The 71140-nt window shown below is 35.0% G+C and overlaps 7 protein-coding genes across 10 annotated transcripts in view; 5 read left to right on the top strand and 2 right to left on the bottom strand.

The window, feature by feature from the left end:
* The window catches only part of LOC116002620, a 22522-nt gene extending 3808 nt beyond the window's left edge, over positions 1-18714 (top strand). For all 3 annotated transcript variants that reach the window (XM_031242786.1, XM_031242785.1, XM_031242787.1), the window contains 9 exons: positions 3420-3864; positions 4011-4123; positions 14310-15063; positions 15152-15580; positions 15691-15876; positions 15967-16194; positions 16720-17047; positions 17148-17331; positions 17934-18714. In XM_031242786.1, coding sequence (XP_031098646.1) covers positions 3420-3864; positions 4011-4123; positions 14310-15063; positions 15152-15580; positions 15691-15876; positions 15967-16194; positions 16720-17047; positions 17148-17331; positions 17934-18405 — 3139 coding nt within the window. In that variant the 3' untranslated portion in view covers positions 18406-18714. The remainder of the gene's footprint in view (positions 1-3419; positions 3865-4010; positions 4124-14309; positions 15064-15151; positions 15581-15690; positions 15877-15966; positions 16195-16719; positions 17048-17147; positions 17332-17933) is intronic.
* Positions 18715-28291: 9577 nt separating this feature from the next.
* Positions 28292-32658, top strand: LOC116001846 (beta-amylase). The gene is made up of 7 exons (XM_031241795.1): positions 28292-28429; positions 28630-29028; positions 30043-30207; positions 30297-30563; positions 30649-30858; positions 31787-32026; positions 32164-32658. The coding sequence occupies exons 1-7, from the start codon at positions 28367-28369 to the stop codon at positions 32317-32319; spliced, it is 1500 nt and encodes a 499-aa protein (XP_031097655.1). The 5' UTR covers positions 28292-28366; the 3' UTR covers positions 32320-32658.
* A 679-nt stretch (positions 32659-33337) lies between these two features.
* LOC116001532 lies at positions 33338-37225 on the top strand. Its single transcript, XM_031241412.1, has 7 exons — positions 33338-33703; positions 33825-33893; positions 35082-35201; positions 35281-35355; positions 35713-35847; positions 36281-36422; positions 36762-37225. Exons 1-7 carry the CDS (start codon positions 33470-33472, stop codon positions 36926-36928), a joined length of 942 nt encoding a protein of 313 aa, XP_031097272.1. The 5' UTR covers positions 33338-33469; the 3' UTR covers positions 36929-37225.
* A 314-nt stretch (positions 37226-37539) lies between these two features.
* LOC116002432 (carboxymethylenebutenolidase homolog) lies at positions 37540-39754 on the top strand. 2 transcript variants are annotated; one of them, XM_031242571.1, is made up of 3 exons: positions 37540-37732; positions 38400-38677; positions 39140-39754. In XM_031242571.1, the coding sequence occupies exons 1-3, from the start codon at positions 37628-37630 to the stop codon at positions 39663-39665; spliced, it is 909 nt and encodes a 302-aa protein (XP_031098431.1). In that variant the 5' UTR covers positions 37540-37627; the 3' UTR covers positions 39666-39754. The 2 variants fall into 2 exon arrangements, with proteins under 2 accessions (XP_031098431.1, XP_031098432.1); XM_031242572.1 differs by having other exon boundaries at positions 37583-37732; positions 38326-38677.
* A 64-nt stretch (positions 39755-39818) lies between these two features.
* LOC116002433 (MICOS complex subunit Mic10-like) lies at positions 39819-42768 on the bottom strand. Its single transcript, XM_031242573.1, has 3 exons — positions 42493-42768; positions 41717-41850; positions 39819-40073 (listed from the first exon to the last, which is right to left on the bottom strand). Exons 1-3 carry the CDS (start codon positions 42638-42640, stop codon positions 40053-40055), a joined length of 303 nt encoding a protein of 100 aa, XP_031098433.1. The 5' UTR covers positions 42641-42768; the 3' UTR covers positions 39819-40052.
* A 2241-nt stretch (positions 42769-45009) lies between these two features.
* LOC116002410 (patellin-3-like) lies at positions 45010-48140 on the top strand. The gene is made up of 4 exons (XM_031242546.1): positions 45010-46224; positions 46967-47091; positions 47199-47349; positions 47548-48140. The coding sequence occupies exons 1-4, from the start codon at positions 45253-45255 to the stop codon at positions 47800-47802; spliced, it is 1503 nt and encodes a 500-aa protein (XP_031098406.1). The 5' UTR covers positions 45010-45252; the 3' UTR covers positions 47803-48140.
* Positions 48141-55941: 7801 nt separating this feature from the next.
* Positions 55942-58774, bottom strand: LOC116001996 (patellin-3-like). Its single transcript, XM_031241999.1, has 4 exons — positions 57447-58774; positions 56858-56982; positions 56640-56781; positions 55942-56558 (listed from the first exon to the last, which is right to left on the bottom strand). Exons 1-4 carry the CDS (start codon positions 58665-58667, stop codon positions 56307-56309), a joined length of 1740 nt encoding a protein of 579 aa, XP_031097859.1. The 5' UTR covers positions 58668-58774; the 3' UTR covers positions 55942-56306.
* Between the last annotated feature and the right edge of the window lie 12366 nt (positions 58775-71140).

Genomic DNA, 71140 nt, shown 5'->3' with positions numbered 1-71140 from the left:
ACCATCTTAAAAAGCATTTGCTACATCCCTTGATGATATTAGATTCCCAAAACAATACAAGAGGCATTACGAAATTCAGAATGGAAGAAAGCAATACAAGATGAGATTCATGCACTTGAGAAGAATGGAACATGACTGATTTGCCAGTTGGGAAAAGGCCCATTGGGTTAAAGTGGATTTTCACCATAAAGTATAAAGCGAATGGATCAATTGAGAGATTTAAGGCTCGGTTGGTGGCTAGAGAATTTACACAATCCTATGGGATAGATTATCAAGAAACTTTTGCTCTTGTTGCAAAGTTTAACACTATCAAATTTTTTCTCTCATTGGCTGTCAACCATGATTGGTACTTGTAATTGGGAAACTTTTGCTCTTGTTGCAAAGCTTAACACTATCAACATTTTTCTCCCATTGGCTGTCAACCAAGATTGATACTTGTAACAGATGGACATAAACATAAAAATGGTTTTCTAAATGGTGACCTTGAGGAGTAAGTCTACATGCAAATCTCACTGATTTTGAAGGAGGTTTGGCATAGAATCAAGTTTCCAAACTCAAGAAGTCCTTGCATGTCTTTAAACAGACACCCCTGGGCCTAGTTTGACAGATTCACAAAGGTGATTTTGAAGCTTGGCTATATACAAGGTCAAGCTGATCATACTCTGTTAAGAAAACTCATATAAAGAAAATTGTTGTATTGATAGTCTATGTCGATGATATTATTGGCATTATTGTTTCTCAAAGGAAATACATTTTAAATCTTCTTAAGGAGAATGACATGCTTGGATGTAAGCTAGTTGATACTCCTATGGATTGTCAAAAGAAACTTGTCACTAAGAAAGAAAGTACACTTGGAACGACTTGTTGGACGCTTGATTTATCTTCATACACTCGACCGGATATTGGTTTTGCCGTAACTGGTGTGAGTCAATTCATGCACAACCTTAACGAGAGACACATGGAGGTAGTCTACATAACTCTTAGATACTTGAAGATGATAACATGGAAAGGCTTATTTTTCAGGTATTATTCTTTTGTTTGGGGTAATCTTGCTACATGGAGGAGTAAGAAGCAATCAGTGGCTAGAAGTAGTGTAGAAGCCGAGTACAGAGTACTAGCACAAGGAATTTGTGAAGGGATTTGGATAAAAAGGGTTCAACCGTTCAAGTGAGTTCATCTCCTATTCTAATGATGTGTGACAATTATGCAGCTATTAGCATAGCAAAGTATACTGTTCATCATGGTAGGGCTAAGCACACTGAAATTGATTGACACTTCGCCACCTTTTGGTGAGACTATTAAATTGAACCACATTCCTACCAAGCAACAAATTGCTTACATCCTCACCAAATCTCTACCAAGACATAACTTTGAAGACTTAATTTGCAAGCTGGGATTACATGATATATATTCTTCAACTTGAGGGGAAGTGTTGAATAGTAGGGAGTCAAAGTTAGGAAATTTATTTTAGGAATAAAGGAGAGATTGGTGGTAATTTTCAGTTTCTCCTATGACTTTGCTTCTTTATTTTCAATTTCCTGATTTTGAGGAAAGAATTAAGCTTGACGGTAATAATGTGTTTACCGGTATGTGTTTGAGTATTATTTGAATGTTGTCAAGTATTTGAATACAATAATGAGCGTAGTGCCCAGTGTACAAATGAGTTGAGTGTTGTTTTTGTCTAGTAAGAAGTGTCGTAAGAAGTGTCGTCCCTCACTATGTGGTCGTGAGTCTTTTTATCCCTTTCAGCTTAGTAACGGAGCATTAATGAGGAGTTGAACGTTGGACATCAATGCTGAGGAGTTGAACGTTGGGCATCAATGCCTGAGGAGCTGAATGTTGAGGATCATCAATGCTGAGGAGCTGAACGTTGGTCATCAATGCTGAGGAGTTGGACCGTTGCGCATTGATGCTGAGGAGTGAGGTGTCTTGGGTAGTAGGTCATGCCAATGGTTCCGGGTCGGGTACCCAATTACCCTGTCACCAGCCCCCACTCCCTAGTTGGCGAGAATGGTTGAGGTAGCTAGGGAGTAGTAGCTTGGCACTTGTGCTGAAAATTTGGTATGTTGCCGTTTGAGCATTGATGCTGAGGAGTCGTTGGAGTGAAGTGCTGAACGGTTGACCATCCCTTCATTGCCTTCGAGTCAATGCTGAGCTGCTGATGGTTTGGATGTGAAGTGCTGAACGGTTGACCATCCCTTCATTGCCTTCGAGTCAATGCTGAGCTACTGATGGTTTGGATCAGTGATGCCCAATTATCCTGTCAAAGCTAATTAGTTCTTTTATTTATTATAGTAGTTTGTATATATGCTACTGTAATCACCTTTTGTTTTAAGTACGAATTTGAGAACTTCTTCACAAACCCTAGGTCTTTGGCTCTGATACCATGTAAACGTAGGATTGGAAAAGATATTTTGTTTTCACAAAGTAAAAGAAGGTCTTATTATATACTTGAGAGGATCCCTAAATAAGGTAAAGAAATAAACACGAATTCCTATAATTATGGACATAAATCCTACGTTACTATATTAGTAACAACATATATATGTATGTATGTATGTATGTATGTATGTATTTGAGTGAAACAAACCTACCTAATCTTCAATTTTTCACATCAGTCCATCACTCGGCCACATCATGCTTCACTGCTTTAATTGCACAATTGCATTTCATAGCAAGCCAACAATCCTTCCCCCATAGCTTTGTCATTGTTCGCCACTTGTTGCACGATTGTCACCGACTAGCCGATCACCGCCACAACTGTTGCATGATCAAAAAAGTTGTCTCTCCCTTCTTCGAGTTCTCGATCTCACTAGCTTGCAACAGTCGTTTCTCGCTACTTAGCATCTCAGTCTCTCACTCTTGCCCACCCTAATAGGTAGAGTCCTAAACCCTAAATTGAAGAGTGAAGAAGACCAAAAGTTTACAAGGAAGAATTGAAAAAAAATGTATTTGTGTTTGATTTGTTTATGATTTTCTTTTTTGGGTTTTTTTCTAAGTAGTGTAAACAAGGTAGGGTTTTTTTTTTCTTCTTCTTCTTCTTCTTCTTAAGTTGGTCGCCCATAATCAACACTGGTTTTACCATTGCATCAGATATTAGGCATTTTCATACAGTAATTTTCAGTTTTCTACCTGCACTAATGGCCTGTAGTAACTAGTAATTATGCGTATTTTGTTATTTTGATACTCATGTCTTTAGTTGAGTAGTTTCATAGAGGAAGGGAAGTTGATGTAAGCCCAAATTGATGACTAAAGGAACAATTTTGGTTGAATAGAAGGCATGCTGATATTAGTTTAATTTTGACCATTTATGAAAGTAATCCAGGATATCCAAAATTGGGGGAATATTAGGGCAAACTATATAGTGAGTGAATTTTAGTTTTACTTTTTAAATTGCTTCTTATTTTTTATGCAAATAGGTTAAGCATCCTTGAAAAAGTTCAGAAACGCTTAGCTAAATTGGATGAACTTCGACAAGCAGCTAAAATTGCAGTAGAAATGCGTTTTGAGAAACAACGCGATGAGCTGGGTAGTAAAGTTGAGTCACGTGTGCACCAAGCAGAGGTCAATCGGATGCTTCTTCTTAAAGCTCGTTGGCAGCGAAGGGTTGCAAAGAAAGAAAGGACTGCTCAGTTGCTAAGGAAAAGAATAATTAGAGAGAGAAAGTATAAAGAAAGTATCCAGGCTGCTATTTATAGGAAGCGTGCTGCAGCTGAGAAGAAACGATTGGGGTTTTTGGAAGCAGAGAGATCTAGGGCACGCGCAAGGGTATTACAAGCTCGGCAAGTGGCACACCGTGTTTACAGTCGTCGGGAAATTGAGAGGACCAAGCTGAAAGATCAACTAGCAGTTCGGCTTCGTAAGGTATGTTTACTAAAAAGCAGCTGAACAAAATAACAAGATTTTCCCCTTGCTATTGTTGTTCTATTGTTAGTGCATTTGTAATACTGACAGTATTATTTAAAAAGCAGCCAATGAAATAAAGTTCCTGATATGTTTGTTATTACCAGGCTCAATTGCTGAGAGCAGAGTATTTGAAGCACAGGAGAAACATGCATAGTCCAGATCAAGCCTGTTCAAGAATAACTGATCACAGAAAACTTCTGTTCAATAAACTAGCAAGGTAAATAAGCCATTCTTGGAATTTCTGTGATATTTTCATTTCTGTTTGGAGATTTCTTTCTTTAGTAGTACCTAATTGAAGATTTTAGGAACTATTCTTTTTGGCAAGTAATCTTCTTGAGTTGAACTGTGCCATTTTCTGTTTAATAGAGAGAATGGTTTGACAGTCACATGCATGTGTCCTTAGATTTTGGTTAGTTGGTTCACATGAACTTTTTCTGTTGTTTAAGGAGGTTAGTGCTTTAGATCTAATAACATGAAGAGAGTGCTCATATTTAAGTTCATGATTGAATATAAGAGGCTAGCAAGCTATGTAAGCCACCCTCTGGAACTGAAACAATGCCATTTTCCATAAACTACTGGTAGAGAGAGATTTGACACTCATATATTTTGTTAAAATCAAAATTTGTTGTTCATTTACAATTTTTTGCTGCTTAGAAGCTTAGAGCCTTGGGTTTTACAACATGAAGAGAATGTTCATAGTTAATTGCATACATATAATATAATTTAGGATGCATGAATGGTGTTGCTTGATCTTCAGTCGGACATACCAAGAATTTATTGCAAGATATTATGCCCATCTTTGAGATTAATTGGATATTCTTAAAAAAATCAATGATTTTTTTATTTAAATTTTCCCACTTTTAGTCCTGATCTAAAATCTGGTGACCAACAGCCAGAATGTGTCTTTTTCAAGGGTTAATATGTCTTTTCTTAACCTCCTCTCTCTTCCAGCTTCATTTTTTCTAATTCCTTTATATTTATATTTATATGTTTTAAAATAGCCTTGAGCTTCTTCTTTAAGAATAAAAGAAAAATTAGGACACAGCATGGACAAGAAGTGACCACCATGAAGTATTTTACTCATCCAAATTCCCAGATGACCCATAACACAAAGCTACTTGCGTCTCTAATTAATACACAAAATCCTAAGCAATCTCAGGCTACAATTATCAAAGACTCTTTGTAATTAACTCAATTAAAACCAAATCTGAGATGAAAATAAATAATTGTGTTCCATAAAACCAAATCTATAAAAAAAATTCTTTTAATCCTCTTGACAGCCATGGCATATATTTTTTGGTTGGGGTGTGCTGTGTGGGCTCAACTGCAGCTGTCAGTTTTCGGCCATACTAGGTTTCCTGATTTTATTTTTATTTTTTTCTTGAAGTAAAAGATGGAAGGGTTTTAACTGGAAAAAAGAAAAGAAAAAAGAAAAGGAAAAGCTGAATGGGGTTAAGAAAGGGATGTATTTACTACTGAAAAAGACGCAATCCTACTGTTGGTCAAAAGAAGAACTATAAGTGGCAAGAATTTTGAAGATGTGCACCAAAAGTGGAATAACATTTTTGGAATCAAAAGTAGAATTTTCTTTTGTTTACTATCTTCCAACTCTAGTATAAGATGGTCTTGTTTTGTTGTGAGTGTATGTCTTTTGCTTTAGAGGAATGTGTGCTCTTTAAAGTGCCTTTGCGTGCGCGCGCGCGCGCACACATATATATAGGCTAGATTAATTCCATTTTTGGTGCTAGATTTATAGGTGAAAATCCACTTTTAGTCTTTTTTTTTTTTTTTTTTTCCAAAACATCCCCATTTGGTCTTAGTATTATTGTGGCATCCATTTTTGGTCCTCCATTAACAAAAATGTTCAAATTTTGTAAAATACAAGGGCTATGAATTTTTTTCAAAAAAATAAAAATAAAAATATAGTGGGGCAACCCACATTGTATAAAAAGGATTGAAATGTCATGTATTTAATGATATTTCAACGATTTTTTTGATGAAGGAAAAAAAATGGTCATGCCACAATAATACTAGGACCAAAGGTGGATGTTTTGAAAAACAAGGACTAAAAGCGGACTGTCACCTATAAATCTAGGACCAAAAATGGAATTATCTCTATAGGTTAATATTCAAGTGTATCTACCTGTTCCCATGAGATTCTTCGTAAATGCACACAAGCTACTATGCAAATGCACACAGGGTAGCTTGTGTGCATTCATGTTGGGTGAATTGCACACAATCTAGTCTATGTGCATTCATGTAGTAGATGCCTTAGGTGAGAATGTGAGAATTGCATGAGTGCACACAATCTACTACATGAATGCACACAGCTACTCCAGGGTCTCCACCGTCATCCTAGGAGTAGATTGTGTGTATTCATGTAAATATGTAATAGATAGATAGATTGCGTGCACTCATGCAGACATGTAGTAGTTCGCAGGTTCTCACCTAAGGCATGGATCTCATATGAACGCAAGCCTGTGTGTGTGTGTGTGTTTGTTGAAACAAAAACTATGATAATATTATTAATGGAAAGAAATTAAATTGCTAATACAAGGACGATTTACTCCCAAAGAAGCGGACCAAACTGAGAGCCTATAGCCTTAGCCAGTGCATGGGCTACATGGTTCGCTGATCTCAAAATGTGATGAACAATAATAAAAACCCATAGATTGAACTAGAGCAATACAATCTTTCACCGCAAAACCAGCATAAGACAAATCCAATACCTTTAAGTTGATACTTTGATACAGATTTAGGTAGTCTGTCTCCAAGACAACGTTGTTTAAGCATCAGTCTTTAATCCAGGATAGAGCCTCCCCACACGCAAGAGCCTTGGCTTGATACTGATCCTGGATAGAATAGAGTAATCCATTCTTTGTAGCAATGAGTTCTCCTTTCTCTGAAAACAAGACCGCACTGTACCCTACTTTACCCTAGTCGGGAAAAATAGCAGCATCCACCTTACAGCTCAGATAACCTGGGGGTGGGGGAGAGGGGGTGGGGGGAGTGGCTACAGTTTATGTGTTAGCTTGCAATCCTGTTGCTGGGAATTGGGGAATCACATCTGCAAGCTTCCACCCGATTCTCTAGTTGGACAGTAGCTGACACTGCAATTTTCTCCGATTCCAGATTTTTACCATCCTACAACAGAGCGTTTCAAGCCTGCCAAAGCTCCCAGAATGAAGACAATCTTAAATCTTTATCACTTTGTCACCTTGATTACCTGTTAGGATCTCTACTAACCCCTGTGCAAACGTAGTCTCAGAGTTTATAAGATTCCCATGACAAAAAAGTTGCCAGACTTGCATTGCTTTTCTGCAGTGTAGAAAAACATAGTTTACTGATTCTTCACTCTCATCACAGTTTATTCCACTCAAAGCTAGACTGATTCTGTTGTTGTGTGATTTGTGTCCCTAGTTCAACAAGGCTTCTATAATCATTACTTACCGAGTACTGGCCTCCCAAATCTCCCTTCCAATACCAGCTATCCTTGTAAAGGGGACTAATAGGGGTTTTGAGAATGAGATTAACATCTCGGGGCTAAAAAATGTCTCTTAAAGGGTCCTCATCCCATGTGTGATCATCCATGTTTACCAGCGAAGAGACAGTAGAGTTGGTAAGCCCTGGCAGTGCTTCAGTTTCAATGTAGGGGTTGTTGCTATCCGGGAGCCAAGGTTGAGCCCAAATATTTGTCTGCATTCCATCCGTTATTCTTCCTGCTGCTCCTGCACTGAGGATGTTTTAGCTAGCATGGATTATGGATATTGGGTTGCTGCCTATAGTTGCCTCGAGAAATGAGCATCTTGGAAAATAAAGATCTTTAAAAATACGGGTAACCAATGATGTGGGATTGTGATACATGCTGGGGCCATGCTTATTTAGGAAGTCTTATTTTATTACAATTACATTACATAGTTTGGATATTGTTGAAATTGAGGGATTGAAAGACCTGGCGGGTGGAGAATAACATCCACCCGCCAGTTAGCGGAAGCAAAGTATGTAAGAAAACCAGAGAATAATATAATATATGAATGCATTATAATGAAAGAGTACAATATGGTTCTTCTCTATGCCTCTATATATACTAAACTAGCTACCAAATCTACCATAATAGGAATAGGTAACCCTAATAGGAATAGGAAACTAAGTCCAGCCGGAATAGGTAACCCTAATAGGAATAGGAAACTAAGTCCAGCCCACTAGGAGTTTCCTAATATTCAACAGAAACTAAGTCCAGCCCACTAGGAGTTTCCTAATATTCAACACTCCCCCTCAAGCTGGAACATTTGAAAGTTCCAAGCTTGGATCAAAACAAACACTCTACCTCACTCAAAATTACAAATGAAAATTAAAAGCAACTAGAGGATAACAGTGCTGGATGGCTTCGGAGGGACAATGCTATACACAACCCTTGGAAATGCATCAAGGGCGAAGCTTGTCACGAACGTCCTTGGGAATAATGGCACCAAGGGTAAACACGAACACCACCACAGCAACATAAGCACTCTAGGATGGATGGCTTCACTATGCCTGACCCTTCCTTGGGAATGAAGACGAATGCACCAAGAATGGAGCTGAACACAATCCTTGAGAATAAAGGTGAACACACCAAGGACGGAGCTGAACATGATCTTGGGAATGAACACACCGAGGATGGAGTTGAACACGAACCTCGGGAATGGAGATGAACACACCAAGGATAGAGTAGGACATGCTAACAAAGCCTTCATTGAACTTCATTGAGAGCGGTAGAGGCGAAAAAGGGAGCAAAGAATAGCAAAGGAGTTTACTGTGAACTGCTTAACAAAAAAACAAAACTCCAAACACACTTCTGCTGAACCAAACACTTTAAACCAAACTCCAAACACACTGGAAGCAACTGTGAACCCAAAACCTTATGAACCAAAATCCAAATACACTCCAAACAGACTCCAATCACACTGGAATGAACAGGCGACGGTGGCCGGAAACTGGCGGCGGTGACCGCGGCCGGTGGCGGCGACGGGGAATTCCGACAACACGGGCAGGTGCGTCTCCTCGAGACGATTCCAGTAGTGGTCGCGGCGTCCTGATCGGAGACCGGGTGACGGAGATATGGCCGGAAAACTCTCGAACTTCCCGACGGCGGCAGCGGCGCGTGAGGGCGCGTGCTGCGGCGGATGGCGATCGGGTTTGCGGCGGAAGACTCGTGACGATGTTCCCGAGGGCTCTGTGGTGTTAGATCGGAGGAAGAACCACGAGATCGACGGTGAACGTGAAATAGTCGCGGTGGCGCGGCGATAATTCCCGGCGAGGTGCGGCTGCTACGGCAATGGGGATTGGGTCCTAGGGTTTAGGCTCTAATACCATGTTGAAATTGAGGGATTGAAAGACTTGGCGGGTGGAGAATAACATCCACCCGCCAGTTAGCGGAAGCAAAGTATGTAAGAAAATCAGAGAATAATATAATATATGAATGCATTATAATGAAAGAGTACAATATGGTTCTTCTCTATGCCTCTATATATATTAAACTAGCTACCAAATCTACCATAATAGGAATAGGTAACCCTAATAGGAATAGGAAACTAAGTCCAGCCCACTAGGAGTTTCCTAATATTCAACAGATATTAAGAAACTACTAAATAGTTATTAAAAAACTATTGAATAGTTATTTAACTTATTACTCTTAGTCTTCGAATTACTTTAGGAAGTTTAATTATTCGAAAACTACCAAATAATTAATCATTTTTAGTTTAGTAATCTTTGTGGAGTGCTACTTAGAATAATAGAAAGGAGAAATTCAAACCCAAAAAGGGTCTGAGGGAGTTTTGGGTCTCAAGAAAACCTAGTGTTTTCTTCTTTTCCTTTTCCAACTATTATTCTTTGTTCTTTTTTTCTTTTATGTTTTTTTGCCCGTGACGTGAGCATATAAAAGATTGGTCAAGAACCGCCAACCCTGTTTGCCCAAGGGGGCTAAGTTGAACTTGTGCAATCACTTAAAGCCAAGGCCCCCAAACTGCTTAGGGACACTTAGTCAGTCCCAAGCCAACCACCGTATCCCATTCCCGTACTGCCCATCACTACCCCACCAATATTTATTTATTCATGAGTCTTTCTAGCCTAGGTTCTCACAGAAGGTTTTTGTTAGAAAATATTCAGCTGTTGAATATTTTATTCCTAGGGAAGAGGAAAAGGTTTCCTTTTCCTTGGGCAGCTCAAAGTCTTTTGTTTAACAGTCCAAAGTCTGTACCTTTCATGCCTATATATATATTGTGTTGTAATCTGAAGAATATAATAAGATGAAGTAATATTTTTCTGTACATATAATCAGTTTCAACATGGTATCAGAGCCATGAGAAGCTTTTCTTGAAGTTCCAGCTTCCTCTTCTTCACTGCAGAAATTTCTTCACGGCAGAAAAGCTGTTTTCTTCACTGCCAAGAAGAAAATTTTCTTTCTTCTTTCCCCTTGCTCCACTGTCATCACCACCTACCCAGAAAGGTTCACCGGCGTACGGCGACCAAGACTGGAAGTTCCGGTGGAATTCCGGCCTGCGTGTGAATCTCACGCGCCACCGTCACCAATGCCACGAGTTTCCACTCGCCGGCACGTGAGCCCATCTCCGGCAACATTTTCCGGCCAGATTTTCCAGATCAGTCCACCTTTTGTATGTGGCCCTACGGTATTTTTCTCATAATTTTCCAATGATTATGGCAGACCATGAAATTTTGAATAGTATACTGAAAGTTGCCAGGACCACCATTTCTTCTACTGCTCTTGCATTAAAATCAGACTCAGTTTGGGTCTTGGATTCTGGAGCCACTGATCATATCACTGGTAATCCTTCTTTTTTCTCTCAAATTGACCTCTCGGACTCACTTCCTGCCGTTACTTTTGGTGATGGATCAAAAGGAAAGGCTAAAGGAATTGGAAAAGTTAAACTTCATTCTTTATCCTTATCCAATGTCCTTTACATTCCTGGCTGTCCATTCAATTTGATTTCAATTAATCAACTTACTCATTCCCTCAATTGCATTGTTACTTTTTCTTCTAATTCTGTGGTTATTCAAGACCATCATACAAAGAAAACAATTGGTGCAGGATATGAATCAAGAGGTTTTTACCATTTTTCATGTTCCACCTATACCAAAGCAGCTTGCACTGCTACTGTTTCAACTCTTCTTGAGCATTGTCGGTTAGGACATCCCAGTCTTAATAAATTAAGACAACTTGTTCCTGGTTTGTCAAATTTAAAGGCCATAGAGTGTGAATCGTGCCAACTTGGGAAACACTCAAGAGCCTCATATCCTAGTAGAGTGAATAGGAGGGCCAATACCCCATTTTATTTAGTTCACTCTGATGTTTGGGGACCATGTCGAGTTTCATCCACTTTGGGTTTCTCATATTTTGTTGTCTTTATTGATGATTTCTCTCGTTGCACATGGGTCTTTTTAATGAAGAATCGTTTTGAATTATTTGATGTGTTTCAAAAATTCTACAATGAAATTGTGAATCAATTTGGGGTATCTCTCAAAATCTTACGTAGTGATAATGCGAGAGAGTATTTTTCTGACCCTTTCACTTCTTTCTTTTCTACACATGGAATACTTCATGAATCTTCATGTGCTAGAACTCCTCAACAAAATGGAGTTGCTGAACGGAAAATTCGTCATCTTGTTGAAACATCTCGTACATTGCTTATTCATAATAAGGTTCCTAAGAATTTTTGGGGGCATGCTATACTTCACTCTTGCTATCTCATAAATCGGATGCCTTCTTCTGTTTTGCAAGGACAAATTCCTCTCCATATCTTGCGCCCACAAGAACCTCTCCATAAGATCCCACTGCGAATCTTTGGGTGTACTTGCTTTGTTCATGATACTTCTCCAGGGCGTGATAAACTCGATGCTAAGGCAATAAAGTGTGTTTTTCTTGGAAATTCTCGCCTCCAGAAAGGTTTTAGGTGTTACTGTCCTAAAACACACCGTTTTTATACTTCCTTCGATGTTACCTTTTTTGAAACAACACCTTTTTTCTCTTCCACCTCCATTGAATCTGATTTCTTAGGAGAGCCCATTCTCCCTGTTCCTACTTTCTCAGAACCTGTATCTCCCACTGTTCCTGAAAGGACCATACCTATTCCTGAAATAACTATACCTCCTCCTACTCCAAACATCCAAGAGGAAGGACATATTCCACCATTGTTGTACACCTACCAACGACGCAATCATCAAGATTCACAAGAAAGCAGACACCCAGTTGAGTCTTGTCCTACATCATCATTACCTAATGATACTGTCGAAAACACCACAAAAGACTCTCCCATTGCCAGTCGAGTAGGTAAAAGATCCACTCAAAATCCTTACCCTATCTATAATTTCCTTTCACAAAAGAATCTGTCTCCATCATATTGTGCCTTCATTACTAGTTTGTCAACTGTTTTTGTTCCAAACAATGTCAAGGAGGCAATAGCTCATCCAGGATGGAGACAAGCAATGATTGATGAAATGGAAGCACTTGATTCTTCCGGGACTTGGGAGTTAGTACCTTTACCTCCTGGAAAAACTGTGGTTGGTTGTAGATGGGTATACAATGTGAAGGTTGGTCCAGATGGACAAGTTGATAGACTTAAAGCTCGACTTGTTGCTAAAGGATACACACAGGTATTTGGCATTGACTACACTGACACCTTCTCACCGGTAGCCAAGATCACCTCTATCCGTCTCTTCCTCTCAATGGCAGCCAATCGCCACTGGCCATTGTATCAGTTGGATATCAAGAATGCTTTCTTACATGGTGATTTGAAGGAGGAAGTATATATGGAACAGCCTCCTGGCTTTGTGGCTAAGACTGGAGCGAATCTTGTTTGTCGTCTCAAACGGTCACTCTATGGGTTGAAGCAATCTCCACGAGCATGGTTTGGGAGATTTAATAATGTGGTTCAACAGTTTGGCATGATTCAAAGCAAAGCTGACCATTCTGTTTTCTATAAACATTCTTTTGGAAAAAGCATATACCTTGTGGTCTATGTTGATGACATTGTTATCACAGGGGATGACACAGAAGGAATAAATCTGTTGAAGAAACATTTGTTTCAACACTTTGAGACAAAGGATCTTGGAAAATTGAAGTATTTTCTTGGTATTGAAGTTGCTCAATCCAAAAAGGGTATTTATGTGTCCCAACGGAAATATGCTTTGGATATTCTTAAAGAAACACACATGACAGATTGCAAGCCAATTGACACACCCATGGATCCAAATGTCAAACTTCTTCCAGGACAGGGGGAGCCTCTAGCTGATCCAAGTAGATATCGAAGATTAGTTGGCAAATTACTATACTTAACTGTCACTCGTCCAGATATTTCCTTTGCTGTAAGTGTTGTTAGCCAATTTCTACAGAAACCATGTCAAAGTCACTGGGATGCAGTCATCAGAATTTTACGATATGTCAAAAGATCTCCAGGTACTGGATTGCTTTATAAAAATCATGGACATACAGAAATTGTGGGCTATACAGATGCAGATTGGGCTGGATGCCCTTGGGATAGGAGATCAACATCAGGATATTGTATTATGTTTGGAGGAAATCTTGTTGCCTGGAAAAGCAAGAAACAAGATGTGGTTGCACGCTCAAGTGCAGAAGCAGAATACCGGCAATGGCACTTGGAGTATGTGAACTGATTTGGGTTAAGCATCTTCTCACAGAGCTAAACTTCTATAAACTTGGTCCTATGAAATTAATTTGTGACAATCAAGCTGCTCTGCATATTGCATCTAATCCTGTTTACCATGAAAGGACCAAACATATTGAAGTTGATTGCCACTTTATACGAGAAAAGGTTGCATCTGGAGATATCATTACCACATTTGTTGGGTCGAATGATCAACTTGCGGATGTTCTCACCAAATCTCTTCGTGGACCTAGGATCGAATACATTTGTAGCAAGCTTGGAGCATTTGATTTATATGCTCCAGCTTGAGGGGGAGTGTTAGAAAATATTCAGCTGTTGAATATTTTATTCCTAGGGAAGAGGAAAAGGTTTCCTTTTCCTTGGGCAGCTCAAAGTCTTTTGTTTAACAGTCCAAAGTCTGTACCTTTCATGCCTATATATATTGTGTTGTAATCTGAAGAATATAATAAGATGAAGTAATATTTTTCTGTACATATAATCAGTTTCAACAGTTTTCAGCAGTAAAAAAACACTCATGGAATAAGTTGGCATAGGTTGAGCAACACTCTTCAACAGGACCTCTTTGCCTGCCCATAACAACTTGAAAACTCTAGCTTGGTTGTATGCAGACTGGTCTGAATTAATAGTATCCAGAATAGACTTATATTTACTTCTTGTTTTCATACTCCTTTCCTCTAATTTCTCTTATATATATGCTATGGAGTTAACATGTTGTATGTTTATCAGGTGTTGGATGCAATTTGTCAAACAAAGAGGAACAACATTTGCATTAGCTAAGGCATATGCAGACTTAAAAATCAATGGAAAGTTGGTCAAAAGGATGACATTTGAGCAGGTTGCCTCAAAGATTAAGTCTGTTTCAATCATTCAAACGACAAAATCTTTGCTTCATAGACTTGAGAATCGCATCATTATCAGCCAGAAGGTTCTTGGTGCCAGCCGAGTGTTTAGTTTAGGAAACATTGATCATCTGCTGCTCAAATGTGTTGCCTTTCCAAGTAAAGGGGTCAATGTAGATAAAACAACACAGAAATGCAGGTGGGGAAAAGAGAAGATTGAAACAGTCAAGCTACCAAGGTATCCAGTGAGGGTAGTTCTCTGTGCTTACATGATTTTTGGTCATCCAGATATGGTTGTCATGGGAAATGGGCAGGATGAGAATGCTCTTGCTGAGTCTGCAGGAATCTTTGTGAAAGAGTTTGATTTATTGATTAAAGTTATTTTGGAATGGTCCATTCAGTCCCAATTCGGGGAGACTGTCCATCCTTCTTCAGACTGTCTAACTTTTAGATCTCAGCTGGAAGCTTTTGATAAAGCATGGTGTTCTTTTCTATATAGCTTTGTGATGTGGAAGGTCAAGGATGCCAAAATTTTAGAAAAATATTTGGTGAGAGCTGCTTTTGAGCTGGAGCATTCAATGTCACAAGCTTGCAAGCAGTCTGGTGATCATATGCCTGAAATGCAGGCTTTGCAAAAGCAGGTGTGCTGTACAAAATCTTTTTTTTTTTAACCATATTGAATAATTTATATGGTGGTTAATATTTTTGTGGATTACCTTTTCTTGTTAGGTTGCTGAAAACCAAAAAGTTCTGCGGGAAAAATTGCATCAACTTGCTGGTGAGGGTGGAATCAAGCGTTCAGGACACGCACTTCATGAGACACGGTCAAGATTTGCTGACAAAACTGAATCTAGTAGTTTATTATCCTCTTCATATCATCATACTCCTAGTTCAGGTGGTTTGTTAGACAGCTCTGCATCCAGTGATGCCAAGAAGTGTGATGTTGTAGAAGATTTTCTGAGCGCCCAGCATGATGGTGCCTCTTTATTGAAGCTCCATAGTTCTTCAAGCAATCAAAATGGTTCCTTGACTCCTAAGAGAACTCAAAATTTTTCCAAGACTGCAACAATGCCAACAGAGAATGAAATACTTGTGAATGAAATTTTTCATGAACGTCCTGGCTTCGACATTCTTAATCACAACCAGATACACATTAAGGTAACAACTGACATTTCTATAGGTCAACTGGCATTTCTATTCTATAGGTCTTGTATCAGTTTTCTTTTATGTATTCATCAAACCGAATTTCATGCTTCCGTGATATGCAGACAAAAGTGAGACACACAATGGACAAGGCTTTCTGGGATGGAGTCATTGACTCAATGAAACAGAATGAGCCTGATTATAGCTGGGTTCTTAAGCTCATCAAAGAAGTTCAAGATGAACTGTGCAAGATGTCTCCTAGTTGTAGACAAGATATTGTTGAAAAAATTGATATTGATATTCTCTCACAGGTACTGACCTTTTAAATCCTATATTTTATAGGTCCGCAACTCTGTTTCTTGGGGATTGACCTGATCTTGTTCTCTTTGTCCCTTCATCAGATGCTAAATGCTGGAATATTAGACATTGATTATCTAGGAAGGATCTTGGAATATTCGTTATTGACGCTGCAGAATTTCTGTGCTCCTGATGATAAGGATGAACTGAAATGTGCTCATCAGAAATTATTACAGAAACTAGCTGATATTCCACAAGCTGCAGATAAATCTAACACTGAATTTGCTCTTGTCGTAGTCGAGGCCCTGCGCTTTGTTTTACAACAAATTCAGGTGGGCATTTGAAGCCTTAATTATTCTCTCTGCTACTTTGAATTCTCATTTTTATAGTTGACGTAATAGGGGTGTTAAAGTAGTGTAGCTTATAGTTTTTTTAGGAATTCATGGCACTTGGTAAATTACAAAGCTATTGTTTTTTCATGGAAAGAAATTTGTCAAACTCCAATCTTGTATGAGCATGTCAACGTAGTGAAATAATTGGAGTTATCTCTTTTCTTCCAAAAAGTTTTCTTAAGTTTCAAATTCTTGGTCTTTCATTAACTATACCATTCATGTCAAGACTTGAAGGAATGAGAAGAAGGGTAGTAAAGTACTCTTATAACAGCAACCTGTACATTGAGATGTGTGCTTGATAGTCATGGATAACACTTGCTTTTATTTGTAAGAAACATAAAAAACACTTTGGTATGCAAATTTTATCGCATACAGGTTCCTATTTGATTTTGCAGTATGGCTCACCATATTCATCTTTTTGACAAGGTATAAAATCTTAATGAGAATGTCTGCAAATTTTCACAGAGACTCAAGCAAAGTAAAAATAAAACCCGCATCAGAGGGTTGGAACCTTATATCAAGGGGCCTGCTGGTGTGGAATACCTCAGAAATGCTTTTTTCAACCGTAATGGACCTCCTTCTAAGGCATATGCCTCTCTGCCTATGGTAAAGGAGTTGCTTTCTGCTTTGATTTCAGAGTTCGAGAATGATTGGAATGATCATTTGAATTCTCTATCGGCATTGGGGTTAAGCAATGAGAGGTACTCTCAGGATGAGGCTCCCTCCACCCTTCGTGCTGGATGTGGCATTTTTAGGGAACCAAAAAAAAATGTTATAACCTCAACTACCGCAGGTTAGTTTTTGATAATACTAAAATTAGCCAATTCCCTAAATTTTCATTTTTTTTCTTAATTCATTTAATATAAATTGTCCAATGTCCATTATTGATTTAGGAGTTGAACACCCGGAATGTAAGGGAGATAAAGTTGATCTCTTGGTGAGGCTTGGGTTATTGAAGCTTGTAACTGAGATTGTGGGTTTAACAGTGGAAAAACTGCCTGAGACTTTGAAGTTAAATTTCTACAGATTGCGAGCTGCTCAATCTGAGGTCCATAAAATCATTGTCATCTGTATCAGGTGGGTTCATATTCTGGCTCCTCTATACCCTGACTTATACACAACGTACATATCATTGGGACTCATAGACACTGTTTGTGCTTTGACTCTTTCCGCAAAGATGGTGCTCTATGGAATTAAATGTACATATCACTATATTACTGGTTGTGCCTTGACCTTTGTTGGTATTAAGTGATTATCGGCTACTTCTTGCTGACCTATTGACTTTAGGTGGTACTAGTAGACTAGCTATGAGGGAAAGCCATAAACTGTTTTCTGTGCCAGCCTACGGCAAGTAACACGACTGTACCAAGCCTGTATTGGTGGTTGGCATCATAGCTTAAGTTCTAGTATTATTCAACCTTTGGTATTAGTCACTCGAGAATCGGTATTAACCTTTCCTTGTGCAATTGGTATACCTGCCTTCTATAATTTTGTCATTGCATGCTGTGTTGCTTTCTCCACGCCTGTTTTCGGATAACTAACAATGTTAACGATACTAAGGAAGTATTTACAAGAAGAATTATAAAAGATTCACAGTTATAGGTTAGAAAAGGAGAAAACAGGTACTTGTACTGCTTTTGTTTTTAATTACGTGGTGGCTTCTTCTGATGTCTTTACAGTATATTGGTCCTGCGGCAAACCCTTCTTACCGAGCACCTCGTATCCAGTGCTCAGGACATGGAAACTCTGATAGGCAAATGTGTTACGCGGCTGTATGAGCTGGTGGATAATACTGAGGATGCAGGCATATCAGAAATCGTAGAATCAATGAGCTCTTTTCTGGAATCTGATGAGACAGAGAAGTCCCAAGCAAGGAAGGAGGTAGTGAAAAATATGCTGACGAAAAGCTTGCGATCTGAAGACACAGTCTTCAAACGGATTTCACATGCTATCCGCTTGGCAACCAGAGGAGTTTTACTAGGCGGAACTGGTCCCAAGGGTAAGAAACTAGCAGAAAATGCCCTTAAACGAGTTGGTGCCTCTGTTCTTACAGAAAAGTTGGTGGAAACCGGGGAGAAATTGTTAGTCGTTGCAATTGCTTCTGCCAGTATTCATAGAGCATGGTATGCAGAAGTCCTTAGAAACTTCTGATTCTTCTTCTGGGTGATCAGTAACTAATAAAGAAGTCAATCAATGCATTTCTATCTTTGATTTGTAGACTGTTTAAACTCATAGATTGTTTAGTGTCCAGTGTGAGGATTCTAATAGTTGGATTTTTCATGTTTAAATGTATTGTATGCTAGTCTGAATCTGAGTTTATTATACTGTTTCATATATGGTTGAATATAGGTAGGGAAATGAATGAATATAGGTACCTGTTCAATTGTTCATCAATGATGAACTGGAACATGCCTAAATTACACTCATTTCCTTCCCATTTTATGTTTGGTTTTGGTTCAATTACTAATGGTTGCTCTTACCTGCTTATAATTTAATGTTTAGTGAATAAACATTTATATATTTAGAAAGAATAAATTTTTATTTTCATTTGTTTGACATGATTAGTTTTCAATTATTGGTATATATATTTTTGAATGATGAGAATAACTTGCAATAACAACTTGAGAGTGTACACGAAATAAATTTTGTTTATGTGTAATGGCATGCTTAGTTGGATGGAAAATCATTCCATGGAAAAGCTTTTCCAAAAAGTTGAGAAAAATGAAAGATTATATTGTTTGGTTGGATGGAAAATGATTTTCATGGAGTTTGACTTTCCAAAGAGGAAAACAAATTCTGAAGTAGAGTTAGGTATTTTGTTTTCTAAAAAAAGTGGGAAGAAAGTATTAAGTTTTAGACTATTTTACACTCAACCAAATTTATTAATTACATATGTATATATAGCCAAACCATTATTACTAAGGGCATATTGATCTTTACATTCATAATTCTTTACCATTTCAAACCCAACCAAACAATGAAATTCATATTTCCAGTAATTTCTTTTTCTCCAATCAAATAGCGGAATATATTTTCCTGATAATTTGTTTTCCATAGAATTTGAATTCTAATTTTTTTCAAATATTTTCCAGCGAACTAAACATACTGTAATAAGGTAAATTGAATTAAAAATACATTCTTTAAGGTAAATTGAATTAAAAATACATTCTGTAACAGACTCGATAAAAAAATGTTTAGTACGAAGCAATTATGCTTTAATTGCTCAACCACTTCTTTTGAGGCAATAATGCTCCAATCAATTGATGACTTCTTTTGCCGCAATTGTTGATATATTTGTGAATGCTATTGGATGTCGTTTTTATTTGAAATCTCACGTGATTTGTGAAAAAATATATTTAGCATAAATTTGTAAGTTATCTATCCAAATTTCAAATGTTATGACCCTTGTTTAGCTATGCTGAATAGAGCCTTAAAGTTTCGTTTAAGATTTAAGTGTGCCATGCTTCAACATAACCTTTAAAGTTCGACTCAACATTATGTTTAAGTGTGATGTGTGAATATGCTAAACAGTAAACATAACCTTTAAAATTTCATTCAAGATTTCGTTTAAGTGTGATTATGTTGAACAAAACCTTTAAAGTTTTGTTCAAAGTTCTGTTCAAGGGCTAAAAAAGAGAAATGCAATAAATTAATGGGAAAAACTTATCAAAGTAGTGTTTTAAAAATCAACTGATTGGGCCAATATGTTATGTCAATAAATTACGGAGTATTTTACTAAAGACCAATTTAAAATTGGTCAAATCAATTGGAAAATAGTATAGATGGCATATAGGAGTAAACCCACTGGTAAAAAAAAAATCACAAACCAATAAGTTGCTCTAAGTGCATGTCGGCAACAAAATTCACCAAATCTTATTATAGATTAATGCCTGGTGTGAATTTAAAGCAAATTACGAGTTGAAGTTGTGATGAGATTTTTTTTATTATAGACTCACCACTGAGGCTCAAACCCACTCCCTTCCACATGGAAATGTACACTGGGTGCCACTTGACCACAAGGCCTTTGGCAAGTTGTGATGAGATTTAATAATTGGAATAAAGGTGAATCTCATCAAGAAATCTGATGGATGGCTCATCCATCCAACTCCTTCAATCCTTTCTTCTTTTGTGTCTGCTTTTTAGTGTTGATTGGAAGATATGATGACTACAAGATAAACTACTCGTGCCAAACTAGAAATGAACTGATGGTGATAACTCCTATGATCACTTTCTTACAACTTTTACTATTTAATTTTGTTTGTTGATGTGATCGATTGATATTAACACTAACGGTTACATTTTTTTTTTTCTTTTGCACTCAATTATTTCCGTAAGAGTAGATTATTTATCTTCTTAGTTTAAGTCAAGAGTTTATCCAACGCACACTATAGGATAGTGATTACGAATTTTCTCTATCACTTAAAAAAAATCAAGTAAGAATTGTTAAGATACATAGTAATTTTTTGGTTCTAGTGTCATTAGTGTGATGTAATGATAAGTGCTTATTTGTCTATATTTTTTCTCATTCACTAAGTAATTTTGTTTATAGATTCCAAGTTTAATGAGAATTAGAGCTTATTTTTGTTATTTTGCAAGAAGTATGAGTTGGAAAGCATTGGAAGCAAATATGAGCATTTTATGCATTTTGATGGGCATTGGAGTCAAATGGAGGCCAAATATGAAGCTATGTAGATGGATGCAACACTCCTAAGAAAGCCTAAGATTGGTATTTTCAATGATCTTGGTCATTTAGGCAAACCAAAACAAAAGAAGACCATAAGATCAAGGCATTGCAATTTTCGCTCATTTTGATCACTGTTTGGTTATTGGACCATATCTCAACCTAAGAATGCCCAAATGAGGTGATTCTTGCGCCATTGGAAAACCAACTTGAAGGGCTACAACTTTGTTGAAGACCACAAAGGTCAATGAAATGGTTTTGGTGGTGAAAAATAGCCTATAAGTCAAAACAGTTGCACAGAATTCTACTTACAACAAGAAATGCAATTTCTAGAGAGGAAGTAAATGGCCACCCCCACGGGCCGTGGGGCTCTGCTATGTTTATATTCAAGCTCGTTTTGAGCATTTTGAACGCGTTTTTGACCCATGGTTAAACCCTAGACACTCCCATTCATTTCCTTTCATATCTTTAGGTTAGATTAGACTTAGATTTATGTTCTTTAACACTTTTGAAGCTTGTAATCTTGGATTTGAAGCTTGGATTTCAATATTCTACCACTCATTTCAATAGAGAAGCTTTCTTTCCCTTATCTCTTTTCTTTTGCAAGATTTTATTTGTATTACTTGTGCTTTTGTGTTCTTTATGCTATTTAATCATGAGTAGTTAGTTTATGAGCTTGAGTTAGGGTTGTATTATCTATTTTGATGCTTAAGTTGTGATTATTGTGACAAAAAAAGGAAGAACCCCAACCTAGGGTTCATGTGTTTATGAGGGCATTGTGTTTGAGTCTTGTTAATGTTTGGTGTATACATTCATTGATATGTATTTAGAGGATTCCTTACTTCAATGAGAGTTGGGTGATGAATTTGTGACTCCCCTTGCATAAACCCGATTTCTTCCTATGAAAATAGGAGAAATTGGGAACTTTAAAATACTTATGTGCTTTAAGAGTTAGGATTGATACACCATGAAAGTAAGGCAATCCTTACTCTAATCCTTGTTTATTTGCTTACAATTGTGGCTTATTCCTACGTGCATTCCCGGTTGATTCCTTGGTTATTTGTTCTCCCTAACCCCGTAGGTTGTTGAAGCATCTAGATGGTAATGCCCCTAACTTGAGTTCTATTTCTTTATTTTATATTTATCTATTGTTCATATGTGTTTGTTCCACCTTGTTGTTTTTTGCTTAGCTTGTTTATCTCCTTACGCTAGTGCCTAGCTTTACGATTGCATATTGCGTGTCATAACTCTCAATCCTCAGTAGAACGACATTTCACACTCGTGCACTCACCATCACTCATTTTTGCTACACATCATGTATCATAACACATGCATTTTCAAATATGTTGGCCACTCATAAATGAGGACAAATTATGTTAATACAAAATGGAATGATTAATACAATTATATTATTGACGATAATAGAAAGATTACTCAATATAATGTATCATAATTTATTTCAAATAAATTGGTCTTTTTATTTTATAAAGAGTAAATACCAGTGGAGGTCCTCCGACTTTGATGGCACCGCCACTTTTAGTCTTCAACTTTTAAATTAATCACTTTTAGTCCTCGACTTTGATGACTCTGCCACTTTTAGTCCTTAACTTTTAAATCAACCACTTTTAGTCTTCTTACTTTTTGTTTCTAGCCACATATGGTCCTTCCTTTACAATTGGACATCTAATGTCATTTTCTCACGGACAATTCAGCCATTTGGTCCAAAATTTAGTGTTAAGAAAGGAGAGTGGAGAATATGGTTTCTTCAATTATTCTGATGAGGAAACATAATACTTAATACATTAATTATGAAATGACTGAATTGCTCTTGAGAAAAAATGACATTAGATGTCCAATTGTAAAGGAAGGACCATAGGTGGCTAGAAACAAAAAGTAAGAGGACTAAAAGTGGGTGATTTAAAAGTTGAGGACTAAAAGTGGCGGTGCCATCAAAGTCGGAGGACTAAAAGTGGTTGATTTAAAAGTTGAGGACTAAAAGTGACGGTGCCATCAAAGTCGGGGGACCTTCACTGGTATTTACTCTTTTATAAAACTCGATAGTGTGCTATACATTTTTAATGAGATCTTAACAATTTGAGTAACCCAAATATTTTTTGAACAAAATTAAAGCATTTTTTTTCATAAAATATAATTAACACTATGTGTACTCTAATATGACATTAAAAGTATGTAAAGTATTGGGATCTTGATCAAGTAATTAGAATCTTGGGATTAAAAGCCTTGTCATGCGTTTTTTATTTAAGTACTACTGATTTTATTACAATGCAGATTTGAGTCCACAACCTCCTATATAAAAGTATGGTGCCACTAGACCATAAGGTCTTGGTCCATTGTCATGAGTTTAATCCTCATAGAAGTTCCATTTAGTATGACACATTATAATTAATTAATTGTTCAATTTAATAATTTATCAACGACAACTCATCTATCAAGTAGGGCAAAAACTTGTGTGAGACCGTCTCACCATGAGACATGTCGGGTCGGGTCGGGTCAATATGCAAATGTGACACTTATATGCACAAATGTCATACTTATATGCTCAAATGTAATACTAATCATGAATAAAATTTTTATTACTTATTAGGGTAAATTTAATACTTTTAAGGGAAAGTACAATACTTTTACATTTCGATTTAAAAGTATTACATTTTTCCTCAAAAGTATTATATTTGCCCTTATAAGTAAGAGGTACTTGTCAACATTACTTATTATGAAAAATGTATTACTTTTTATCTTATAAGTAACAAAAATTGTATTTTTGATTAGTGTTATATTTGAGCATAAAAGTGTGAGATTTGCACATATAAGTATGACATTTGCATGGTGCTTTGACCCGACCCGACCCGTCTCACGAATAAGGATCCGTGAGACGGTCTCACACAAGTGTGACCCATCAAGTAGTTACTTTTAATTTCAGACGTATTAAATATTGAAAATAAATAATTTTTATATTGCTTTATTTTCATCTTATAAATATAAGAAAAGTAATATTTGCAAATCACCCTCATCATTTTCTAGCAAATTATATAGTAGACCATAATCTACATTGTAAGATGGATTACTGATAAATGTTCATTTTTAGTATACTAAACTAAAAATGAACTTGCAATACACTAAAAAATCAACTTTCAGTATACTAAAAGAGTCTAAACTAAAAGCAAATGCATAGAAAGCACATGTCAAAGAAACAAGACTTGGAGACAATCCAAATCAAGTTAGTCAAATTGCATATTTAATAAGGCCAACTCCAACGGACACCAAATCAGCAAAAAAAACAAAAACTGCATCCCACCATGGCACCATCCCACCAAATTTTGCTTCTCCAATATAATGTGCAGCACCATATCGCCAAAACACCAAAATATTTGGTGTTAATGAACAATGCCGCACCATATATGGTGCGACACTGTTCATCCGCTGCAAATATAGGGAGGGGAGGAATGTACCATTTTGCCCTTGCTTCTTTTTTATAATTCCAAATGTATCCTTTATTTGTTTATATAAAATTTTAGTAATTTGTAAAATATTTATATTTAAAGTTTGTATTATTAAATATAAATTATACCATTTTAAAGATCTCATTGAGACGATCGAAACAAGACTAATATTGAATATATATTAATTAAAAGAGAAAATTGTCATTTTGGTCCACTGACTATAGGGGTCCTATTAATTTTCATCCATGACTTTCAAAAGTGTTAATTGCATACCACGACTTTTCAATTTGTATCAATTTTGGTCACTTCGGCCAAATTTCGCCAGAAAATCATAAGCTCTAAAATAATGAGGGTATTTTAGACATTTCACATCTATTTTCTTCTTCTCCGGTGAACCCTTCTTCTCCGGCGAATCCTTCTTCTTCGGCAAAGCCAATTGGATACGGCAGCGGCGGAGAAGCGAGAGAACCACCGTCCTCACCTCCAGAATCGCCATTCTGGCGACTGTTAACACTAAAAAATTGAGTCGACGACCTGCTCTGCCCCGGGCGGAATAGAGTCCTGTCGTAACTTGCTCGCTTTTGTGGATCGGTGAGAATAGCATATGCGGCGTACACTCTGATGAAGTTTTCGTTCGACGATTCCCAACGAAAGCTAGACGCGACGTCCGGATGCAAAACCCTAGCCAATCTCCTGTACACAGCCTTGATTTCCTAACCAGTGGCGCCCGTCTGAATCTGCAAACTTCGTAGAGCGAGGCGTACGTGCGTGGCGGCGACGGCGAGTAAATGGATAGAATATGATTGGCCTCGCAGCTCATGCCGTAGTGATAACATCATCACCGGAAACACCATTTTGGTTCGCCGGAGAAGAAGAAAATAGATATGAAATGTCTAAAATACCCTCATTATTTTAAGGTTTATGATTTTCCGGCGAAATTTGGCCGAAGTGACCAAAATTGATACAAATTGAAAAGTCGTGGTATGTAATTAACACTATTAAAAGTCGTAGATGACAATTAATAAGACCCATATAGTCAGTTGACCAAAATGACAATTTACTCTAATTAAAATTTCAAATACATCAACTAAATTTTTAAAAATATTGTGGAATAAACTAAATTTTTAAAAATATTGTTAAATTCGCTTTTTTAAAATTATTAATGTTCTAAAAAATTAATGTTAATAAAAATTATTATTTACATCACAAGTTATATTGTATATTAAACTAATTTAAGTTTGAAGTAAATTATATTAAACTAATTAAATTTGAATTAATAATTGAGAAATCAAATTATTTTAGTGTAGAAATTTGGTGTTTTGGTGTAAATGGATTGGAGATGAATAAAATTTAGTGTAAAAATATGTTGAGAATACTCATGTTAATGTGATATTTAGTGAAGAAATTTGGTGTTTTGGTGTATGGTAAGTTGGATTTGCTCTAACAACAAAGTTACAAATTTAATTATCAATGTAAACGATTTATTTACAAAATTTAATTAATACATATCCTTAAATAATAATTACGAAAATAATTAGTGATCTAGCGGCCCATGAGTACACAGTAGAAGGATTGTCGTTTTCCTGTTATATCAATCATTCCATTATTGGACGGTATTGGGAGGGCGGATCGTCACGTCACTTTTTTAGACTCCGCGGCATGCATACACGTGGCCTTACGTTGGCGATTTGACAGCTTGGCCTCATATTTACTTTAACTTTTTTTTTTTTTTTTTTTGAAAAATATTTACTTTAACTTAACAAAACACAAACGTGCTAAATGCCAACCATGGTCCACGGAGTTAGTGCTAATTTTGCTTGATACTAATTTCGTGTGTAAAATATATATATTTTTATTATTACAAATATATTTATTATTAATTATGTATTTGATTGTTGAAAAAAGCGATATTTGGATGTAATAAAACACAAGGAAAAGTGAGAATTAACAATGATAACACTTCATGCATGAATTTAATATATTTTTCTATCAATTTGTTTTATTATAACCTTATATAAACAACATATGTCTCAAATAAAACTTGTAAAATACTTAAATATAAGAAGTTGAATGAATCACTTAGGCTGCAAGGAGTGATTCAACAATATAATGGAGGAAAAAGTGAGGAAGTTGTCTTAGAATAATTTAAAAAAAAATTGTATTCCACCCCTAAAAACTCAAGAAAGAATAATAATAATGGTGATATTAATTAAAACCATCTTAGACATGGAAGTTATGGGAAATTATTAAGAAGTTTAAAACTTCAATTACCATTCACTACTCCCATAAATAATATAATAATTCCGGTATTGACCAAAACCTAGCACTTGGCGGTTGAGAGATTGTTGGCTGGTTGGCCAAAGTCTAGCACTCAGTGGTTAGGAGATTATTGGCTGGTAAAAGACTTAAAAGGTCAAGTTTGGAACTCAACGTCTTGAAAATGTGATGGCGGTTTATAAAAAATTAAAGTTGCGTCTTCGCTATTAATTATAGTTTTTGGTGTAGTGGTAAACGCTTAATCCTAACACTATCAATATATTCTCCAAACATCACGTAAACTTTTAGAGAACATCATATATTAATTTCAAAAAAAAATTGATCAACCTTAAAAGAATTTAATTTATCTTCTGAAGTATGAATTAGAACAAAGAAGATTAATTATTCTTCTCAATAAACAACAAGATCAAGATAACCAACATTCTTGATCTACAAATAATAAAATTCCTACCAATTTAAAATAATATGTTTACACCACAACATCATAATATTATTTAAGTTTTTGATACGGAGTAGTATTATCTTAAACATTTAAGTACTCCATTAATATATAAATCTCTAGCTTGATGATAATGAACAAAATCGATCCTCATCCATGTTCTTTTAACGAGGTTTTCTCCGCACCTTGTGACCCTAGCCGGCAAAGAACCACAAGGAGGTAAACCAGCCTAGCAGGTTCCCCATAACTGACCGGCTCAAACTCAAAGGTTTGAGGATCAAACCTCCAACCTCTCGGCGGTAGGTAGAGCACTCTTACCACCTGAGCTGTCCTTACATACGATCCTCATCCATGTTGCATGGGCAGTTGGCAGCCCCAAATCTTTCGCCAAATAATGCAACAACAACCTTCAGGCTTTTTCATTAGTTCAATGGGTAGGCAGTTGTAATGGGTTGGATCCAACTTCCAACACCAATAGTTCAATATTCTAATTATCAATTGTCACCTAGTAAAGTGGGGCGGATATAATTAACCTTATAAGATTCGTTATCTAGTTTCACTTTGTTAATTATAAAGAATTTGAAAAGTTCGTGTTAGAGGTTAATGGAATTTGATCGGAGATGGTGAATTTAAAGAGGGGAAAGATTGTTGTTCATGTTGTGGATGGTGTATTAATGGATGTCAAGTTTGAGTGGTCTGTTCGCTCATATTTTAGTGAAAAAAGATTTATTTTTGTGTATGTTTAATTTCTGACAAATCTTGAGGTTTTCATCAATTTAGCTTCATTCTCATATAATTGCCAAAGACATTGTAGTCTAATGGCACCCGGTTTACACTCCCACATGGAAGAGAGTGGGTTCGAGTCTCTGTGGAGTCAATTGTTGACTTTTTGTGTATATATCAATTTATTCATCCCTACACTTGTCTTGCAACTGAAAATATTTTATTGTTAGGTAAAAAAGTTTTTTTTTTTTTATTGAATTGTGTATTAACTATTAACTAATAATGTACTATACATAATTACCGGTGAGATGAAAGACACATCAAAATTTGGATGTTTATTACTAATATTATAACTCATGTGCAATACTATTATAATAGTATATATTTTAACAACTCACCATACCAAACCATTGTGTATATAAAGGGATCATCAATGCAACACGAGGTTGTATAGCCACTTCTCAATCTTCTCCATTATTCTCAGCGCACTCTCTCTCTGGTCTCTTGCTTTAGCCTCTTGCAAAATAACCAACAATGGCTCCAATCCCCGGTGTAATGCCAATCGGTAACTACGTCTCTCTGTATGTAATGCTCCCGGTAAGCCAACATTATCATATTCAATTCTATACTTAATTAGTGTCAATTGTCCGGATTAGGGAAAAACATATGAATGTATAAAACTATGATCCAATTAAACTAAATTCAAATTTATCGTGTAATTTGGTTCATTTACATTACTGACTTACTGTTAATCAATCGATCTGAGTACACTTATAATTTTTTCTGTGGCGGGAAAGTTGGGAGTTGTGAATGCGGAGAATGTTTTCCCGGACAAGGAAAAGGTGGAAGATGAGCTGAAGCAGGTGAAAGCAGGGGGGTGCGATGGGGTGATGGTGGATGTGTGGTGGGGGATCATTGAGGCCAAAGGGCCAAAGCAGTACGATTGGTCTGCTTACAGGGAGTTATTCCAGTTGGTTAAGAAATGTGGGCTCAAAATCCAGGCGATCATGTCTTTCCACCAATGCGGCGGCAATGTCGGCGACGCCGTCTTCATCCCCATCCCTCAATGGATTCTCCAAATCGGCGACAAAAACCCCGATATCTTCTACACCAACCGGGCCGGCAATAGAAACCAGGAGTACCTCTCTCTCGCCGTCGACAATCAATGTCTCTTCCAGGGCCGCACGGCTATCGAGGTAACTCTAATCTTATTATCAGTTTAAACTTGACTTAAACTTATTACTTTTAAGGGACCAAAAAAATTAGCAGTACTGAGTAGACCGTGACTCAAAACAGACAAAGGCTAAATAAACTAAGGGACCTAAGGGTCAATAAATTATTTTAAAGCATATATCAATTTTGGTCTCACTTAACAAAATGATAATTTTGGTTCACATGTCTTACAAATTTCATCCACGACTATTGTTTTAGTATCAATTTTCATCCATCATTATTATTTTAGTGTTAAAATTCATCACGACAGTCACCTATCCATTTAATCATGTCGAAATCTAAATTTATTAAGAGTATTTTGTTCTTTTCAACTTAAATCTCAATTTGAGCATGAATAAAGATATTTATGTCAAAGACCTTGTGATTAAGTGATACCCGGTGTCCCGATTAACACTCTCACATGGATGATGGAGTGAATTCGAGCCTCAGTGGAGGCAACTGTTGACTTGTTGTAAAAGGAATCTTAATTTGAGAATGACGAAAATACCCTTAATAATGTCATATTTCAACATGTTTTAAATGAAGGGTTGATCGGCGGTGTGATCAATTTTGACATTAAAATAATAGTTGAAAATTTATAGTAAAACAATAATCATGGATAAATTGGTAAGAATAACAATAGTTGAAAATTTATAGTAATTTATAGTAAAACAATAGTCATGGATAAATTAGTAAGACCGGCAGTGTGAGCAATTTTGACATTAAAATAATAGTTGAAAATTTATAGTAAAACAAAAATCATGGATAAATTGGTAAGAATAATAATAGTTGAAAATTTATAGTAAAACAATAGTCATGGATAAATTGGTAAAAATTAAATATGTGACCAAAATTGTCAGTTTGCTAATATTGGTGAAACTAAAATTGATATTTGCTGTATTATTTTAGCTGGAATCAAACTTATAACTTGTGTCATTGTCAAATTAATTTGTTACCAAATTGAACTTATTATTGATATGGTTGAGATGTACTTGTAGATGTACAGGGACTTCATGGAAAGTTTCAGAGATAATATGGCAGACTTTTTGAAGGGTGGAGATATTGTAGACATTGAAGTAGGGTGTGGGGCTGCCGGAGAGCTTCGGTATCCCTCGTATCCCGAGACTCAAGGATGGGTTTTTCCCGGCATCGGAGAATTTCAGGTCAGTCTTGATTTAGGCTTTACAAGTTACAACAATGGCGGATATGAGAATTGAATGATCATCGTATGTATTATAACTTTAATTTGTAGTGCTATGACAAGTACATGGTGGCAGACTGGAAGGCGGCTGTGAAGCAAGCGGGGAATGCAGATTGGGAGATGCCGGGAAAAGGCGCCGGGACTTACAACGACACGCCGGACAAGACGGAATTCTTCCGGCCAAACGGGACTTACAAGACGGATATGGGCAAGTTTTTCTTGACCTGGTACTCCAACAAGCTCATCATCCATGGCGATCAAGTCCTCGAAGAAGCCAACAAAGTTTTCGTTGGGCTCCGCGTCAACATAGCTGCCAAAGTACAGCTTTAAATTAATTTATTTCTCCATCTCACCCTCTTAATTAATTAATTAAATTACTCATCAGGTTTAGATGTATACGCAGGTTTCTGGGATTCACTGGTGGTACAACCATGTGAGCCATGCGGCGGAGCTCACCGCCGGATTCTACAATGTGGCGGGAAGAGACGGTTATCGGCCTATTGCGAGGATGCTGGCAAGGCACCATGCCACTCTAAACTTCACTTGCCTTGAGATGAGAGACTCCGAACAGCCTGCCGAGGCCAAGAGTGCTCCTCAAGAACTCGTTCAACAGGTACCATAACCAAAATTCTATAATACCAAAATGAATAAATAAAAGTAGTCCTGAAACTAGCATAGTGGTTGCTCACTTTACCTTAAGTTATGATCGGAAGTGGGGTTGGGTTTGATTGTATTGTGTTGGTGTAATTTGAGTACTACTAATGTAGTAAATACACCGAGATATATGAATATGCCTAAGTATCGTCTAGGTTCACGTATACAAGCTTAGGTAAACGTGACAGTGGGCCGGATGATCCCAAACTTATAGTAGGTTTGAGTAAAAGTTCAAAAATCACTCCTCAAAGCATTTAATGCGCCTTATATAGAGGTGAGGGGGGACACATGTCGGGAACTCGGCATGCTAGCTAGACACGTGTTTCACATGTATTTGGAGAGGTCGGGAGCTATGCTGATACGTCCACATGCAAGGAGATGCCTGACGAGTCCTACTGTGATGTGACGAGTATAATGTAATTAGTCACGCTTGTCTTTTAGCATAAAATGTTGTCCCATCAGAATAACTGGTATGGGCATTAAGGTTGGGAGTTCCCGAGCTCAGGGCGAATTGTGTAATCGATAATCATAAAAGAATGTGTTTATCCACTGACTTGGGTCAGATCATAACCAGATGGTGTCAAATGTGGTCGGGAAATGTCTTTCATGAAATACATAACACATGCATGCCGAGCAGATATATGGTTATATGCCAGAGGGATATCTCCTATTAACAACCTAACAATCCTAACATTGATTTTTATCAAAAGCATAGTGCAATATTAATATTAACAAGAATGATACTAGGTATAAAATAGGGACAATCCAGTCAAGTTGGTCAAACTATTCGCTTAAGTTCACTATGTACAATCTAGCTGGTTTATTTCCTGGCGATCTTTTAGTTACTTCCAACATGCTAATTAAAGTTGAGTTGAATGATTGTGCAGGTGTTGAGCAGCGGATGGAAAGAGTATATCGATGTGGCAGGTGAGAATGCACTGCCAAGATATGATGCCACGGCATACAACCAAATGCTTCTGAACGTCAGGCCAAACGGCGTCAACCTTAACGGCCCTCCCAAGCTCAAGATGTCTGGCTTGACATATCTCCGTTTGTCCGACGATCTGTTACAGACAGACAACTTCGAACTCTTCAAGAAATTCGTCAAGAAGATGCACGCTGATCTGGTCACCATTAATTATTATATTTGTTTAAATCTCCAAACAAAATTTAATCAAAAGACTGATTACATTAATTAACAATCTTATGTAGTATGGAATAATAATAATAATAATAATAATAATATTGTTTAAATAATTTTCAGGATCCATCCCCGAACGCTATCTCTCCGGCGGTGTTGGAGAGATCAAACTCGGCGATCACCATTGATGAACTGATGGAAGCCACGAAAGGAAGCAGTCCATTCCCGTGGTATGACGTCACAGACATACCGGTGGATGGCTCAAACCCGTTTGATTGATTAGGATGACATCACCCTCCTCCCTGGACACTACTGCATGTGGAACAATAAATTAATAAATATTATACATAAATGAATAATCCAGCTTTCAGTGCGGAAGGTGAAGGAGGAGCAGAGAAGGTAGTGTTTGGATAATGTTGAGGAATTAATAAGAAATGGACTTGAGATGTTGTGCAAGCCATTCATTAGTACGTAGCTTCGTATATGAATTATGAAGCTAAGAGCCTAAGAATGTTGTCTAATAATTACAATTATAATAATAATATGTCAAGTAATTTGTGATTTTATGACATCAATGTTATAAATATTACTAATAATAACTTAGAGTGTATTCAAAAATTGTTATATTCTATTTTAATAATTTAAATTTCATGATCGTTACATGTTAATTTAAGAACACAAAATTATCTTATTCTAAAATAGATGACCAAGAAAATAAAACGTAATTTTCGTACTTAAAAAATAAAATATTTATACTAACTCGTATACCCGTGGGTATAATATTTATTTCTTGTCTCAATATAGAGGTTAGACTTTTATTTACTGCGTAGTATCTGTTCATAACTACTTTCTCAATCTAATGAAATACAAAAGTCAATATTACATCTATCTCCTTCCATATAAGGGTGCAACCAAGTATAGACCACAAGGTCTTTGGTGCTCACTTTAAAAAGTTTTAGGGAAAATTGTAAATTTTGTCCCTCAATAATATGCCAATTATCAATGTCACCCCTGAATTATTAGTGGTGTAAATGTTACCCCTCAATTTTTAAAAAGGTACATATATTGCTCCTCTCGTAACGAAGGAGGGGCAATATTTACACCACGGGAGGGGCAATATATATACCATTTTTAAAAATTGAGGGGCAATATTTACACCACTAATAATTCAGGGGTGACATTGATAATTGGCATATTATGGAGGTGCATAAATTACAATTTTCCCAAAGTTTTAAATCTCACATTATTATTGATGAGACTCAATTCTCTATATTTCTTCTCAAATTTTAGCCCTCCATGTCCATGGTGACACTATATTATTATTGTTGATACGGGGAAGGATTGGCACCACATTTCTAACGGCTCATCAGTCATCACTCACCAAGAAGCTTTGAGAATTGGGATTGCAGCGAAAGTGCAGCTCAAAAGCATGATTAATGTCTACTTATCTCTTCACAGACCTCTCCAATTGAATTCTTCGCCCTACTTTTTTAATCCTACCGCAAGAAGGACACAGTCCTGCACTATTCCATCCCACCCGCTCCTCGCTCTTTCTGGGTTGCCATCCCTTTCCGCCCGGCAAAAATTTGCTAGGAAACGACGTCGCTTCACTTCTTTTGCATCCACCTTGGAGCTCCCACTTCTTCCCTTTCCTTTAGACCAGGTAATTGATCTTATTTTCAATTTCTTTTGTTTTTTAATGGAAATCCCATTTCTTGAATTTTGTGTGTGTGTGTGGGAATAATGTATGATTGTTGTAACTTCAACTTTCTTCCCTTGTGCAGACACTTATCCCTTCAGAGACCAAGACACTTCACTTGTACGAAGCCAGATACCTAGCTCTGCTAGATGAGGTTATGCTTCTACATTCATCTAACTGTGGTTAATTATGGGCTTGTTATGGTTAATTGTGTTGGCTTAGTATTTTTTTGATGACAGAGGCAACCTACGTCACTATCTGAGTTTGTGCACTGAGTAAACCACTATATGAAGATGTGCATTGAGTAAACTCGGACTTGTGATCTGAGTAAACCACTATATAAGGGTGTGCACTAAGTAAACTCAGGCTTGTGATCCTAGGTGGCAAAGGACTACTAAATTAGGTTGCCCATAGAGCGGCTTTAATCAAGGGAGATCAATAAGCCGCACCAACTAGGAGTGGAACTTGTAACCTTGTGGTTACTAAGTCAACAGCCTAACCAACTTGATTCGGGTTGCCCACTTTGGCTTAGTATTTTTTTTATGACGAGGCAACCCGAAGTTACTATATGAGGGTGTGCATTGAGTAAATTCGGGCTTGTAACCCTAGTTGGCAAAGGACTACTAAATTAGGTTGCCCATTGCTGCTTGGCTTTAATCAAGAAGATCAATAAGCCGCTCCAACTAGGAGTTGAACTTGTAAGCTTGTGGTTACTAAGCAAACAACCTAACCAACTTGATTAGGGTTCCCACTTTGGCTTAGTATTTGTTGGTAGTACCCAATTCTGTTTATTTTATCTAACTGAGCATGGGGTTTGTTGTGCTCAATAGAAGTAATTGACTCGGAACCCAAATTCTGCATTAAATTGAATGTAAAGATAATAGCACATGATTTCAACTAACGCATTCTATACCTACAGTTAACAATTTATGTACATGTAAACAAATAACTTGATAATTGCTAACACATAATATGATAGCTACAAGTACAGAAATTATCAACTGTAGATACAGAATGTATCAACTACAAATACAAAATCTGAATGTAATTTTTGGACCAAGGTCTACAATGCAAGGTAGACCCTGATCCATGGTATAATTTGCCCATGATGGGTGATATTTTGCCCATTACATGGGATTCACCCAAGTCGGTATGTAATTTGGTGGTAAGTTATACTATTTCTGCACAATAACTGGTTTTGAATCCTACTGCCCCATCCCCATCAGATGTACCTAAAACAAAAAGGTGTAATCCTTGATTTATTTTAGGGAAGGTGATTGGTTAATTTGCTTCTTACTGTGTCTAACCAAAAAGAGCTCTTCTCTACCTTTTTTTTTTGCAGTCTCTATTTAGGAAAGAGAAGCTATTTGTACACTTTGTGTTGGATCCTATTGCAATTAATGATACATCTGGAGAAGCGTCATTTGCAGCCAGATATTGTTGCTTAGTTGTTATAGAGAAAGTAAGCTTTGACACTTATATAGATGATGAAACTAGCAAATGATACTGATAAATCATCAATTCCTGTCACTGCTTTTCAGGTTGAGCGCTTAGATGTTGGCGCATTTGTCTCTATAAGAGGCATAGGCCGTGTCAAGATTGTGCAATTTGTGCAGGTGAATTATCATTGCTTGATTTATACATTGTTTGTTTAAGCTGAATAATAGAATTTCAAAGTTGAAAGTATAGCCCGATTGTTTGACATGTCTGAACTTTTTTTCGAGGTGTGAATTTATTTATTCTCAATGAATGATTTTTAAGAACTCGAAGTTTCATAAACTAAAGGAATATGGCAGCCAGGTAATTTTAGCAATTCTAAGCACTGTATGGATGGAAATGAAGCTAGCACCAAGATAGTAAATGACGGGAACAATGTCTTAGAGTGTCGTAACTGTGATTTTTATGTTATCATGAAGTTATTTTGCTTACAGTCCTAATATCTATACAGGTCTTTACTTTGGCATAATTTGTAGGCAGAACCATACTTGAGGGGCATGGTCATACCATTTCAAGATAACATTCCACTCACTGTTACAGATATAAGTTCCAAAGTTTCAGAGTTGAAGGAATCCATTGGCAGTTTGAATAGTATAGAAATAAAGCTGAAGGTAAATATCCAACCTCTACATTGTCCCTTAAGTTTTTTTTTTTAAACATTCAAGTGAAACTAGTATATGGTCACTTTTCTGATTCTTATTTAAATTCTCTTACTTGTTAAGTGTTTCTTTTGAGTGGCAAGAAAAACCTGCAACCACTACTCGAGGGTGTGGACTAGGTAGACCCCGCCTTGTGGCCCTAACTGGCAAAGGACCACTAGGAGCTAAGGTAAACCTGCCTGGGTTGCCCATAGCTGACCACTTCAAACCAAGAAGGCCAATAGACCACTCCCATTAGGAGTCGAATTTGTAACCTTGTGGTTACCAAGTTAACAGACTGATCAACTTGGCTAGGGTTACCTCTTGTTATAAAGTGTATTGTATCGCTGAATGTTCTTTTTGGGGTTTTTTTTTATGGTAACTAAGTTAACTTGTACTTTTATAGGCCCCGAAAGAAGAATTGTTGCAAACAATGACTGCCAACTCTATAGGGTGGGTCAAGAAGGCATCTTTACTCGATTGTGACAGCAATTTCATTCCATCCATGGCTGAGCTTGTGTCCTTTGCAGCACTCCAACCTGTTTCAGGTATGTTGCTAGCTTTTGGAGTTTCTCGTTCTCTATTAAATAGCCATTATTTTTAAATTCATACAAGATGGAGATTCTTGTCAGAGATGAAGGAAATTGCATCATATCATGCATGCATAGTACACTGTCCCATGTATAGACAAAGATCAATAATTGGAAATTCCATTTTTGCAAGTCTTTGAAGAGTAAAGATGGCAGGCTGCTATCATATCGCATTTCATCAAGTAACTATCATATCGTAACATTGGAAAGGAACAAAGTAAAAGTTTGGTTTTCAGAAAAATTAAAGCACACGATCGAGTCTTAATAGTAATTCCGTGTTTTTTCCTGGTATAACAGGAGCAAGCCAATCCGATCTGGTGAAATTGCAGAAGGAGAAGCTAAGAGCAATGCGCATCAAAGACACAATGGAGAGGCTAGACTTGTCGTCCAGATACGTGAGAGATAATATTTCCCTGGTCGCTGCAAAACTCGCGATTCAATCTTTAGATTCCCCCTCTTCATAATGTGGATTGAATGCCTGCAAAAATCAGCCATCAATCTCAGCAAAACTATTTGAGAAAGAGAGAAATATAATGTCGCAAGATTGGAATTGTTTGGCATAACCGCATAACTGTTGAAACATATTTACAATCCTAAGGCAATATGTTAAGGAAACAACATTTGATTATTTGTTGAACATTATTGTTTACATTTTTCCACAAATGTACAAGTTGTAATAAGTGATAAAGTATGCATATCCTGCATTAAATGACACATTAGCACATCAAATTCTAAGGTATAATGTACATTATTCTAACACATTATCTTATCCCAAAAGTTTCATTATCCAACACATAATTTACATTATTCTAACACATAAAACACGTTATTCTAATACATAATGAACGTTATGTGTTAAATATATTATTCTAACTTATAAAATTCAACTGTGTCGTTTAAGATTGTGATCCACACACCTGTGTAATTTTTCTATTAGCATTACATCGTATATGTTTCTATAATTGTATTCTATTCATATTAATAAATATTATTATTATTATTTGAGGCCCAAAATCTTGAAGGAAGAGATATTTTTTGAGGAGATATTTTGGCATGCAACTAGAAGTAGGAATTTCTGTTTTGTTGTGAGTTGTGACAACTGACATGAGCAATTGAGCGATCAGCTTTCACAACGAACTCAAAAGATTGGAGAATAACAAAAAATGGCTATGGCGGCCATGGGGTCGGCTCCCTTGTTCACTGCTCCTGAAACTATAAAAGCGCCATTTCTAAAACCACTTCCTACCCCTCCAGCTCTTTCGCTCTCTGTACGTTTTCCTTTTTTCCTCTGTTTTTTTTTTTCTTTTTAAATTTATACTCTCGTTCAATTATATGCAGTTATACAGGCTAACCCTAATGGGGCTTTGCTTACTTGTTTGATTTATGGATTAACTGTTAAATTTCTCATTGAAACCTCCGTTTTCGTCTTGTATTAAAGTCCAATTTGTTGTCTGTTTTCTGGAATCTCCATTTTTGTTGTGCTTAATCGGTAGAATTTCTCCCAGAAAAATGCTATTTGTACCAAAAACTCCATTCTTAGATAAGGAGAACCTTTGCTAAAGTATCTAGATTCTGAAGTTGCTATCAACTTCAGAACTTTTGAGCTTAAATTTTACTGCAATATCTCAAGCTTCAGTTATTGAGAAGCAATGGCAAATTTACTGCAATATCTCTTTCTAAAAATGAGAAAAAAAAAAGGAGAAGAGATTGTAGTCATATTAATTAAATCTTAGTGCAATATCTCAAGCTTCATTTATTGAGAAGCAATGGCAAATTTACTGCAATATCTCTTTCTAAAAAAAAAAAAAAAGGAGAGAAGATATTGTAGTCATATTAATTAAATTGCTTCTCATATTTGCAGTAATATGTTCATATGCATGCTATTCTTCTTTGGCAATGGCAACTTCTGACTCTCAAGCTTCAGTTATTGTCCAGAGAAGCAATGTAAACTGCTGGGGCGCGTCTTTGTCTTTCACAAAGACTAAGAAACATAATGTGTGTTGTTGCCAAGTAAAATTAGAGGATGAGGCTTGTGAACTAGTCAATGGAGTGGAGCTGTCGATAGGGGATGAAGGTGATAGCATCGACGCTTATCTTTTGACGGCTGTCAAGAACAACAATGGGACTGGCATATTGCTTTTATCTGATGTTTTTGGGTTTGAAGACTCGTTTACCAGAGATTTTGCATACCGTGTTGCTTGCAATGGTTACAAGTAAGCCCTTCCATCTCGTTATATCTCTACTTGGAGCTCAATTTTATTACTGAAGCTAGTAGAATAGCATGCATATGAACTTTATTCACCTAGAATCTTTATCCCGTCACTAAAGAAAGAGGTACTCAACGGCCATATATTTCATTTTGCATTGTCCTTTCACTCACTCTGGATTTTGCTTATACTACGTAGTAGATATTACTTGAGCGTATGAAGAAGCAACAGCAAAATGAACTGTTATCGCTTGATCATTCTATAATGTAGTTTTCTTCTAAGAAACTAAGAAAGTTCCAGATTTTGGAGTAATATAGCAAATTATACAGTGGACCCCGACTTTCATGATGCAAGATGAACGGGATACTTGTTCATTTTTAGTAGATTTGTTATACTTCAAAACAAGTTTATTTGATATTGGAGTAGTATTGGACCACTTATCTCTAAGTTTTTTTTTTAATGGTGCAGTGTCCTAGTGCCGGACTTGTTTCGTGGAGATCCATGGGGAAAGGACCGCCCTGATGCATCATTTGAACAGTGGATTGGTAAACAAGACAGAAATCGGGTTATAAAGGACACTTTTACATCAGTAGAATGGATGGTCAATGAATTTGTAGCTGCAGGGATTTCAAAGAAGCTTGGTGTGATTGGATTTTGCTATGGGGGCAGCCTAACATTAGACATTCTTGCAAAAGACCAGGGCTCCTTATTTGGTGCTGGGATCTCATTCTATGGCACAAGGATAAACACCTCTCTCTCTACTAAAATAAAATCACCCCTGCTGCTAATCTCCGGCAATGATGATCCACATTGCCCGGTTAGTGTACTCAACAATGTAGCTGAAAATGTTGAGAAGAGTAAAGTGGTGGTTTTTAAGGGAAGGGGTCATGGTTTTGTCCACAGACCTCAGTCTCCTGAAGAAGACAGAGATGCAGAAGAGGCTTTTGTGATCATGCGAAGTTGGCTCAATGATTTCTTGCTTGAACAAAATTGACAATGGTTTTAGATTGTATAACTGGCAGTTATTTGTAACCTAAGGAATAATATATTTCTTTCCGTTGTGAATTCTTGGTTTATTATATCTTTTTTTTTTTTTGGTACCCAAAAGGAAATGCAAGAAGAAGATGGTTTTCCAAAGCCTCTGAGGGGCCAATGAAGAAATTATTACCTTTACCTATTGAACTTTAGTTGGTAAATAGAATTACAGACAAAAAAGCCAGAGGCGTTTATGATAAGTAACTTCGTGGCTTTGAACAATCTAATTAACCTTTCAAAATAATCCTGCAATAATGAAAGGCAAGAGCCACTGAACAGACAAGGGTGAACAACAATCTCATCAAGTTTGAAAAAACTGGTGTGAAACCCGTGCAGGAAGAGGACTTCATTCCTGCTCGGTACTCACCTGCACAAAGGAAGATATTAACATGATTGCATAACAAAGCAAAACAATGCAAGAGCAAACAGTAAAAACACAAAAGGCATTGTAAATAAAGGTTTAGAAACAACTATGAATTTATTGCCTTTACGAAACCTTGTAAGCCATTCTACAAAAAATATGATTCAAAATTTTGCATTTTTGCACAGTAAGACTAAGAGAATGGTGAACCTTCTAGATGGTTAATAATATTTCTACTCCAGACTCCAACTAATCTTTCACATTTATTCAGGTGCAAAGGAGAAGAGATGTTATTCGATTATGAGCTAAAAGGGATCAGAAGAACGTAAAAATAAAAGATTTTCAATTCCACAACAGTTCTAGCAACCCTTGCCATACTCATGTGCCACACAAGTAGGGAAATTTTTATTCCCCATATATACACATTTATTTAAAGAAACCCTAGCCTCATTCCCTTCTTTGATGCCTCGCTTCTCTACTTATCACTCTCTCTCGCTCTCTCACAAAATCGACTTCTCTTTCTCAAATACTGAAAATCAACAGTGCTTGCTCTCAAAACAAACTAATTTGATTTCTTCCCCAACTACCCACTGTGTGTCGCCATCTTGGTGTTCGACCCCCACGCCTCCAATTCCAAGCTGGTAAATGTGGAGACTTTGGGCCTTGTAACACCATGAAGGCCAAGGCCCAAGGTGGAGGAGGTGATAGAAGTTACTTGGGAGAAAGGGATCCCTCTGTCACACCCACCCTTCTCTCATACCAGATATGTCATTCTTTCCCTCCCACTTACCATCACCTTTCATTCCACATTGCCACTGTCCACAATTAGGGAGATTGATGGTAAAAAACTCGACAACCACATCCAAGATCAGGTTTTCTGTTTTCTTTTTGTCTTTTTTTTTTTTTTTGAGTCTGAATTTTTTTAATGCATGTATGTGTGTGTTTACACATCACTGTAAAAGAATAGTGTCAGCACACTATATAAGAATGTTAGAAATATATATATTTGTGATCTATATATAATTGCAATATTGCATTATTAATGGTATTTTGTATATATAGTTCCTCTATTTTATTTTTGGATATGACTACATATTTTATTTAGTTGAACTGATCAAATAAATTGAAAGTTCCATTTTTGTATAAAAGAGCCACTCTAGTTTTAAATAAACCAGCTCATGTACACCATTCAAGAGAAGGAAAAGAAAAGAATCCAACAGTCCCAAGCCGATGCAATTCTTTTTCCTAAAGTCCAATTACAAGAACAAACAAGTTCACCAGTAATTTTAACTGCACTCAAAACATCAATGGACAAGAAACATATTCCATTGGTTGAAAGTTAAGATAATATTTCATTTGGTAGAAACATGATAACTATTCTTTGTACACACACTTAAAACTATTTTCCCCATCAAATTCATTTCTGTAAAGAGGTAAGCACCAAAAGCTTTGAAAGACTATGGGTTAGTATTGAATACAAGTAGAAATGGGGAATTCTAACATAGTAGTGATGTTACATCACTACTAGCACGTTGACGACAGATGGAAAGCATTTTCTCCTATGGTGCAGGGTGATACACCCCATGCATTTTGCCTAGTTACAGATCATCTCTTTGCAAGGCAGTAACGAGAAGTACCAGTAACATTACCTTTGAAGCATTAGAAACATGTGGAACTGGTAAACCTCCATCTTTTGCAAATTTGTAAGAGCATTCTGAGTATGCAGATCCAAGACCTGCTCCAGCACCAAAAGCTATAGCAGCCCAACGTGCCGCAGGACTCCCTGAAAAGACAGATCAAGCAAAGTTAAGAACCTTCTCTTTTAATAAGCCAAGTTTCCATTAAAGAGTGTGCAAATAAATTGAAGCAAGAATGGGATTCGGGAGTTCTTTTCTTAAAGCAAAAGATGCAAATTACTTAGGTTATTGAAGAAACTGCAGTTAATAACTAGCAGGCCACTGAGTTCCACCACCATTTATATCAACTACAATCAATGAACATGTCAATTCCACCAAATATTATAGATTAGTTGCTCATACATTGCTTACCAATGCCTGAAATTATGTACCAGTTGGAACATATACACTCAAGGTGTCCTTCTATTTTAATATCGTATACAAATCAGGAATCCATAAAATCCACCATCATCGAAATAGACACACAGAATCTAAACGTGCAACCAAAAGGCATTCACCTAACCACATTAAGCTAGTATATAAGCAGAACTTACCATTGCATTCAAACCAAAAAAAAAAAAAAAAATCATAGAAAAATATAGTTAATACGCCTACCATTGAGCCATAAATACAAAGATCCTACCATCAGAAGACAATATTTCAAAGCATTTCCATAGAAAACCAAATAATTTAAAAATTCTGGAAAAAATAAGGAGGTCGAAATGGAGGATGTGTTGAACAAAACTCACTGAATAAGAGGAGACCTCCAAAAGCACCGGCGAAGGAGTAGTAGACGCCGCGGCGGAGGGTCAAATCGAGGCATGCGTCCCATTTAGCGTTCAAATCGTACACCGGTGGCGGTACGTATTCCTTGTGCGCGTTGCTCTCTTCCGCCATTGCTGCAATTCCAAGCTCTCTCCCTCTAGATTGAAACAGGATTCGTGTCTCCGATTCTACTTTTCTCTTTCTTCGATTTGATCTTTTGCTTTCCCGTTCTCCTTAGGCAGAAATGCAGAATCAACCAAGTTACGCTTTGTGTCTCCGTGCGATAATGTAGAACTCATTGGACGTTGGTTTGCTCATTTGGGCTGATACTGGGCCTTAAATTCTATTAGGCCTTCCTTTTGAACAAAAAAATTATAGGCCCAATATTTTGTTGAACAAAAAAAATAATGTAGAATTTGGGCCTTCTACTTTTTGTTTCCTTGTTTTATATTTCCATACTATATAAACTATGACTAACTCACCTATATATGGATTTCATATCTTTAGCACATTTCTAAGTGGCATTAGAACTAGAATTTATGAATATGATTGTTTTGGTTTGCCCAGGACCTTGTGGTCCAGTGGCATCAAACCCTTCCTCAGTAGAGGCAATACTGATTCTTGTGCTTCAATAGGTTGAGAAAGTAGTTATGAACAGATACTGCATTGTAATAGAGTCAGTAGTATTAAAAAAAATGATTGTTTTGGTTTAAATAAGATATACTCTCTCTATCTTCGGTCCATTTTATGTATGAGTCTTGACTGAAATTATTTTAAATTCAAGTCAGATAAGAAATTTTAAATTTAAAAATGCTTAATAATTAATAAAAATAAATAAATAATAGTTTGTTTGACAAATAAATATTAAACAGGTAAAGGAGATTTTTTTAAAAAAATTTAATTGATCAAAAAAAAATTTCACTATAAAGATAAATATTCTTTAAAACATGACATGATTTCGATCAAAGGGTTTATGGATTATTATGTGGAAAAAAACATTGTTTGTAAATAATATGAGGAGGAAAAAAAAAATCATTTTCTTAAGTTGCTGTGCATTTAATGAAGGGTAGGATGCTTTATAGTAATGTGTAAATTGTGAGTAAGACAAACCGACATGGCGACATTGACGCTTGTTCACCGAATAAATTCCAGGAATTGGAGCTAGCAAAGATAGGTGCTGTATTATTTTATTTTATATTATTTGGACCGTTTTTAAACTATAGTAGACAGATACATATTTATTATTTAAATTTTATGTACTTATCATGCTTCTTAAATTTAAGTCGGTAAGTCGATTACTTTGTGATTGGTTTTAAGCAGACTCGTTAATTAAATTAAAAATATATATGTTATTTCAATTAACAATTTAAATTAAAAGTTAAACGGTATACATTTCTATTTTATATGTTATATGTTGAAGACTTAATTTGATTATACACATAATGGGTTTAAGCACCTACTGATATGGATGGTCTACCCACCGGTGGAAGTAGAGAGCGATGAATTTAGTAAAATCTTGACAAATTTCAACCCCATTGTCATCTCCATTTCATACTTGGTCAGAATGCTAAGTAATGGGTTACCTTCTTTTGTAGTTTTCCCATCCAATGCCAAAATATATTGTCCCGTTTTGGTAAAATAATTAACTTATCAGAAAGTTTTACTTTATTTGACCACTATTAGCTGTTTGATTTGGTTTAAAAATTAATATAAGTGTTTGATTAACTATTTTTTGTAACTCTAAAATGCTAAAATTTAAAAAGTTATTCAAATTAACATTTTCAATTAGTTTTTTGATAAAAGAAATTATACCAAACAGATATCAGTTAATAGCTAATTTACCAAATACTTTCTACAATCAGCTAATGTTATCAACTAGTCATACACTCTAACCCAATCAATTAACATCTACTTACCCACAAATTTTACTGTTGACCGCGGTCCACAATGCATGGAAGTTTAGGCATCAAAATGGTGTTGTTTCTTTTAATGAAAAGAAACGGCACCGGCTTCGCAAAAAAGTAACTTTTTGTGTATAACATATTTAGTTTCATTTTATATACACTGCAGTTTCCTTTTTGATTTAACTACAGTTTCATTCGACATTATACACTCAAATATGTGAAATTGTTATTCAGTTTCATTTTATATATACTGTAGTTTCATTACAACACAACTACAATATGATATCGATATAACTACAATTTCATTAGACAATATATACTCAAATATGTGAAACTGTTATTCAGTTTTATTTTATATATACTGTAATTTCCTTTCAATACAATTACAGTTCCATTTCGATATAACTACAATTTTATTTAACATTATACCCTCAAAATATTTATATTTGATATACTAAAGAACAATATCCAGAGATTTCCGGCAGAGTTGAGGGGTAGACACCGACTAGGAGAAAGAAAACAAGACAAGAGGGTGTAATTATGAAGAATGTCACAATGAAAAAAGTTTGAAAAAAAATGAGAAAAGGATAAAGAAAGGCATTGGACTTTGGATTCTCCCTCCCATAGTCCAAACAACGGTCGATCGTGTCAAACTCCGACGTTAACACTTCACCCTCTCCATCACTGACAAAAAAACAACAAATCTCTCTCTCTCTCTCTCTACAATAAACTTCCAGAACTATTCTGCTTTTTAGCTCTCTACTTCTCCTACTATACTATACTACGTACTAAAAGTCGCCACTTTTTTCTCCTCTCTTTTCATCTACTCCGTTGCCCAAAATGGCCGATGAATCCACCCAACCACCGCCGCCTGAGGTAGAAGCTCCGCCGCCGGCGGAGGAGCCGCCTCTTGCTTCAGTGGAGATACCGATACCGCCTCCGGCGGTGAAGGAGGAGCATCATGCCGTTGTTTCCGTGGTTGAGAAAGAGGCCCCTCTAGCTTCCTTTTCTCCGCCGCCGGAGCTTTCTGCGGCGGCGCCGGCGGAGGAGCATGTTTCCGTTACGGTGCCTCCGGAAAAAGCGGCGGTGCAAGAAGAGAGCGCTGCCGAATCGGAGAAGTCGAAGGCGGCGGAAGTGAAGAAGGCGCCGGAATCGTTCGGTTCGTTTAAGGAAGAGAGCAACGTCGTATCAGATCTCTCCGAATCGGAGCGAAAAGCGTGGGAGGAATTCAAAACCTTAGTCCAAGAATCTCTCATAACCCCCAAAACCGCCGAACAACCCTCATCGGAAATCTCGAATTTGCCGCAAGAGCCCTCAATCTGGGGAATCCCACTCCTAAAAGACGACCGGAGCGACGTGATTCTTCTCAAATTCCTCCGCGCTCGCGATTTCAAGGTGAAAGAATCATTCGCCATGCTAAACAACACTCTACGCTGGAGAAAAGAATTCAACATTGACGAGCTAGTCGACGAGGACCTCGGAGACCACCTCGAAAAGGTTGTCTTTATGCACGGACGCGACAAGGAAGGCCACCCTGTCTGCTACAACGTGTACGGGGAGTTTCAGAACAAGGAGCTGTACAACAAAACATTTGCAGATGAGGAGAAGAGGTCGAGGTTCCTGCGATGGCGGATTCAGTTCTTGGAGAAGAGTATCAGAAAGCTGGATTTCAATCCTGGTGGGACTAACACTATCTTTCAAGTTAGTGATCTTAAGAATTCTCCTGGACCTGGGAAAAGGGAGCTCCGGATTGCCACCAAACAGGCCCTCCATCTTCTTCAAGATAATTACCCTGAATTTGTGGCAAAGCAGGTATCTTTTTTCTTTTTTATGTCATTTATAAGCACTGTGTTATGATGGTGAGTTGCAGATTTGTTTAATTGGCTGTTTACAAATGTGGGTTTATCTTAGATTTATTTGGAGATTGAATTGCTTGTTTAGTTCTAGCATTGACAGTGATTGACTAGTTTGATAATATAGTTTATGATAGACCTGATTTTTTTAGAGTAATTAGGGAAACTGCAGCCACTACTCGAAAGTTTGCACAGGATAAACTCGTCTTGTAAGTTGTAACCCTGGAGCACAAGAAGGTATTCGGGTACACTGGATAAATTCCGTCTTATAACCCTGTCTTTGCTGGGGCAAAGGACCACAAGGAGTTATCGGGTACATTGGATAAATCCCATCTTGTAACCTTGCCTTTGACCTTAGCTGACAAAGGAACACAAGAAGGTAAACCTTGCAAAGGAACACAAGAAGATAAACCTGTCTAAGGTTGTCTATAGCTAACTGATTCAAACTAAGAAGGCAAATATACCGCTCCAGTTGGGAGTAGAACTTGTAACCTTGTGGTTACCAGTCAACAATCTGACCTTGGTTGGGGTTGCCCCCATGATAGACCTGATTTGTGGGGTGTAAACATTGTGCATATGAGTGGAATTCGTGTTATTGCATAGGTGATATGTGTTTTGTACAGGCTGCCTCTGTTATTCACTTTTGTTGTGATTGTTTCATAAAGTGTGCTCTGATGTGTATCTATTCTTGATGGCTGAAGGTGTTCATCAATGTTCCGTGGTGGTATTTGGCTTTCTATACGATGATCGGTCCATTCTTGACACAGAGGACCAAAAGCAAGTTTGTATTTGCCAGCCCGGCAAAGACTGCAGAAACTCTTTTCAAGTATGTAACGGTTTGTTAAATTGCCAGTTATTAGTGGGATTCTTATAATGTGTTGGAGTGGGCTAGAGCCCGGAATTGAGTTGTGAGTCCTGTTGTTTACATATCAGGTATATTTCTCCCGAGCAAGTGCCAATTCAATATGGTGGCCTTAGCGTAGATTATTGTGAATGCAACCCGGAGTTCACTGTCGATCATCCAGCTACCGAGATTATTGTTAAACCTGCCACAAAACAAACTGTGGAAATCATTGTGAACGAGGTGAAGAGATTATGCTTTTCTTCGTGTGTTGTATATTAAAGAATTTTTTACTTCTACTTTAAAAAAAAAAAAAAAAAAAAAAAAAAAAAAAAAACCTAGAAAGCTAGATGTCTTCTAGGGGATGCGATTATTCCGCAATTTATGAATTCCTTTTATTAGTTGATTATTACTACTAAAAGATTTTTATTGAATGTGCAGAAGTGCATCATCGTTTGGGAGCTACGTGTACTCGGGTGGGAGGTAACTTATAGCGCCGAATTTGTGCCGAATACTGAAGGCAGCTACACCATAAACATACAAAAGCCGAGGAAGATGGCACCAACTGATGAGCCTGTAGTTTCGAGCAGCTTCAAAATAAGTGAGCTTGGTAAGATTCTGCTTACGATCGACAACCCTACATCAAAGAAGAAGAAGCTTCTTTACAGGTTCAAGGACATCGCTTACTGTGATTGAGATCGAGGATCTTTGTTCGTTAAAGGTGGATGATCTTAACTCGATAGCCCGATTATGGAGGAAAAATTGCCAACATTCCTATGTCACTATTCGTCCATCTTTGGTAACGAAGACGAACGACGATGTTTTGGACAGCAGGTACATAGACTGGGAGAAGCTTGTTTCATTGTTTGTACAACAGTGTGGTGTATGTTTGGTTGTGTTATGCTGAATATTTTGTTTATTCAATGTCTTTTTGTAACCTTTGACACTTACACATCCTAGTTTTGAGTGGGCAATATACATTGAATTTTTCTAGTGTTATTTCAATTCATCATGATTGGTGTTTTAGGTGACAATAGTTATATTCAGATAAAAGTTTATCACACGCATTCTAGATCTTGTTTAGATTATGTACATGCACTTTAACATATTATGTATGAGTTAATATCATCTGAGCTCTTCCGAGTATACTAATTTTGTCACATTTAATCTTAAACTTTTAAATTGATCATCCGTGATCTTTTGACTTTATTGTTACCATTCGTGGTACAAATTAACCACTATAGTCCTTCAACTATTAAATTTTAACCACCCATGGTCCTTCCAGGAGGACTTCCTGATTAAATTTTGAAAGTCGAAGGACTATGAGTAGTTAATAACTTGGACCATGGATGGTAGCAATTTGAAAGTTGAAGGATTACAAGTGATCAATTTAAAAGTTTAAGACTAAATGTGACAAAATCACTATACTTAGATGACCCCATATGACATTAACTCTATTGTGTATCTTTAATTAACAAATTATGTATATGTTGCAGTTAACATATTATGTACATATATTAACTGGATGTATATAATATATTAATTGCATGTATATATATATTAACTGACTATGAGTAGTTAATAACTTGGACCATGGATGGTAGCAATTTGAAAGTTGAAGGATTACAAGTGATCAATTTAAAAGTTTAAGACTAAATGTGACGATTACAAGTGATCAATTTAAAAGTTTAAGACTAAATGTGACAAAATCACTATACTTAGATGACCCCATATGACATTAACTCTATTGTGTATCTTTAATTAACAAATTATGTATATGTTGCAGTTAACGTGTATCTTTAATTAACAAATTATGTATATGTTGCAGTTAACATATTATGTACATATATTAACTGGATGTATATAATATATTAATTGCATGTATATATATATTAACTGACTATGAGTAGTTAATAACTTGGACCATGGATGGTAGCAATTTGAAAGTTGAAGGATTACAAGTGATCAATTTAAAAGTTTAAGACTAAATGTGACGATTACAAGTGATCAATTTAAAAGTTTAAGACTAAATGTGACAAAATCACTATACTTAGATGACCCCATATGACATTAACTCTATTGTGTATCTTTAATTAACAAATTATGTATATGTTGCAGTTAACGTGTATCTTTAATTAACAAATTATGTATATGTTGCAGTTAACGTATTATGTACATATATTAACTGGATGTATATAATATATTAATTGCATGTATATATATATTAACTGAATGTATATAATATGTTAATCGTAGGTATATAACTGGATTAAAGTTTAGGGTTCACAATGTGAATGGTAAATGTTGCGAGTTGTGAAGAGGTGAAGAGCCACCTTATACTGGCCTGGCCTTTTAAGTATTTTAGGGTTTAGGTGTTTACACAATTATTTTACTCCTTTGACTCATCTTTTGGTATAGCTTTATCAACTTTATTCCAGCTCCCCTATGGGCTCAAGAGATTCCTTCCATGTTATTTTTCTATCTTAATTTATTGATTAGTAGTTGTAAAGGTGATGCATGCCTGAATGATTGCCTTTTTTGATAATATGCTTAAAAACATTGTATCTTAGCAAGTTAGCAGTGAGCTGATTGGGTGGGAATGACATTTTTCATTGAGGTTGTCTATTGGTAATTATGATGCTTTTAGATAAATGGGGATTGCTTAATGTATTGAGCTTTCGATGCACTCAATTGGTTTATCAATTTAAAATAAATTAATATATTTTATTTCGTGGGTAATTGTAGGGCTAGCTAGGGTTTAAATGATGTTTAGCTTTAGGTCAAAATGTCAGGTAATTCAAACTTGAGACCTTTCATTTGAGAAGTCACAGCTATGTCGCTTGACCACAAGGTCTTTAGCATGAAACTAAGGCATAACTAGGTTACAATAGCACCATTCCTTCTAGATTGACACAAAATGAACATATATGCAACGATTTGTCAAAGATTGACACACTTTTATGGACATGTTTACGGATGTTAGAAGAGTCTACCATTATTATTATTTTCTAGTTAACTCAACCACCCTTAACTTGGGAGTAGAGGGGTTAGTGACAAAATAACATAGTTAATTACTTAGACCCAACCTGGACCCGAGAATAGAGCAATGAGTAAACGTAACAATCGTTTGGCATTTAAGGAGCAACCATTATGGTGGGTAATCGCACTTATGAATATTGAGAGCACTGCAATTATTAGAAAGCAGTTGTACGTAGCAATTGTACTTATTAGCCACTGTCAGTAGAAATACTAGACCTCTACGATAGGCATGAGACACGTAAAAACCTGTACTCGAACTATCTATCAGAAACACCACTTGTTTGTTTACTTACTCGTAATTATTTTTCGGTAATATTTTTACCATCACATGGTTTGGACTTGTTCCTGTAGAAAAAAAGGTGTTTCTTCTTTGAGGTTGGGACATCTATGGTGATTGACCATCTTACCTTCACAGGGCAGTCTGAAACTTCATCATCTTCTGCTGCCATCTTCCTGTTCTTCAGTAGGACTAATAATATAATGTGTAACCACAAACTCAGCACTATTATATTGTGGACAGAAATTATTGTCCATTTTCAACAGGTGGAGAGAATTGAAAATTGTTTTTGCACGACGGTCCACCAACAATTTCAAATTAGTGATTTTTGGCCTAGGCCAGCATGAACTTTTGTATAATGGACAAAAAACCTACACAACAGGTCCAATTTTGGGTGGACAACAATCAGGGAATTTTCAGCCATGATTGTGATTTAGGATGATTTAATATAATAATCTGCTTGGTGAGACCCAAATACCACTTGGGGGAATTTATGAACACCAATATTAAGAGCCCAAAATCACAATTTGATTAGCCAACATAGAGTGGTATTGGAGCAAATGAGCAATTATTATTTAGTGGATCATAAATAAAAGGAAAAATGACGTTTTTAGCTCCTGTATTATTTTACTAATAGAAATTAAATAGTTATACCATGGACCTGGATTCATCTTGCAAGGTAGACCCGGATCCAAAGTATCCAACAGCAAGAAGCTAGAGGCCATTAGGGATGAACTCAACTTTTTATTTTTATTTATTTATTTATTTTGGTTTGGTTACTAATGTTGAGAAAAATGCAAGCAGAAAAGACAGTGTGATTCTCATTTATTAAACAATAATTCTTGGATTTAATTTCATCACTTAATGGTGAGTGGCCAGGATCTATTTTTTTTTTTTTTTTTTTGGTGAGGAGAGGGGATCTAGCGATCCCTGATTTAGCGTCTTCTACTAGTCGCCACACTATGAGAGTCACGAACCAGGAGCTCCCTTATACTTTCTGGGGGTTTTCGAGTAAAGTAGTACCCCAGGATGCCTCTTCACCCAAGTTTGCAAGGAAGTCAGCACATTGGTTGCCTTCGCGTAGAACATGCGTGATCGGGATGGAGTTGAAGTGACCCATGAGATACAAACAGTCGGAGATACCCATGCGTGATCTCGATGGTGAGTGGCCAGGATCTATTGTTATAACATGTGGTTTCATATTCACTTCGCCTATACTATTTAAAGGAGACCTACATATTCTGAGAATGATGTGTAAGTTTCAATCCCTGTTCCAGGTTTACTGAGACAGGGATTGAGCGACACCGTTGTTGTAAGTTTGCATTCGTAGTGAATTACTTCTATAACATACAGTGATTATCCCATGACGACAACATTCTTTATTTTCACATTATCAACCTAATTTCTCCGACAAGTAATAGCTTAGACACCAAATGACATGGGTTGTCCTTTTGAACATTGAATAGTGGCAAAGAAAAAATGTTGCACATGGCACCCCCCAACAAACTCAGTACAACAAGCAACAAAAATGTGGGTAGTGGGTACAAATGAGATTTTGACTAAACAGGCTGCCAGGAATGGATGGGGGGTAGGAAGGGCTGTTGGGATGGGAAGGCATATATATATATATATGCCAATTGGCAAGCAACAGCAACACACATACATGTTCCCCTCTCATCTTCCACTAATTTCACCCTTAATTAGCTTCCAATTTTGGTCCACTCCTATCTATATATAGTCCGCCCATTTTAAACATCCGCCGTTCTGCACATGCATGGCCCCAGCCGGACAACCATTGCCAACGTTGTTTTTCATTAAAAATTTAGGGTTAGGGCAATATTTTACCGTGGAGATTCTGAGTATCAAATTCTCAATATTGAACAATAATTAAAATATTTAACAAACTTATAGGAATTTTACTCTTTAAAATACGTTTATCATTTTCCTAAAACAGGTCAGATTGTAAAATTACTATTTCCTGTTTTACGTAAGATTATAAAATTATTGGAATTGGATTCAAATTGTAAGAGAAAAATCATATAAGTCTAAAACAAATTGGATATATAATATGATACATGGTCAACTTTTTTCTTCTTTATTTATTTTGTTTGTCACCTTTTCCACTTATAATTACGTACTTCAATGCAACGGATATATGTACACACAAACTGGCACTGTCACAGGCTCATTTAGGCTGCATAAAGGAATCCCATGGAAGAGATCAGATCATTGGTGTGTAAATAAAATAAAATAAAATAAAACATAAGAGGGTTAGATAGCATTATTTATTTTAAAAATGATAAAAATGTCATAAAACAATATAAATCCTATTTGAAATAAGTGCAATTTGTTAACTGTCAAATTAAGAAGAGTTTTAATAGAATAATTAATCAAGTAATTATAAAGTGTAATTATCCCAAACAAAATTATTACCCTTTATTTTGAACATATAACTCAGTGGATAATTACTTTGGTTGCTTAGTTTAGTCACATCTATATTAATAACTTTATGTATTATAGTTTTCTTGTCTCTTTCTTTTGAGAGATTCTCGTAGGTATGTCGTCACCCTAAGTTATTCTAGGACTATGTTAACAAATTAATGGAGTAAAGAACATTAAATGAATTAATTAAGCCAAAAGTTATTAAATTAAAGTGGCACAAATTCTAGTATTCTACCCTGTCTGCAAGTATGAATCATATGCTTATCTAGCCAGCTAGCAGGTATATTACATCTTTTCTAGTACCTATAACAAAACAAGTTGTGTAACCTAAGTATAAATATAAAATAGGAAAAAAGTGTAAAGTTGGCTCTAGAAATTTAATAAATAGTATAATTGAGTCACTTAATTTTTTGTTTTTAAAATTTTAACGAGATCTTCTAAACTGATAAAATAGTGGAATTAATTAAGCCAAAATTTTGCCTATCCAGCAGGTAACTATTGAAGTGGTGTTGATTAGAATAGCACATGACGTTCTAAGCTTAGGTGGATGTTGAGTATAGTATTTTTTAAAATATTAACTAATTAATTTATTTTAAATAATCACCGTTTATAATTTATTATTTTGATTTTTTATTTTTTAAGACAATAATTGACCTTCTTTTGTTGACGGACAATATAATTGGTGGGGTTGTTTGTCAACAAATCCGGGATGAGGGTCTTCTTAATGAATGCAACCGCAACAATGGTAATTTGTAGATAAGGTAAAATTAGGCCATAATTGCATTATTTTACCGGTTTACGGGGTCTTGTTTGAACTTTTTTTTTTCCAGGTAGGTAACTCAATTATATTAATTATAGGTTGGACTTATGGTGCTAATTTGAGACTTTTTCCTATAAAACAAGGTAATAGTTTTAAAATAACATAAAAGTTCTTGTAATAATGAAACTGATAAATATTAAATTTCTTTAAATGATATGATTTCGAGTTGTAAAGTCATAAACTTATTTCTAAATCATCGGTGTTGACGATTTTTTTAATCATTTGCACTATTTCGTGATGAGACTAATTCAGTTGAATCTCCCTTGAACCCTATTCTGTGACAACTCTTCGTATGACATTGCTACATATATATAAGTCCAAAACCTAACATCATACCTACATTTTATGATTCTATTTGAGTATAATATCTCTAAAATTTCATTCTCAACGAATAATACACAAACATTTCTTGTAAAACATTTGTTTTCTTTCAATTAAAATATGATGTTTAATACAAATATACAATAGGGTACAGCTCATACATTGCCGCAATCAGAGGTAGAAAGATTTCAACATCACAAGAAAAATCTCAACACAATTTAATATTTTATACAACATGATATATATTTTCCTAATGCCAAACATTATTGGTGGGGTTCTTTTCACAAAAATAAATAAATAACAATTTAAAAAAAAAAAACTTTATTGGTGGGGACAATTGTACAAGCCTTAGGAATTGGAATCACAGCCTAAACAAGACTTGATTTTGAGGTAACAACAACAAATGTAGACTTTTGGTTGAATAAGGTTGGTGGGCAGAATGATTAGCAGCACACACTTAACCTTATCACTACTACTCTTTTGCAGGTTTTTACCAATAAAAATTTACTTTTATCAAGAATCTTAAGTTACTATTTTTATTTTTATTTTAAAGGGCAGGGAAAACAGACAAAAGTTTAATACAAATTGTTGCTTTTTCTGGTTCACCCTAAAGTTTTATTTTTATTTTTTATTTTTTAAAACAAAAGTACTCCTGCCTTCCTTGATTTAAATATTTCTTTAAAAAAAAAATACTATTTGTACATGGTAATGTTATATAGATTAATTTATCTCCAATTTTGTACCATGTGACAATGACTTTTATACAGTCAATTAATTCATAAATATTTTAATAAATATGAAAAATTATAACGGTTGTCGTGAATTATTGGTACAGAAGTTTGGTTCAAATAATTTTTTGGGATAAATTTCAAAAAAGCTCTTGAACTACTTAAGAAAGTGTGATTAAGTCATTAAATAAAAAAAAAGATTAAAAAAAATCTCCAATTAAATACATGAACTTATAAAAAAGAGTGTAATTAACCCATTTTGACTTGTTATTATAGGTGAATTCTATGTTAAAGGTGATTGAAAATTTGAAATGCTATATTTTTATTATTTTGCTAACTTGAATGTCTAATAATAATAATAATATTATTATTATTATTATTATAAAAATTAAAATAGTTTCGTCGCAATAAGCTATTTTTTGGAAAGTTTTAAAATGCCTCAACCCTTTACCCTTCGTATTTACTGGTTACTGTAAATTAAAGGATGGCCAATTACAAATTAATTTAATGAAGACACATCATTTGGAGCAAGTAACCTTAACCTACTCTATATTTCAATAAAATTCAGATTCTTTTCTTAATTTAAGATATCTCTTTCATGAAGATAACTACTTTGGAGGTGAAACTTACAACTGCAATATTTATTTCCTATACTTTATTAGAAAAATTCAGATTTGGTTTTTGTTTACAGTAAAATATACACTTAATATTAATTATCCCTTGCATCAATGAAGCTTCATCTTTCCTTTACTATTGTGTAGTGATTTATACTTTAATTAATGAAAAAAGTCCACAGTCGTTATACAATTAAGTGAGAAAAAATTAGAATTCTTTCTCTTCCAAACATGCCAGAATTACAACTCCTTCTTTCCCAAACATCCCAGAAGTAACAAAAGACGACAAAATTGAAACCACCCTAAGTGAGAAAAAATTACAATTCCTTCTCTCCCAAACATGCCAGAAGTAACAAAAGACGACAAAATTGTAAACCAGCCTAAGTTACTTACCACAGTATCAAACCAAAAACCCATATTGATAGGCTAAAAACCAAGAATATTAATCAGTCATACTGAGTACTATCTAAGTATTGTGTAACAGAATATATCAAATATTATGAGTGAAAAATGCTTGTGTTCAAATAGAAGTGCAGACATCATCATCAAAGAATGAACTGAAAAACAAAAAGCTGGAAAACAGGAATGGTGTTGTTAAGGAAGCATTAATTAACCATCAATCATGCACAAAAAGCAAGAACAGCAACATAAGCTGTACACAAGAGTTTCCCAGAAACAAAAAAGTATGAACTAAAATATCAAAAGTTCTGTCCACATTAACACAACCCTGTATACACTGTCACTGATGTTCTCCTTGCTTTTTCCCATTATATCAAAGACCACACAAACAGTCAAAACACCAACAATTGTTCACAAAAAAAATCCCAACAAATATTAAATAAATATCCCAGACTCTTAACACTAAATTTAATATGAAACAGGGGGGTAGAAAAAATCTATAAATGAACAAATTCCAGTTTTACTGAAGAGCCACAAGAAATTGTCCCAAGCATAGTTCTTCAATCAGAGGGCTTGGTCTTGGACCTATAGAGAAGCTTCTTCCTCTTGGAAGTTTGGTTGTCAAATGTGAGCACCACTTTCCCGGCACAATCAGTTTTGTAAGTGTTGCTGATTATCGTCTCATCAGCCGGTCCAATTTTCCGCGATTTCTCCACGATGATGGTGTATGCGCCTTCAGCAGCAGGCACAAACTCGGACCCATAGGCCACATCCCAACCTATCACTCTCGCCTCCCAAACCAATGTGCACTTCTGAAAAAAAAACCCAACGACTCGCATTAAAATCACACATGTGCAGGCAAATCAGAGCGTCGACTGACAGAGTTTGCTTACCTCAGTAACGGGGAACTCAATAGTGTGCTTGGAAGTTGGCTTTATAGTGTCCTCGGTTGCAGGGTCACCAGTGGTGAACTCGTAATCGCCCTCTCTGCTAAGCCCGCCATACTGAACAGGCACTTGCTCCGGGGCAATATACCTGATTTTTCACCATTGTTAAGAAACAATATAACCGCAAGAAAGAATCATATCAACAAACGAAAGAGTGCACTAACTTGAAGAGTGTCTCAGCGCATTTGGAAGGGCCTGCAAAGACAAACTTGCTCTTTGTCCTTGTGGTGAAAAGTGCATTGATCATCTTATAGTAGGCCGGATACCACCAAGGAACATTGATGAATACCTTAACAGTTAATACCAACAACCAACCTCAATTAACATTAAACCACACAATAAAGACATTGCAGAACTCAGAAATATGCAATCACTGGCTAGTATCCAAAACTGGTAGAATAAAGCACCATCTAGGAATCAACTAATCTTAATAGTACCAAAAAAAGTAAATCTATGAATTAAATACAGTTATACAGACCATTCTATTTCCAGTAAAATTAAACCAATCAAATGTTAAGTTGCAATTAAGACCGAAATCTAGCACAAAAGGACAAGATTAGGAACAAGACAACTGTAAATTCAAGATTCAAATTTCCAGAAAAACTGAAGATGGGTAATTGGGAAACAACAAAAGATTGAAACTTTAGAGGGACAACTGTAAATTCAAGATTCAAATTTCCAGAAAAACTGAAGATGGGTAATTGGGAAACAACAAAAGATTGAAACTTTAGAGGGTGAATCATGGGAATATACCTGTTTGGCAACAAATTCAGGATAATTGTCTTGGAGCAGCTGGAGGGCCCGGTTGGTGGCCTGTCGGAACTCTTTCTTGAAGAAGAAAAGTCCGGGGGAGTTTTTGAGATCAATGACCTGAACAAAGGTATTGATTCCTTCAGGGGTGAAATCGAGATTCCTGATGGATTTCTCCATGAATTGAATCCTCCATCGCAGGAAATTGTTGAGCTTTTCCTTGTCAGCGAAGGTGCTTTGATACAATTCTTTGTCCTGAAACTCTGCGAACGCATTGTAGCAGATTGGGTGGCCTTCTTTGTCCACTCCGTGCATGTAGACGACCTTGTCTAGGCCCTGACCTAGCTCCGGTTCTTCTAGGAGGGAGTCGGATTTGAACTGCTTGCGCCATGCGACGACGTTTTTGAGCATGGAGAAGGCGTCTTTTACCTTGAAATCGCGGGCCCGGAGGAATTTGAGGAGGATTACGTCGCTGCGCTCGTCGGCGAGGAGAGGGATTCCCCAGATGGAGACCTCTTCGGGAACCGGCGGGGCGATTTCTTCGGTTTTTGGTTCTTCCACGGTGGAGGGTTCCTCCGTTGCGGCCACCTCGACGATGGTTTCCTTGATTACCTCCGCCGGAGCTGCGGCGGCGGGTTTTTCTTCGAGTTTCTCGACAACCTCCGACGGCTCCGGCGCCGGCGCCTGCGTGGGCGGCGGCGGAGTTTCTTTCTCTTTCACTTCCTCCTTTTTCTCCTCCGCCGCCTTGGGCGGCGTTTCCGGGGCGGGTGGGGTGGTTTCTTTTTTCTCGTCCACCACAGGCTCGGGCTCCGGGGCAGCAGCCTCGGATTCTTTCGTATCCTCAGGCTTGGGTTGCTCTTCCGCTTCGGCTTCCTTCTTCTCCTCAGCCTTGGGTTGCTCTTCTGGTTCGGGTTTTTTCTCCTCCTCCTTAGCCGGCGGCTTAGCCGTAAAGTCGTGGTTGTTCAAAGCCTCCTGAACCAAAGCCTTAAACTCATCCAACGCCTTCTTCTCCGGGTTGGGAAGCTCCTCCACCTTATTACTCTCCTCCTTAAACGAAGCCGACTCCGTAACCGCAGCCTTCTCCGTCTCCTTCTCCTCCGAAGTCGTCTTCTCCGGCTCAGGCTCGGGGGTCGGCTCAGCAGCTGCGGCTGCTTCCGGCGCCGCCGCCGCCACTTCTTGGGCAGCCGGCGTTTCCTGAGCGGGTGCCTTAGTCTCTTCCGCCATATATACCGATTCTCGAATGGAAAAGAATAAAACGATAAATTCGAAGAGAAATGAAAACTATGCGAAGAAGAAGAAGAAGAGTTGGGTTTGTATGAGAGTAGAGGGGGGAGAGAGGGGTTTTAGAGGCGTGGAGGGAGGGGGTGGAAACAGTCTGTCTATAGTTGCCAGCTCGTTACCGCATTCGCAGTGGGGTCCATCTCCACCTCTTTTCCGGATTTTCCATTTTTCAAAGCTTTTTTTTTTTTTTTTTGTAGAATTTTTCAAAGCTGTATCTTCCTCATTCTTCCCTGTATTAGCATAATTGGCCTCCCACCATAATATTACATGAATCACAATATTTGGTTAGATTCATAATTACAAAATTCTAAAGTTTTGAGATTTGTTTTTTTTTTTTTTTAATTTGATTCAGTCAACAATGAATAATTTGAATTAGTTTAATTTTTTATAGCCTATTTGGTTTTCTGAAAAATATTTGAAGAGAAATAAAATTAAAATTTCGTGAAAAATAAATTCTAGTAAAATAGATTTCATTGTTTTGTTAGTGGAAAAGAGATTACTAGGAATATAAATTCCATTATTTAGTTGGATTGGGAACTGTAAGGAATAATGAGTATAAAAGCAATTATATCCCTACACAATAATAATAATAATAATAATAATACTATTATTATTATTATTATTAATGGTAATTAAAAAAGTTGGTGATGGCATAGTTGTCCTCCTTGTTTTTCATGGAAATCATTTGCTATGGAAACAAAATACCAATGGGTGTCCAATGAAAATGTTTTCCTCATTCTTGAGGAAAATGTTTTCCATCCAGTTTTCCTCAAATGCAAGGAAAATATTTTTCATTCAACTAAACACCTCCTTATAATTCTTTGTCGATTAAGGTTATAATTGCATTAACTGTTCACTTACCAACTATCTCAAACTACTATGTTGATATAAATTAATCTTTAAAATTATAGAGTTTGTAAGTATTTTGACAAATTTTAGGAATTTAAATTTAGATGAATCTCTTTTAATTTCGAAATTAAGGTTGCATTTACTTAAATTCTTCCATTTTCTTTAGTAAGTTTCCCATTTTTATCAAATTTCTATTCTTCATTGTTTATTTTTTAAAAGAGTTTTTTGCACTTTTAGTCCCACGACTATGGTGTCACTTGCAGGATTGGTTCACGACTTTCAAACCTTGCAATATTGGTCCACGACTATTGTTTTTGTTGCAAAAATGGTCCTTTTTCAGTCAACTAGTCGCCGGAAAAAAAAAAATTCCGGCGAATTTTCCGGCACTTTTTCGCCGGGAAAACAAAACCGGCAGATTTTCCTTCAATTTTTCACCCAAAAATTTTCCATTTCAGGTAGGATTAAAATGGACAATTCTAAAAAACTAATTAAAGTTAAAACTAATTCATTTCTAAAAAACATATTATCAATTTAATTATTTGATTTTGGTAAACTAATTAAAGTTAAAACTAATTTCATTTCTAAAAACATATGCAGCCAATTTAATCTTACTAAAATTAAATACAAATTCAAAATTATTTTTACTTTATAGTTTAAATTTAAATTATTTTTACTTTAAATAGAATTTTGAATTTGTACTTTAAATTATTTTTACGTTAAATTAATTTTAAACAAACTAAAAAGTTAAAAAAAAATTGAATTTGTACTTAATTTTACAAAGATTAAATTGGCTACATATGTTTTTAGAAATGAATTAGTTTTAACTTTAATTAGTTTACCAAAATCAAAATAATTAAAATGGCTACTTATGTTTTGAGGAGTGAATTAGTTTTAACTTTAATTAGTTTTTTAGAATTGTCCATGTTAATCCTACTTGAAAGGGGAATTGTTTTTTTCGATGAAAAATTGACGGAAAATATGCTAGTTCTTTTTTTTTTTCGGCGAAAAAGTGCCGAAAAATTCGCCGGAATTTTTTTCCAGCTACTAGTTGACTGAAAAAGGACCATTTTTGCAACAAAAACAACAGTTGTGGACCAAAATTGCAAAATTTGAAAGTTGTGGACCAATCCTACAAGTGACAACATAGTTGTGGGACTAAAAATGCAAAAAATTGTTTTTTAAAATTAGAGAAATGTATAAATTTTTTGATAATAATGTATAAATAAATATATATTCAATTAACTATAAGTCTTTGATCCAAGACTTGATAATGCAATTACCTTAAAACGCATAAACAAAATTAGTATAGTTTCTATTTTTTCTTTCTTCAATTCTGCCATTTTAATTAGTCTAAACAATTTTTTAAAAAAAAAATAAATGCACCCTAAACTGGAATGAAAGATGCTTTTTGTCATGTCTTCAAAATATTATTGTCAAACAAATTAATGACTGATACAAATAAACAAATTAATTAATAAGGGTGGCCAAGCAAATGGAGAATTATTATTATATTTGAAGATCATGAGTTTGATTATTGTTAATATCTTTTTGATTGAGTTTGCACACATATTCTTAATATTGTTTACCTCTTTTGTGTGACCGTGATCATAGTCGTAGATTTCATCTTAAATAATAATAATAATAATAATAAATATTAATAATGTTTAATGAAGTTAGGGGTTAATATGGAAAATTTTGAACCCAAGCAACGACTGAGACATCAATTTCAATAAATATATGTCCTCTATCACTCGTACACAACGACGTGGTAGTCGTGTATCTATGTAATGTATTCTTTATTCCATATTTTACATATATTTATTATTTGATTATAGCATTAATGTTTTTTATTTAAAATTTTTTAAACAATTTATCCTAAGTTTCTAATTTGTTTTTAAAGAAAGAATTAAACTTTTGATCTTTCAACTACTTATTTTGAAATATAGCAATTCAATTTGTAAGTAAAAAAATGGACACCTTAACTTTTATAAATGAGAGGTCACAGTTCACAAATTCAAACTTCGGTAGAAACATTAACTCAGACAGATACTATATTCTAACAGAGTTAATAATAGTTATAAAAAAAATAGTCAGCAGCTGTTGGGTAGTTATATTCGATGGGAGAATGAATTGACAACTTAAATAAAACTTAGTGGATTACATTTGTTGACTTAGGAATTGAGGAAACCAATTTTCAAAATAAAAAATAATTAAATGATAAAAAAAATGCATCGTTTGCTAATTTGCTATAAAACTCACAATTACTAGAGTTCTTAGTTTGGGAATAGCATTTCAAACCATTTGAAAACTTTAAAAGATTTCCTACTATTATCGATCACTCATTTAAAAACTTGATTAATTTAATGTTAAATGTGTTTCCTTAATTTTTGAACACTTATGTTCAGAAATCAATTTTTAAAAAAAATATATTTGTCGAAAGATTTTATGCCAATCATGGCAAATTTGTTTATGTTAAAAACCAAAAACTCAGATGCAAGAAACCCTCATACAAACTAAAGGGTTTCTATTTTCTATTCTTCTTCCAAAAGGTTGAATTCCAACCCCAAGGATTTCAAAGCCCAACTCGGCAAAGCTTCTAAGATGATGTAAATCATGATAACTCAATTAAACACTGAGGTTAGACATTTGTTTACTGCGCACAAGAGACTAAAAAAAAAAAAAATAAAGTTTCTGGATAAAACCATTGTGGCCTCTACCTCTTCCTTTATTTTTTTTTTCTTCTCATTTTTTATTGTTGACCATATAATATAATATATAAACATAAATATGCAATCAAACTACCAGTTTAGACTTTTAATTGGGAACACATGCTTCAATTTGGTATTAGAACCAAACTCATACCAAAGGTCATTGGTTTAAAACTTTAAATCTCTTTGAATCTCCGCTTCACCGGAAACTATGATCCACATGTTGAGCATATAATATATAAATACAAACATAAATGTGTAATCCAACCAATATTTGTTGATGACTAGTAATAATGAGTTTTATATATATATATATATATATATATATATATATATATATAATTGAACTCTAATTTTAAAATTGAACCGGTAATTAAGGTGTCTTGTGCCTTTGGACTCTTCTTATTCATCGAGGTTGAGAATCTAATCATGAAGGTCATTCGTTGTGCATGATAATTTCAACTTTTTCGATCATCTTTAATTAATCAGTAGTTAAAAATTATGACCACCTCATACAAGTGTCGAAAAAAGTTCAAGAATTTGTTAATATCGAACTATTTTTTGTTGACTAGTAATAATGAGTTTTTCGATAGTAGAATTTATTGTCTTTTTTTTTTAAATATTGAATTGAATATTAATTTTAATATAATTTTAAAAATATGTAAATCGTATTTAATAATATTAATTAAAAATCACTAATAGGTTTTAAAGTATCTCTATTGAGCCGATAATTAAGGTTTCACATGCTTTTGCATTCGACTCTTCATGGTCATGAAGGTTGAGAATCTAGTCATGCAGGTCATGCACGATGTATGGTAAATGTCATATTTTTGTCACATTTTCAATAATCACATCACTTACAATCACGTGTTATGACCGACTAATTAAGTGTCCAACCAGAAAATACTCGTGATAACTTCATCAATTACTTACCATCATAATGTTTTTTACACCTCCAATATAAATAGTATTTGTTAGGCCGGGATTCAACAATTTTAATTTATTTAGAATTGTTGACTATAAATGAAAACTTTCCAACTTATTAGTTACATTTGTATAAACATCAACTTATACGCAATCTAAATATTCAATACATAATGTATTCTTTAAAAAAATCCTATAGATGATACAAATCTATATTCGAGAACAAAATTAAATTATACAACTTAATATGATTTTATTTGATTAACTCAAACAAATTAAAATTAATTAAATTTCGACTACCCAAATAAAAATCTTATTTTTAAATATTAAAAAAATTGCAATTACCTGATAATATTCTTGTAATAAAAATAATCCGTCACTAGTCAATTCCATTATTATCATCGCAATATACATCTCAATGTCACAATCGCATATTAATTTATGAATAAATTACATGGAAAGGCTATTAAAATCCCAAAGAAATTTCAACTTAAGCCTTGGGATATCACAGGATAAGATTAGGTGAATAATTTGCAAGTCTATTTCCTGAATCATCACCCAATATTTTTAAACTATGGGCGTTTCACGTTTGTCAATTTCATTGACATAAAACCAACCAACGAAAGTGAAATTATATAAGTATCAGGCTCAGGCCTAGTTATAATTTATATTGGCCTTCTCGATTTAAAACGATCAATTATAAGTAATTTAGGTTAGTTTATAATTTTATATTTTTGTGGTCATTTTATTTGTTAAGATAACAAAACGTCTTTTACTGAAAGTGCACACTCGATAATTATAAATTTTTTTTATAAATTAAATGTCCAGTCTTAATTAATAATTGTGGACTTTTTTATAAATTAAATGTCCAGTTTAACTCAATTTGAATCCTTATGATATAAAATGAACTTTATGAAACTCACCCACAGAGATTTGAGTATCACGGGAAATCATTTGGATAAGGTATAAATTAAATTTATTTTGTAAAATTAATTAGTTTTTATTTAGACAAATTTAATTGATCATGTATTTTTTATCAAGAGAGAGAGAGAGAGAACATAAAAATAAAAAAGAAGAAAAATCGGATTTCATCAAGCTTCTGACAAGTGTAACTAAGAACATCCTTGTCATTGGATCCAGATAACAGGCTGTCAAATGATCAAAGAGGAGATTGTTTCTCAAATTCCTTGACAACTTCTTCACTTCTTTGTCATCTTTAAGTCGGCTCTTTATTCTATTATTATCAAATCCAACAATTAATCCAAAAAATAATAGTATAGTGTATTGTCTAATAAGATAAGTATTGTTTGACAAATATGATTATTTTTGTTATCTGTATATTTTCGTATTCAAATACAAATTTTCAAACAATTTGTATATAATTTAAATTACCTCTTTTTAGTCAAACTTGTTATTGTTAGCAAAATGTAATAGTGACAACACTTTTGTAGTAGCGCTTATATATGTGGCACGAGTACAATATGTTAAAATTAAGTTACAGTAATATACTTTATATTAGTATTTTTAGTCTTCGAATTTATGATTTTTATTTATTTATTTTTTGTGGAGAGGGGGAGGAGTGGGGGCAAAGACAGAGCTAGTGTGGGGACAGTTGCCCTCCCCCTCCCCCACCTCATCCCTCTGTGTGTGTGAGACACATATATAACATTAAAATATATATATATATATATATATAAAGCTTATATTTATGTAATCTTTTAAAAACATTCTATTGTAATTTATAATGCATTTTGTATTTTAACGTTATCATAATTGTTTGATATTTTATTCTTGACATTTTTAATGTAATTTAAATTTCGCCCACTCATACGAGTTTCTAGCTCCTGCCCTGGGTGACGGCTAACATATGAGACATTAAACCTTATTGGTGTACATGTCATTGCTCAATCACAAATAGCAACACTTCTATTGATATAATTTATTGGTCACAACTATTAACACAATTTGCAATCCACTAATTTGCTGACAAAGTCAATATTTTGGACATAACATGATTTTCATTCGTGAGTACATCTCACTTGATGGGGCTCACCTATAAAATATACTCACATGATTAATCATTAAACTAGATATTAAGCTTGTTAACAAAAAAAAAATTAAATTAAATACCAAACATTGTTTTTCTTATAAGAACAGTTTTTTTCCGCTTGTTATTCTATAATTAATTAAGTTACAGAAGTTTGTTTGAAAAGAGATACCCTCTTTGTTTTCAAAAAAAAAAAAAAAAGATACCCTCTTTTTATTTATTTTTTTTTTTTAAAAAAAGAAGAAATTGTTCAGAAAATATAATTTTGATCAACGTTTTAAAATACATTTACCCAAAATTTTAATCTGTGGGGGCTAATGGGACCCACAGCGTCCGTTTTTCAAGCGAGAAAGCAATCGAAAGCTGATGGCTTGGTTTTCTTTGTTGTCTTCTCATTTATTAAATTTATTTATTTATTTACAAATTCTTATTTTTATTTTTATTTTTTTAAGTTTCGTGCGTGAAAGTGAAACAGTGAAAGAGGAGGGGGTTGTCGGGACCCGTTGCGGCGACATGCGTGCCTCCTGGGTATTACCGTTGCAACGGTTAGTTTCAGTTTTTTTTTTTTTTTTTTTAATAATAATTAATTACAAAATAAATTTTGGAAAATCATGACATTCACCCCGTGCACTTTCACTGAATTAACACTTTTCGTTCCCATCAACTCATCATTGAATTGAACCACCCTACATATTATTTATTTTAATTTAAATGGTTGGTTCGATTAACATATTTGGAATAAATTATATACAATTTAATTTATGAGAAAATAACATTTTTAGATTGTCAATTATAATTATTGCGTAGATTTAATTCATTAGTTATTTGTGATGTAAATTTAATCTTTTACAGAGCAATTATTATCAAAGTAATATATTTGAATTGGGCATATTCATAATACCTCGTAGTTTAACAAAAAAAAAAACATATTTGGTCTCTTAAAAATCAAATCAATTATTTTATTAAGTAGCATATTGGTGGTTAATTTGGTCTCTCAATAATCAAATTTTCTATTTTTTTGGATGACGAGTTTAACAACCATTATTTGATTGGTGTGTATGTATGATGAACGGAGAACCTCGTTCATGTGTAATAGCTCGCAAATTAAATTTGCGACTTTGATAATAAGAAGGATACTAAATCTATAATTTGGTCAAGACTAAGTGACTAAACGTTCTATTTTCTCCTAATTTTAGTAATATTTAGTTTAGTAGTAGTGTATAAATTTTTAAGGAAAATTTTAAAATCCTGTGCACAACATTTCAACGTGCATTTGTGGATTATACTTTGTGCTTTGGGAGTTGTTCTTTAAGCATAAGGTACAACTCAAAAAAGCACAAAGTACAACGTATTAAATCTCTCAGAATTTATATATTTAAAAATTATATTAAAAATACTCATCAAACATCACAATTCAAATTTAAAAATTATAATAAAATATTAATAATAATACTAATAATAATCAAGGGTAAAAATATATTTTTCTTCCTTTTTCCCTTTCTTTTTCCCCCTCCGAGTTACAATTCATATGGTGGAGGGTATGAATTGCAATTCAACAAAATGAAAGATTTGCAATTCGACAAATTGCAATTCTCTTCAATCAAACACTGTAATTTGGGTAGCCAAAGAATTGTGCTGCATGTAATTGAATTGCAGCTACCAGCCAAATAGTCCTTAAGAGATTAATGGCGAGTGGTATATATTTGAACTTGTCCATCCATTCACCTTTCAATATCTTTTTTTTTTAAATACTATTTACTCTATTACAATGTAGTATCTGTTTATACATACTTTCTCAACCTACTGAAGCACAACGACGAGCCAACACCCCCATGAGGGATCGAATCTGTGACCTCTCACTTAGGAGGGCCACAGTTATGCCGCTTCAACTTTCAATATCTCGAAATTGTTCACTTTTATATCATGGTTAAATTGGGTGGATTGAATTTTAATTAATTTTTAAATTAGATAATTGTTTGAGAGTGAAGTGAAAAAAATTGAAATTCACTCAATATGAAATTTTTATTCAAAAAAACTATGTTGTACTATTTGTTTTAGAATAATCGAATCTTCTAAATAATTACGTTGTAACGTAAATTATTGATGTTAAATTTTTATAATTGACCAAATATGATTGCTTGTCCAAATAAGCAACTTATGACATATATTTTTGACCAGCTAAATATAACTTATAGACGTTTTAGGTAATTCAAATCAATTTTAAGAAGTGTAATTTGTTGCTTTAATCTGTTCCCGTCCACCTAAAAATTTTCTTTAAAAAATCATTTTGTACGGTTGAGCATATAATATATATACAAGTGAAGATGGCAATTTTATCTTAATCCAACCAAAGACTAGAATTCAATTCTTGAATATATTTTCTCCGCGAACCAAAGAAATTGAATTTCTATTATATTCATTGCATATTCCATTTCCGATAGAGTATTGTTCCCTCGAAATTCATTATGTGAATCAAACGTGTTGTAAGCGTCTTGGCTAAACATTTAGTAACAATTACGGTGAGGATGTAGTGTCAAAAGTACAACTATGACAATGAACAAATAATGATTTAGTAATGATTAAATACGACATGAATACTTGACTGCATTCAGTCTTAGTTTTTGGATAGATAATTTCAAAAACTGACGCTAAATGTGTTTTCATGCTACCCTAAGTTATAACGGACATTAGACGCTTCAAAATTTGACTCTAAACATTGAATTTTGTTTTTTCTTTTTGTCATTCCCCTTGTTTGAAACGTAGATGGATATAACTAAAGATTCCAAGCCATAAAAATGTAACGCTCAAAGCAGTTGTAGCAGCACAAAACACCTGAATAATCACAATTATATATCAGGAATTATTAAAATAATCAAATTAATGGGAAATTAAGTCTAGGCCAGCCACATGATTTGCAGGCTTGCAGAGTGACATTCTTGGAATTTAGCTATCATAATGACATTTTTTTTCACAATACCTTAATTAATTTATCTGGTGATCCATATATCAATTTTGACATTTTGGAATCCGCACTATTTGCCGGCTGCAGGTGTATTATATTATTTCTCTGAAAAGGTTGAATCTCCAACCCCAAGGGCCCCCACGTCCTTGCCCGACAGAGTATCTGGGAGGATGTAAATCATGATAATTCAGCTGAACGCAGAGGCTCCCCTCTCACTAGATTTGTCAAAACGAGCCCAACCCGCCGGGTTGGGCCCGTTTAGCCTACATTTTAGACGGGTTGGACTGGGGAAATTCTAGCCTCGCTCATTTTCGGACCAATCCGAGACGGGCCAGTTCGGCCTGTTTTGACAACTCTACCTCTCACTTTGAGAGATGCTTCCACACTGTTGTTAGTGAGATCGATCCTGGTCTTTTTTTTCAAACTTTACCTATGTGACTAACTGAAGTGTCCATATGAGCAGGTGTATTATATTATTGGACACACACATACTAGCATAAATGTTGTATCTCTAATGACAGCAAGACAAGGTTCTAATGTTGCTGGCTTTGCTTAATTAAGTAGCAACTCAAGTTGGTTTGTCATAGCGGCCATAGTATCCATAGAACATATACTGCATTATTTATTGAGTTAATTCCAGCAATGGTCCTCCGACTATGTTGATTTTTCAAAATTAGCCCCCGACTTTTAATTTGGACAATTCAGGTCTCTTGACTTTCAAATTCTTTCCAATGTTGGTCCTTTCGTCAAATTTTGGTTAAATTGAGGTCAAATGAAGGGGTAAAATTGTCCGTTCACATGTTTAGTGTATTATTACTCATATTTCTCCTATCTTATACGCTGTATATATGAATATAATCTCAATCGAAGCCATATAATCTCATTCGATGTCTTTTCGACTGATATTATATTCATATATATAGCGTATAAGACAGAAAAAATACGAGTATACAAGTGAACAGACGATTTTACCCCTTCATTTGACCTCAATTTAACCAAAATTTGACGAAAGAACCAACATTGGAAAGAATTTAAAAGTCAAGGGACCTAAATTGTCCAAATTAAAAGTCGGGACTAATTTTGAAAAATCAACATAGTCGGGGACTATTTGTTTGCTTTCATCATTATAATCTAAAAAAATAGTGAAAGAAATACCATAAAAATATTAAAATTCACGGGCAGGAGGAGACTAATTGAGTAAATAAAAAAATTTCAATGAACAACTTGTTAGAGAATTTGATTATATAAACATAATGGATGCAAAGTGATTAGAGTATAATAATAAGGGTATTTTTATTTTTTTTTTTATATGTAGGTGACAAATTGATAGTTTGGGCGATTTTTGGACGAGTTAAAACAAGTTAATTAAAGAAAAAATTTAGTTTTATTTCAACCGCTCATTAATTACACTAGAATTTTGTACACAAGTTGCATAAAATTTAAGCCCAATATTAAAATATTTATAAATAAAAATAATTTAAAAAATTAGTTCAAATTATATTTTGTAATTTAATGTGATAAATTTTAATTATCATATTTGAAAAATATAGATACAAAGGAAATAATTTATATATTTTTTTTAACAATAATGTAAAAAATTTATATTTGCAAAAAATAAAATATATCTACAATACTAAGCTTACACCCACATATATTGGTATGTATACACAAATAATATACTCCATATGTATTAACATTCATTGATATTTAATTAATATATACTCTACAATTAAATTAATTGCTTTTAAATAAAATGATAATTAAAAATTTAGAATATGACAAAAGAGATAGTGGATTTAGGAATATGGTAATACAAATAGTGTCATCAATGTTAAATTTATTAAATAGTAACGGGGTTACAACGGTGACGGTGTCAGGATAATTTTGTCTAATAAAATTTAATAAGGACAATTTTGTCAAATAAAAATATAGTATATAATATTTAAACTACAATATACACTTTGATTAGCATACAAAAAATATACAATAAATAAAGATATAGCATGAATTGACACACGATGCTTTTAGATATTATATTAAATTATTACCTAAATTTTTTGTTTGTTGTAAACTAATAAATGTAACCGTGTTAATTGCTATTTATGTTACTTTTTTCTTAAAAGATTAGATACTCAACCCCAAGGTCCTTCATGCCCCGATCCAACAGAGCATCTGAGAGGATATAAATCATGGTAACTCAGTTGAACACAGAGGTTAAACCTTTACTATTTATGTTGCTTAATAATATGGATAGACGTGAAAAAAAAAACCTAATAGTTTTTCACCAAATAGAATTAATAATTTATTTATAGGTTAAAATAATCTATACGTTATATTAAATAGAACCAAGCTGAGTACTTCGGAAGGGTTGAAAGGTGTGGAATTTGAAATGGTTAAAATATATAATTTTAAAATTATTACCTTTATTATTATTGAGTATTAGTTTTTTAAAATGTCATCACGATTAAAAAAGGGAAGCTTTATACCTTAAGATATAATAGATCTCTTGATTTTCTTTTTTTGAAAAAGTGAGAATTTAATCTATATTTATTATGCATTTTTTTAATTAAGAAATGTATATAATACAACTCTCTAAGTCAATAATGGACTATAAATGTGTCATTTAAAGATTGCTCCACCCATAACTTCATGTTATATATAGAATATAATTAATTAATTAATTAATGTAGTTGGAACATCAATTTGCACATATATAAAAAAATATGTTCATAGATTAATTGTTAGAGTAAACAAGTACAATAATGATTGGATGAGATGTGTGAGCCCAGTGGCATAACACTGTTATGATCATCATATATGCATATATATTAGGGACCATCTTTGACAACGATCATATCACATGCTGTTAATTAATTAGCTTAGATGAAAAGGAAAAAACTTAACATAATTTGTTTGTTTGTTTTTT

Source organism: Ipomoea triloba, chromosome 13, assembly GCF_003576645.1.
Source record: "Ipomoea triloba cultivar NCNSP0323 chromosome 13, ASM357664v1".
In the NCBI taxonomy this organism is placed as follows: Eukaryota; Viridiplantae; Streptophyta; class Magnoliopsida; order Solanales; family Convolvulaceae; genus Ipomoea; species Ipomoea triloba.
This window is presented reverse-complemented; position numbering and strand designations above follow the sequence as displayed.

Bases quoted from the DNA above. Each gene is read 5' to 3' on its own strand.
- LOC116002433 (XM_031242573.1), bottom strand. From the start codon at position 42,640: ATGGCGGAAGAGAGCAACGCGCACAAGGAATACGTACCGCCACCGGTG. The intron at 41,851-42,492 runs GTGAGTTTTGTT...CTGTCTTTTCAG, and splicing joins TGGAGGTCTCCTCTTATTCA to GGAGTCCTGCGGCACGTTGG. The intron at 40,074-41,716 runs GTAATGTTACTG...TCCTTTGTGCAG, and splicing joins ATGTTTCTAATGCTTCAAAG to GTGAGTACCGAGCAGGAATG.
- LOC116002410 (XM_031242546.1), top strand. From the start codon at position 45,253: ATGGCCGATGAATCCACCCAACCACCGCCGCCTGAGGTAGAAGCTCCG. The intron at 46,225-46,966 runs GTATCTTTTTTC...TGATGGCTGAAG, and splicing joins CTGAATTTGTGGCAAAGCAG to GTGTTCATCAATGTTCCGTG. The intron at 47,092-47,198 runs GTATGTAACGGT...TTTACATATCAG, and splicing joins ACTGCAGAAACTCTTTTCAA to GTATATTTCTCCCGAGCAAG.
- LOC116001996 (XM_031241999.1), bottom strand. From the start codon at position 58,667: ATGGCGGAAGAGACTAAGGCACCCGCTCAGGAAACGCCGGCTGCCCAA. The intron at 56,782-56,857 runs GTTAGTGCACTC...GTGAAAAATCAG, and splicing joins TGCGCTGAGACACTCTTCAA to GTATATTGCCCCGGAGCAAG. The intron at 56,559-56,639 runs GTAAGCAAACTC...TTTTTTTTTCAG, and splicing joins TTGAGTTCCCCGTTACTGAG to AAGTGCACATTGGTTTGGGA.
- LOC116002432 (XM_031242571.1), top strand. From the start codon at position 37,628: ATGGCTATGGCGGCCATGGGGTCGGCTCCCTTGTTCACTGCTCCTGAA. The intron at 37,733-38,399 runs GTACGTTTTCCT...GTTATTGTCCAG, and splicing joins CTCCAGCTCTTTCGCTCTCT to AGAAGCAATGTAAACTGCTG. The intron at 38,678-39,139 runs GTAAGCCCTTCC...TTAATGGTGCAG, and splicing joins GTTGCTTGCAATGGTTACAA to TGTCCTAGTGCCGGACTTGT.
- LOC116001846 (XM_031241795.1), top strand. From the start codon at position 28,367: ATGGCTCCAATCCCCGGTGTAATGCCAATCGGTAACTACGTCTCTCTG. The intron at 30,208-30,296 runs GTCAGTCTTGAT...TTTAATTTGTAG, and splicing joins CCGGCATCGGAGAATTTCAG to TGCTATGACAAGTACATGGT. The intron at 32,027-32,163 runs GTCACCATTAAT...AATAATTTTCAG, and splicing joins AGAAGATGCACGCTGATCTG to GATCCATCCCCGAACGCTAT.
- LOC116001532 (XM_031241412.1), top strand. From the start codon at position 33,470: ATGATTAATGTCTACTTATCTCTTCACAGACCTCTCCAATTGAATTCT. The intron at 33,704-33,824 runs GTAATTGATCTT...TCCCTTGTGCAG, and splicing joins TTCCCTTTCCTTTAGACCAG to ACACTTATCCCTTCAGAGAC. The intron at 36,423-36,761 runs GTATGTTGCTAG...CTGGTATAACAG, and splicing joins AGCACTCCAACCTGTTTCAG to GAGCAAGCCAATCCGATCTG.